This window comes from Pleurodeles waltl, chromosome 6, assembly GCF_031143425.1.
Source record: "Pleurodeles waltl isolate 20211129_DDA chromosome 6, aPleWal1.hap1.20221129, whole genome shotgun sequence".
Lineage (NCBI taxonomy): Eukaryota > Metazoa > Chordata > Amphibia > Caudata > Salamandridae > Pleurodeles > Pleurodeles waltl.
Genome location: NC_090445.1, coordinates 226,319,488 through 226,391,576, shown reverse-complemented (window position 1 = coordinate 226,391,576; position 72,089 = coordinate 226,319,488). Strand labels below are relative to the sequence as shown.

General features: G+C 48.5%; 1 long non-coding RNA gene across 1 annotated transcript; it reads left to right on the top strand.

The window, feature by feature from the left end:
- Positions 1-35,186: 35,186 nt before the first annotated feature.
- LOC138301909 (uncharacterized) lies at positions 35,187-71,417 on the top strand. The gene is made up of 3 exons (XR_011205155.1): positions 35,187-35,315; positions 70,182-70,233; positions 70,581-71,417. It is a non-coding gene; the product is annotated as an uncharacterized lncRNA (long non-coding RNA).
- Positions 71,418-72,089: the final 672 nt, after the last annotated feature.

The window sequence follows — 72,089 nt, the reverse complement described above, 5'->3', positions numbered from 1 at the left end:
TTCAGCTGGGCAGTCCTTCTTCTTGTTGCAGGAATCTAATTTTCTAGGGTTCAGGGTAGCCCTTAAATACTAAATTTAAGGGCGTGTTTAGGTCTGGGGGGTTAGTAGCCAATGGCTACTAGCCCTGAGGGTGGGTACACCCTCTTTGTGCCTCCTCCCAAGGGGAGGGGGTCACAATCCTAACCCTATTGGGGGAATCCTCCATCTGCAAGATGGAGGATTTCTAAAAGTTAGAGTCACCTCAGCTCAGGACACCTTAGGGGCTGTCCTGACTGGCCAGTGACTCCTCCTTGTTATTCTCATTATTTTCTCCGGCCTTGCCGCCAAAAGTGGGGCCTGGCCGGAGGGGGCGGGCAACTCCACTAGCTGGAGTGTCCTGCTGGGTTGGCACAAAGGAGGTGAGCCTTTGAGGCTCACCGCCAGGTGTGACAATTCCTGCCTGGGAGAGGTGTTAGCATCTCCACCCAGTGCAGGCTTTGTTACTGGCCTCAGAGTGACAAAGGCACTCTCCCCATGGGGCCAGCAACATGTCTCGGTTTGTGGCAGGCTGCTAAAACTAGTCAGCCTACACAGATAGTCGGTTAAGTTTCAGGGGGCACCTCTAAGGTGCCCTCTGTGGTGTATTTTACCATAAAATGTACACTGGCATCAGTGTGCATTTTTTGTGCTGAGAAGTTTGATACCAAACTTCCCAGTTTTCAGTGTAGCCATTATGGTGCTGTGGAGTTCGTGTAAAACAGACTCCCAGACCATATACTCTTATGGCTACCCTGCACTTACAATGTCTAAGGTTTTGTTTAGACACTGTAGGGGCACAGTGCTCATGCACTGGTACCCTCACCTATGGTATAGTGCACCCTGCCTTAGGGCTGTAAGGCCTGCTAGAGGGGTGTCTTACCTATACTGCATAGGCAGTGAGAGGCTGGCATGGCACCCTGAGGGGAGTGCCATGTCGACTTACTCATTTTGTTCTCACTAGCACACACAGGCTTGTAAGCAGTGTGTCTGTGCTGAGTGAGGGGTCTCTAGGGTGGCATAAGACATGCTGCAGCCCTTAGAGACCTTCCTTGGCATCAGGGCCCTTGGTACTAGAAGTACCAGTTACAAGGGACTTATCTGAATGCCAGGGTGTGCCAATTGTGGATACAATGGTACATTTTAGGTGAAGGAACACTGGTGCTGGGGCCTGGTTAGCAGGGTCCCAGCACTCTTCTCAGTCAAGTCAGCATCAGTATCAGGCAAAAAGTGGGGGGTAACTGCAACAGGGAGCCATTTCTTTACACAAGCCCCCCCCAGCCCACAGGCCAGGAGACTCAGCCCAAGCTGGGAGAGTCTTCCTAGTCTGTCAGGCGAGGAAGAGTAGGAGAAATAGGCTGGTTAGTTGCAGGGCCTACTCTGCCTTACATCCTTCTGTTCAGGTCATTCCCTTTTGGGAAACTGACCTACTTCCACAGTGATAGGACCTAGTCTGAATTGCCTCTTGTCTGCCTCTTCAATGTCTCCACCCATTCTTTCTATTTTGGTCTTAGAGGTATCCACCTCTGCTAACCTTATCTTGGCCAGGGTTACCCCTAGCTTACCCAGAGAGGTTACCCAGAGCTGGAGTAACCCCACCATGACTAATAGGGTCAGGGGGCCTAACTTGCTATTTGGCATGGGGTCAGACCACCATGCTAAGGATAGTGCAGCCATAAAGGCTAACACCCAGCAGAGGCCACTGACAGCTGTCAGTGCCCAGAACCACACCTTTAGCTCTTCACCTAAAAGGGAAGGGGCTAAGTTACAGGCCTCTTTGGGTTCAGGTTGCCTGTCTGCTGTATTAGAGTGGGGGGTTACCACATCTTGTAGTAAACACCCTTCTTCCACTCTTTCTTCTGTTAGCTGAGGAGCCACCCACTCAGGTTTAACAGTTGCCTGACTAGCCAGGACTTCTTGTGGGTCAGGTTGGACTTTATCAGGGCCATTTTTGGAGTTCTCCCCTACTGGAGCAGAATCTCCTTGGCTTGCTGTAACCTTGGCTAAAGGTTGTCCACCCTTCCTACTCTGTTTTCTTTTCTTCTTCTTCTGGGGCCTGCTTGCATTTACTGCAGAGGCAGGACTTCCAGAATCCTTGGGAGAGGACTGGCACTGGACCAGTTCCTCTCTTGGGCTCTGACTAACCTCTGGGTAGTCATTTCCAAGGAGACAATCAAGGGGGAGGTCTGTACTGACTACTACCCTTCTCCAGCTAAGAGTGCCACCCACTTCTATGGGCACTAAAGCCACAGGCCTCTTAGTGACCCTGTCTAGGCTAACTCTTACCCTGGCAGTCTCACCTGGGATGTACTGGTTTGAGAGCACCAGCCTGTCATGCACAATAGTGTGACTGGCACAAGTGTCTCTCAGGGCAGTGGTTGGGATTCCATTCACCAGTAGGTGGTGGAAGTGTCTACTTCCCTCTGGAATCTCCAACTCACCTGTTGGGCCCTGTTTCCAGTTGAAGGCTATGAAGACCTCCTCATCTGAGGAGTCATCTCCCATGGCTACACTAGTTACCCCTGGAATCTTGTTCTGGGGTTTGTTTTTGGGACAAGAAGTGTCCTTGGTGTGGTGCCCAGACTGTTTACAGTTGTGGCACCATGCCTTAGTGGCATCCCAGTTCTTACCCTGGTACCCACCTTTGTTTTGGGTTGTGTCTTGGGGCCCACCCACCTGTTCTGGTTTTTGGGGGCCTACAGAGGACTCTTTTTCTTTGTTTCTAGTGTCACCCACTTTCTCCTGGGGAGTTTTTGTAACCCCTTTCTTTTGGTCACCCCCAGTGGAAGTTTTGGTTACCCTAGTCTTGACCCAGTGGTCTGCCTTCTTTCCCAATTCTTGGGGAGAAATTGGACCTAGGTCTACCAGATACTGATGCAACTTTTCATTGAAGCAGTTACTTAAAATGTGTTCTTTCATAAACAAATTATAAAGCCCAACATAGTTACACACTTCATTTCCAGTTAACCAACCATCCAGTGTTTTGACTGAGTAGTCTACAAAATCAACCCAGGTCTGGCTCGAGGATTTTTGAGCCCCCCTGAATCTAATTCTATACTCCTCAGTGGAGAATCCAAAGCCCTCAATCAGGGTACCCTTCATGAGGTCATAAGATTCTGCATCTTTTCCAGAGAGTGTGAGGAGTCTATCCCTACACTTTCCAGTGAACATTTCCCAAAGGAGAGCACCCCAGTGAGATCTGTTTACTTTTCTGGTTACACAAGCCCTCTCAAAAGCTGTGAACCATTTGGTGATGTCATCACCATCTTCATATTTTGTTACAATCCCTTTGGGGATTTTTAGGATGTCAGGAGAATCTCTGACCCTATTTAAGTTGCTGCCACCATTGATGGGACCTAGGCCCATCTCTTTTCTTTCCCTTTCTATGGCTAGGAGCTGCTTTTCCAAAGCCAATCTTTTGGCCATCCTGGCTAACTGGATGTCCTCTTCACTGGGGTTATCCTCAGTGATTTCAGAGGTGTTGGTCTCTCCTGTGAGGGAACCAGCATCTCTGACTATTATTTTTGGAGTCAGGGTTTGAGGGACCCTGTTCTCCCTAGATAGGACTGGTAGGGGGGAATTGTCCTCCAAGTCACTATCCTCTTCCTCTGAGTTGCCACCCTCAGAGGGGTTGGCCTTTTCAAACTCTGCCAAAAGCTCCTGGAGCTGTATTTTGGTAGGTTTGGGGCCCATTGTTATTTTCTTTATTTTACAGAGTGACCTTAGCTCCCTCATCTTAAGATGGAGGTAAGGTGTGGTGTCGAGTTCCACCACAGTCACATCTGTGCTAGACATTTTGCTTCTAAAAGTTGGAATACTTTTTAAGAATCTACAACTAGTTCTAGGTTCTAATTCAAACTTTTACAAACTTTTAAACTCTAAAAGAAATGCTAAACAGGATCTAACACAAGGCCCTAGCAGGTCTTTTAAGAATTTAGAAAACTTTTCAAATTGCAAAAATCAATTTCTAATGACAATTTTGGAATTTGTCGTGTGATCAGGTATTGGCTGAGTAGTCCAGCAAATGCAAAGTCTTGTACCCCACCGCTGATCCACCAATGTAGGAAGTTGGCTCTGTATGTGCTATTTCAAAGTAAGGAATAGCATGCACAGAGTCCAAGGGTTCCCCTTAGAGGTAAAATAGTGGTAAAAATAGATAATACTAATGCTCTATTTTGTGGTAGTGTGGTCGAGCAGTAGGCTTATCCAAGGAGTAGTGTTAAGCATTTGTTGTACATACACATAGACAATAAATGAGGTACACACACTCAGAGACAAATCCAGCCAATAGGTTTTTATATAGAAAAATATCTTTTCTTAGTTTATTTTAAGAACCACAGGTTCAAATTCTACATGTAATATCTCATTCGAAAGGTATTGCAGGTAAGTACTTTAGGAACTTCAAATCATCAAAATTGCATGTATACTTTTCAAGTTATTGACAAATAGCTGTTTTAAAAGTGGACACAGTGCAATTTTCACAGTTCCTAGGGGAGGTAAGTATTTGTTAGTTTTACCAGGTAAGTAAGACACTTACAGGGTTCAGTTCTTGGTCCAAGGTAGCCCACCGTTGGGGGTTCAGAACAACCCCAAAGTCACCACACCAGCAGCTCAGGGCCGGTCAGGTGCAGAGTTCAAAGTGGTGCTCAAAACACATAGGCTAGAATGGAGAGAAGGGGGTGCCCCGGTTCCGGTCTGCTTGCAGGTAAGTACCCGCGTCTTCGGAGGGCAGACCAGGGGGGGTTTTGTAGGGCACCGGGGGGGACACGAGTCCACACAGAAATTTCACCCTCAGCGGCGCGGGGGCGGCCGGGTGCAGTGTAGAAACAAGCGTCGGGTTCGCAGTGTTAATCTATGAGAGATCTCGGGATCTCTTCAGCGCTGCAGGCAGGCAAGGGGGGGGTTCCTCGGGGAAACCTCCACTTGGGCAAGGGAGAGGGACTCCTGGGGGTCGCTTCTCCAGTGAAAGTCCGGTCCTTCAGGTCCTGGGGGCTGCGGGTGCAGGGTCTCTCCCAGGCGTCGGGACTTTAGATTCAAAGAGTCGCGGTCAGGGGAAGCCTCGGGATTCCCTCTGCAGGCGGCGCTGTGGGGGCTCAGGGGGGACAGGTTTTGGTACTCACAGTATCAGAGTAGTCCCGGGGTCCCTCCTGAGGTGTCGGGTCTCCACCAGCCGAGTCGGGGTCGCCGGGTGCAGTGTTGCAAGTCTCACGCTTCTTGCGGGGAGCTTGCAGGGTTCTTTAAAGCTGCTGGAAACAAAGTTGCAGCTTTTTTTGGAGCAGGTCCGCTGTCCTCGGGAGTTTCTTGTCTTTTCGAAGCAGGGGCAGTCCTCAGAGGATGTCGAGGTCGCTGGTCCCTTCGGAAGGCGTCGCTGGAGCAGGATCTTTGGAAGGCAGGAGACAGGCCGGTGAGTTTCTGGAGCCAAGGCAGTTGTCGTCTTCTGGTCTTCCGCTGCAGGGGTTTTCAGCTGGGCAGTCCTTCTTCTTGTTGCAGGAATCTAATTTTCTAGGGTTCAGGGTAGCCCTTAAATACTAAATTTAAGGGCGTGTTTAGGTCTGGGGGGTTAGTAGCCAATGGCTACTAGCCCTGAGGGTGGGTACACCCTCTTTGTGCCTCCTCCCAAGGGGAGGGGGTCACAATCCTAACCCTATTGGGGGAATCCTCCATCTGCAAGATGGAGGATTTCTAAAAGTTAGAGTCACCTCAGCTCAGGACACCTTAGGGGCTGTCCTGACTGGCCAGTGACTCCTCCTTGTTATTCTCATTATTTTCTCCGGCCTTGCCGCCAAAAGTGGGGCCTGGCCGGAGGGGGCGGGCAACTCCACTAGCTGGAGTGTCCTGCTGGGTTGGCACAAAGGAGGTGAGCCTTTGAGGCTCACCGCCAGGTGTGACAATTCCTGCCTGGGAGAGGTGTTAGCATCTCCACCCAGTGCAGGCTTTGTTACTGGCCTCAGAGTGACAAAGGCACTCTCCCCATGGGGCCAGCAACATGTCTCGGTTTGTGGCAGGCTGCTAAAACTAGTCAGCCTACACAGATAGTCGGTTAAGTTTCAGGGGGCACCTCTAAGGTGCCCTCTGTGGTGTATTTTACCATAAAATGTACACTGGCATCAGTGTGCATTTTTTGTGCTGAGAAGTTTGATACCAAACTTCCCAGTTTTCAGTGTAGCCATTATGGTGCTGTGGAGTTCGTGTAAAACAGACTCCCAGACCATATACTCTTATGGCTACCCTGCACTTACAATGTCTAAGGTTTTGTTTAGACACTGTAGGGGCACAGTGCTCATGCACTGGTACCCTCACCTATGGTATAGTGCACCCTGCCTTAGGGCTGTAAGGCCTGCTAGAGGGGTGTCTTACCTATACTGCATAGGCAGTGAGAGGCTGGCATGGCACCCTGAGGGGAGTGCCATGTCGACTTACTCATTTTGTTCTCACTAGCACACACAGGCTTGTAAGCAGTGTGTCTGTGCTGAGTGAGGGGTCTCTAGGGTGGCATAAGACATGCTGCAGCCCTTAGAGACCTTCCTTGGCATCAGGGCCCTTGGTACTAGAAGTACCAGTTACAAGGGACTTATCTGAATGCCAGGGTGTGCCAATTGTGGATACAATGGTACATTTTAGGTGAAGGAACACTGGTGCTGGGGCCTGGTTAGCAGGGTCCCAGCACTCTTCTCAGTCAAGTCAGCATCAGTATCAGGCAAAAAGTGGGGGGTAACTGCAACAGGGAGCCATTTCTTTACACCCCCTCTGGCAAGGGTCGCTTCCTAAAGGGGCAGAGAGCTGTTGGCCATTTCTGCCCACTTGGGGGCAGATTGGCCTATTTTTATAGGCCCATCTGCCCCCAAGAGGGGCAGAATCCACTTAGGCACCAGGGATCTTGTGTGTGTGTTTTGTGTGCGGGGGGCGGCACCTTTGGCAAGGGTCACCCCCCCAAAGGAGGCACGTCACTGATGGCCATTTCTGCCCACTTGGAGGCAGATCAGCCTATTTGTTTTAGGCCCATCTGCCCCCAAGGGGGACAGAAGGCACCAAGTTGTCATAGATATTTTGTTTTTGGTTCCTTTTGTTTTTTTGTGTGCTGGGGGTGCCCCCTTTGACAAGGGTCGCACCCTGAAGGGGGCACAGAGCTGTTGGCCATTTCTGCCCCGTTGGGGGCAGATTGGCCTATTTGTTAGGCCCATCTGCCCCGATGAGGGGCAGAATCCACTTAGGCACCAGGGATCTTGTGTGTGTGTGTGTTTTGTGTGGGTGAGGGGGGGCCCTTTGGCAAGCGTCTCTCCCCAAAGGGGGGCACAATACTGATGACCATTTCTGCTCCCCTTGGGGGCAGATCAGGCTATTTGTTTAAGGCCCATCTGCCCCCAAGTGGGGCAGAAGCCACTTAGGCACCAGGGACAATTTCTAAGTTCTTGGTGGCGGGGTGTTTGTCAACTGGCGAAGTATTTGTATTTGTGATTATAACAGTTTATTTCTTCTTTTTGTTCTAGTTCAAAGCTTTTGCTTCCTGTGCTGTGGATCCTTGCGGTTTTGGAAGTAGTTGTCCTGCGGTTTGCATAGTTGCATGTTTTAGGTAAGTGAAGGCAATTTACTCCAAAGGAGCATTGTTGACATGCATGAATGACATGTTTGTAGGTGGTGTACTAAATGTAGTATTGTGTGTGAAATTGTCCTTAGATTTGAGCACAATGATATTTGTGTTGTCGTATGTGTAATTTTCTTTTTTCTTTTTAGTGGGATATCATTGGTGATTGTTGTGTCCTTGCAGAGTAGTTGCTGGTGAGTAGCTTTTTCAGGCAAGTGAGTGGTATACTTTTTTTAGTACATAACTATTTTTGATAAAGCTACACTTTGTTTATTACTTATTTTAGTGCTGGTTGTTGTTGGCAATCCATTTGTTGTTAGTGAGGATCATGGCTAGCCGCAGAGTGACTGCTCAGCAGGTTGTTGGCATGCTTTTTGAGTCATCTTCAGACCATGATTACAAGACTGACTGTGCATCTGAGGCAGAGGAGGAAGTGAGAGATTCTGGCAGTGAGTTTTCTGTCCGAGAGCATTCCTCTGATGCGGAAGGCACTCTCAATGCAGATGACGGGCCTGTTTTAGAGGAGGATATTGATATGCCAAGAGTGCAGCAGCCTGGGGCTGAAGGGTTTCCCATTAGAAGAACTGACACCTGGATTGACCCAAACATGGAGCAGCCACAGTTACCTACATTTACTGGTCTCCCAGGGTGTAGAGTCAATACGGAAAACTTTTTGCCTGTCAATTTCTTTCACTTGTTTATGGACAATGTATTTTTGGAAGAGATTGTGGAGCAGACTAATTTGTATGTGGAGCAATATTTGAGGGACAACGCTGCCAGACTCAGGCCTCAGTCTAGAGCTACTCAGTGGGTTCCCACATATCTGGAAGAGATGAAAACGTTTTTAGGTTTGACTTTTTTGATGGGGTTGATAAGGAAACCGTCACTGGCTTCTTATTGGTCTACTAGTCCCTTGATGGCAACAGCTATATTTTATGCAACTATGACACGTAATCGCTATTTGCTTCTTCTTCGTATGCTGCATTTTGTAGACAATGCTTTAGCCTTGCCACGAGATCACCCTGATTGTGACCATCTTTTTAAGATTTGGCCTGTCCTTGATCATTTTGTAGATCGGTTTTCAGAGGTCTATGTTCCAGGCAAAGAGATAAGTGTGTACAAGTCTTTGGTCCTTTTCAAGGGGCGTTTAGTTTTTAAGCAGTACATTCCTAGTAAGAGGGCACGGTATGGAATTAAATTGTATATGCTGTCAGAAAGCAGTACAGGATACGTGTATAATTTCCGGGTCTACACTGGTAGGGATTCCAGGATTGACCCTCCTGGTTGTCCGGCCACTTTTGGAGTTAGCAAAAAAATTGTGTGGGAACTTGGTAGATGACTGTTTAACAAAGGTCACCATTTGTACGTAGAGAATTTATACACTGGAGTGCAGTTGTTCAAGGAGTTGTTTAGAGTGGACACTGTTCCTTGTGGCACAATCTGTTCTAACCGGAAAGGCTATCCAAGGGAGCCTGTCTATAAAACACTTGAGAGGGGACAGTGCAGTGCTTTGCGGATTAATGAGCTGCTAGCTCTGAAATTTTCAGAAAAGAGGGATGTGTACATGCTATCTTCCATCCATGATGAGATGTGACTGTTTGGGGTCAGGTTGCCGAAGTGCGCAAACCTGCGTGCATTTTGGACTACAATAGGCACATGGGTAGTGTTGATAGAGTAGATCAGAGGTTGGAACCTTACACTGCTCTTCGTAAGTCTTACGTGTGGTATAAAAAGTTGACCCTACATTTATTTCATTTGGCAACTTTTAATGCTTTGATTGTGTTCAGGGATTGTTCACCTGAGTCAAGGATGAAATTTGTTAAATTTCAGGAGTCAGTGATAGAGAGCCTTATTGTTGTGGAACAGGCAAGAGTTCCTAGAGTAGCAGTGGTGAAGAATGTAGCTAGACTGAAAGATCGCTACTTTCCAGATCACATTCCTCCCACTCCCAAAAAAGACTTTCCTACTAAGAAATGTAGAGTATGCGCTCGAAGAGGTATCTGGAGGGTGAGCCGGATGTACTGCCCCGATTGCTCTTCAAAGCCTGGGCTTTGTGTTCCCGGCTGTTTCATAAATTACCACACAAAGAAAAGTTTTTGGGAAATAATGTAGGAAGTTGGCTCTGTATGTACTATTTCAAAGTAAGAAATAGCATGCACCGAGTCCAAGGGTTCCCCTTAGAGGTAAGATAGTGGCAAAAATAGATAATTCTAATGCTCTATTTTGTGGTAGTGTGGTCGAGCAGAAGGCTTATCAGAGGGTAGTGTTAAGCATTTGTTTTACACACACAGGCAATAAATGAGGAACACACACTCAAAGACAATTCCAGGCCAATAGGTTTTTATATAGAAAAATATATTTTCTTAGTTTATTTTAAGAACCACAGGTTCAAGATTTACAAATAATACTTTAAATGAAAGGTATTTCACTCAGGTATCTTAGGAACTTTGAATCATCACAATAGCATGTACAGTGTTGGCAAAAATGGCAATAAGCTATTTAAAAATTGGACAATGCAAAAATCAACAGTTCCTGGGGGAGGTAAGTATTTGTTAGTTTCACAGGTAAGTAAAGCACTTACAAGGTTCAAAGTTGGGGCCAAAGCAGTTGGTGTCTCTGTCTTCTCTGCAGGGCTTCAGGTCAGCAGTCCTTCTTCGTCTTCAGGTTGCAGGCATCTAGTTTCTTAGGTTCTGAGGGCCCCTAAATACTGAATTTAGGGGTGTGTTTAGGTCTGGGAGGGCAGTAGCCAATGGCTACTGTCCTTGAGGGTGGCTACACCCTCTTTGTGCCTCCTGCCTGAGGGAAGGGGGCACATCCCTGTTCCTATTGGGGGAATCCTCCAAAATCAAGATGGAAGATTTCTAAAGGCAGGGGTCACCTCAGCTCAGGACACCTTAGGGGCTGTCCTGACTGGTGGGCGACTCCTCCTTGTTTTTCTCATTATCTCCCCTGGACTTGCCACCAAAAGTGGGGGCTGTGTCCAGGGGGCGGGCATCTGCACTAGCTGGAGTGCCCTGGGGCATTGTAACACAAAGCCTGAGCCTTTGAGGCTCACTCCTAGGTGTTACAGTTCCTGCAGGGGGGAGGTGTGAAGCACCTCCACCCAGAGCAGGCTTTTGTTTCTGTCCTCAGAGAGAACAAAGGCCCTCACCACATGGGGTCAGAAACTCGTCTCTCAGCAGCTGGCTGGCACAGACCAGTCAGTCCTGTACTGAACAATTGGGTAAAATACAGGGGGCATCTCTAAGATGCCCTCTGAGTGCATTTTTTAATAAATCCAACACTGGCATCAGTGTGGGTTTAATATTCTGAGAAGTTTGATACCAAACTTCCCAGTATTCAGTGTAGCCATTATGGAGCTGTGGAGTTCGTTTTTGACAAACTCCCAGACCATATACTTAATATGGCCACAACTGTACTTACAATGTCTAAGAATAGACTTAGACACTGTAGGGGCATATTGCTCATGCAGCTATGCCCTCACCTGTGGTATAGTGCACCCTGCCTTAGGGCTGTAAGGCTTGCTAGAGGGGTGACTTACCTATGCCACAGGCAGTATTTTATCCTGAAGGGGATGCCATGTCGACTTTGCCTTTTTCTCCCCACCAACACACACAATCTGCAATGGCAGTGTGCATGTGTTAGGTGAGGGGTCCCTTAGGGTGGCACAACATGTGCTGCAGCCTTAGGGACCTTCCCTGGTCACAGGGCCCTTGGTACCACTGGTACCTTTTACAAGGGACTTATCTGTGTGCCAATTGTGGAAACAATGGTACATTTTAGGTGAAAGAACACTGGTGCAGGGTCCCAGCCCACTTTTCAGTCAAGTCAGCATCAGTATCGGCAAAAAGTGTGGGGTAACTGCAACAGGGAGCCATTTCCTTACCAATACCATGAGCGTAAACTGCCTATTTTATATTTTCATATGTTGCGTTTCACAGTTGGCATTACTGTCATGTATTTAGTTAGAGCTTCTGTGTTTGTAGTTTTGTACATGTTTAATAATTAGTTAGTGTTTTTGTTGTTGTTTATAAACCAAAAAGAAAAGTGATGGCGTTGTGCGTGGGGTGGTGCTTGGTTGGCGGTGTGCTTGGGGTGGCGCTTGGCTGGCGGTGTGCGTGGGATGGCGCTTGGCTAGCGGTGTGCGTGGGGTGGCGCTTGGCTGGCGGTGTGCTTGGGGTGGCGCTTGGCTGGCAGTGCCTGCTGTATCAGGTATGTGGGCGTATGTAAGTGATGGGCCCTTGAGTGGCGCTGTGTGTCGATTCGAGTGTTGTAATGTGCTGGGCCCATGGCTGGCGGCGTGAATGGTCTTGTGCATGTCATGTATGAAAGGTGTATGAATGGACTGTAAAATGGTGGGTGCCTTGACGCAGCTTTACAGCTCCCGAGTCATTGATTCCGTTTTTTGGCCTTTCAGTTATTAACGGTGCATTTCACTTTTGTGAAATCTCTTGTTAATAAAATTTGATCTACTGAACCATAACTCACCCTCGTGCCAAATCCAACCAGTATGTGTGGTACAAATGACAAAACCTGCTCCGCTGTAATCAGGCATCGCAGCTCACTTGTGACACGCTAGGTGTCTCAGGTGGGACCCCGATGATGAAGCATGCCACCAACTTGGTTGGTGGGTGAGGGGTCTTTTTCACATAACCTATGTGCATTTCTTTTCACAGTTTTAGTGTTTGGCACATCACGGACGTATGTGGACACATCAAAATGATATTTTGCAAACCTACCAAACCCAGAAATGTTTTTAAACTAGACACCCCAAGGAGCCCAGGGAGGTGTGGCTTGCGTGGATCCCCCAACATTTTCTTACCCCCGACTCCTCTGCAAACCTCAAAATTTGCTCTAAAAAGCATATTTTCCTGACATTTCTTAGTAGGATCACCGCTCCAGCACAAAATTCCTACTCCCCAGCGTTCCCCTCAGTCTCCCAAGTAAAATGACACCTCACTTGTGTGGGTCCCCAAAGCAGAGTCAGCCTAAAGATGTATAAAAGAAGAATATGTCCTTATCAACTGGCTGTGCTATCCCCTCTATCTCTACAATTTTTGGCCTTTTTCTGTTGCAGGCACCTGGCCCACCCACACAAGTGAGGTATCATTTTTATCGGAAGACTTGGGGGAACGCTGTATGGAAGGAAATTTGTGGCTCCTCTCAGATTCCAGAACTTTCTGTCACCGAAATGTGAGGAAAAAGGTTTTTTTTTAGCCCAATTTTGAGGTTTGCAAAGGATTCTGGGTAACAGAACCTGGTGAGAGCCCCACAAGTCACCCGTCTTGGATTCCCCTAGGTCTCTAGTTTTAAAAAATGCACAGGTTTGATAGGTTTCCTAGGGGGCCGGCTGAGGTAGAGGCCAAAATCCACAGGTAGGCACTTTGCAAAAAACACCTCAGTTTTCTTTGAGAAAATGTGATGTGTCCACTTTGTGTTTTTGGCATTTCCTGTCACTGGCACTAGGCCTACCCACACAGGTGAGGTATCATTATTATCGGGAACGCTGGGTGGAAGGAAATTTGTGGCTCCTCTCAGATTCCAGAACTTTCTGTCACCGAAATGTGAGGAAAAAGTGTTTTTTAAGCCAAATTTTGAGGTTTGCAAAGGATCTGGGTAACAGAACCTGGTGAGAGCCCCACAAGTCACCCCGTCTTGGATTCCCCTAGGTCTCTAGTTTTCAAAAATGCACAGGTTCAGTAGGTTTCCCTAGGTGCCGGCTGAGCTAGAGGCCAAAATCCACAGGTAGGCACTTTGCAAAAAACACCTATGTTTTCTTTGAGAAAATGTGATGTGTCCACTTTGTGTTTTGGGGCATTTCCTGTCGCGGGCACTAGGCCTACCCACACAAGTGAGGTACCATGTTTATTGGGAGACTTGGGGGAACACTGGGTGGAAGGAAATTTGTGGCTCCTCTCAGATTCCAGAACTTTCGGTCACCAAAATGTGAGGAAAATGTGTTTTTTTAGCCAAATTATGAGGTTTGCAAAGGATTCTGGGTAACAGAACATGGTGAGAGGCCCACAAGTCACCCCGTCTTGGATTCACCTAGGTCTCTAGTTTAAAAAAATGCACAGGTTTTGTAGGTTTCCCTAGGTGCCGGCTGAGCTATAGGCCAACATCCACAGGTATGTACTCTGCAAAAAACACCTCTTTTTTCTTTGAGAAAATGTGACATGTCCACTTTGTGTTTTGGGGCATTTCCTGTCGCGGGCACTAGACCTACCCACACAAGTGAGGTACCATTTTTATCGGAAAACTTGGGGGAACGCTGGCTGGAAGGAAATTTGTGGCTCCTCTCAGATTCCAGAACTTTCTGTCACCGAAATGTGAGGAAAAAATGTTCTTTAGCCAAATTTTGAGGTTTGCAAAGGATTCTGGGTAACAGAACCTGGTGAGAGCCCCACAAGTCACCCCGTCTTGATTTCCCCTAGGTCTCTAGTTTTCAAAAATGCACAGGTTTGGTAGGTTTCCCTAGGTGCCGGCTGAGCTAGAGGCCAAAATCCACAGGTAGGCACTTTGCAAAAAACACCTCTGTTTTCTTTTAGAAAATGTGATGTGTCCACTTTGTGTTTTTGGGCATTTCCTGTCACGGGCACTAGGCCTACCCACACAAGTGAGGTACCATGTTTATTGGGAGACTTGGGGGAACGCTGGGTGGAAGGAAATTTGTGGCTCCTCTCAGATTCCAGAACTTTCTGTCACCGAAATGTGAGGAAAAGGTGTTTTTTTAGCCAAATTGTGAGGTTTGCAAAGGTTTCTGGGTAACAGAATCTGGTGAGAGGCCCACAAGTCACCCCGTCTTGGATTCCCCTAGGTCTCTAGTTTAAAAAAATGCACAGGTTTGGTAGGGTTTCCCTAGGTGCCGGCTGAGCTAGAGGCCAAAATCCACAGGTAGGCACTTTGCAAAAAACACCTACGTTTTCTTTGAGAAAATGTGATGTGTCCACTTTGTGTTTTGGGGCATTTCCTGTCGCGGGCACTAGGCCTACCCACACAAGTGAGGTACCATGTTTATTGGGAGACTTGGGGGAACACTGGGTGGAAGGAAATTTGTGGCTCCTCTCAAATTCCAGAACTTTCGGTCACCAAAATGTGAGGAAAAGGTGTCTTTTTAGCCAAATTGTGAGGTTTGCAAAGGAGTCTGGGTAACAGAACCTGGTGAGAGGCCCACAAGTCAGCCCGTCTTGGGTTCCCCTAGGTCTCTGGTTTTAAAAAATGCACAGGTTTGGTAGGTTTCCCTAGGTGCTGGCTGAGCTAGAGGCCAAAATCCACAGGCAGGCACTTTGAAAAAAACACCTCTGTTTTCTTTGAGAAAATGTGATATGTCCACATTGTGTTTTGGGGCATTTCCTGTTGCGGGCACTAGGCCTACCCACACAAGTGAGGTACCATTGTTATCGGGAGATTTGGGGGAACGCTGGGTGGAAGGAAATTTGTGGCTCCTCTCAGATTCCAGAACTTTCGGTCACCAAAATTTGAGGAAAATTTGTTTTTTTAGCCAAATTATGAGGTTTGCAAAGGATTCTGGGTAACAGAACATGGTGAGAGGCCCACAAGTCACCCCGTCTTGGATTCACCTAGGTCTCTAGTTTAAAAAAATGCACAGGTTTGATAGGTTTCCCTAGGTGCCGGCTGAGCTAGAGGCCAACATCCACAGGTATGCACTTTGCAAAAAACACCTCTTTTTTCTTTGAGAAAATGTGACATGGTCACTTTGTGTTTTGGGGCATTTCCTGTCGCGGGCACTAGACCTACCCACACAAGTGAGGTACCATTTTTATCGGAAGACTTGGGGGAACGCTGGGTGGAAGGAAATTTGTGGCTCCTCTCAGATTCCAGAACTTTCTGTCACCGAAATGTGAGGAAGAAATGTTCTTTAGCCACATTTTGAGGTTTGCAAAGGATTCTGGGTAACAGAACCTGGTGAGAGCCCCACAAGTCACCCCGTCTTGATTTCCCCTAGGTCTCTAGTTTTCAAAAATGCACAGGTTTGGTAGGTTTCCCTAGGTGCCGGCTGAGCTAGAGGCCAAAATCCACAGGTAGGCACTTTGCAAAAAACACCTCTGTTTTCTTTTAGAAAATGTGATGTGTCCACTTTGTGTTTTTGGGCATTTCCTGTCACGGGCACTAGGCCTACCCACACAAGTGAGGTACCATGTTTATTGGGAGACTTGGGGGAACGCTGGGTGGAAGGAAATTTGTGGCTCCTCTCAGATTCCAGAACTTTCTGTCACCGAAATGTGAGGAAAAGGTGTTTTTTTAGCCAAATTGTGAGGTTTGCAAAGGTTTCTGGGTAACAGAATCTGGTGAGAGGCCCACAAGTCACCCCGTCTTGGATTCCCCTAGGTCTCTAGTTTAAAAAAATGCACAGGTTTGGTAGGGTTTCCCTAGGTGCCGGCTGAGCTAGAGGCCAAAATCCACAGGCAGGCATTTTGCAAAAAATACCTCTATTTTCTTTGAGAAAATGTGATATGTCCACTTTGTGTTTTGGGGCATTTCCTGTCGGGGGCACTAGGCCTACCCACACAAGTGAGGTACCATTTTTATCGGGAGACTTGGGGAACATTGGGTGGAAGGAAATTTGTGGCTCCTCTCAGATTCCAGAACTTTCTGTCACCAAAATGTGAGGAAAAGGTGTCTTTTTAGCCAAATTGTGAGGTTTGCAAAGGAGTCTGGGTAACAGAACCTGGTGAGAGGCCCACAAGTCAGCCCGTCTTGGGTTCCCCTAGGTCTCTGGTTTTAAAAAATGCACAGGTTTGGTAGGTTTCCCTAGGTGCTGGCTGAGCTAGAGGCCAAAATCCACAGGCAGGCACTTTGAAAAAAACACCTCTGTTTTCTTTGAGAAAATGTGATATGTCCACTTTGTGTTTTGGGGCATTTCCTGTCGGGGGCACTAGGCCTACCCACACAAGTGAGGTACCATTTTTATCGGGAGACTTGGGGAACGTTGGGTGGAAGGAAATTTGTGGCTCCTCTCAGATTCCAGAACTTTCTGTCACCGATATGTGAGGAAAAGGTGTCTTTTTAGCCAAATTGTGAGGTTTGCAAAGGAGTCTGGGTAACAGAACCTGGTGAGAGGCCCACAAGTCAGCCCGTCTTGGGTTCCCCTAGGTCTCTGGTTTTAAAAAATGCACAGGTTTGGTAGGTTTCCCTAGGTGCTGGCTGAGCTAGAGGCCAAAATCCACAGGCAGGCACTTTGAAAAAAACACCTCTGTTTTCTTTGAGAAAATGTGATATGTCCACTTTGTGTTTTGGGGCATTTCCTGTAGCGGGCACTAGGCCTACCCACACAAGTGAGGTACCATGTTTATCGGGAGACTTGGGGGAACGCTGGGTGGAAGGAAATTTGTGGCTCCTCTCAGATTCCAGAACTTTCTGTCACCGAAATGTGAGGAAAAAGTGTTTTTTAAGCCAAATTGTGAGGTTTGCAAAGGATTCTGGGTAACAGAACCTGGTGAGAGGCCCACAAGTCTCCCCGTCTTGGATTTCCCTAGGTCTCTAGTTTAAAAAAATGCACAGGTTTGGTAGGTTTCCCTAGGTGCCAGCTGAGCTATAGGGCAAAATCCACAGGTGGGCACTTTGCAAAACACCTCTGTTTTCTTTAGGAAAATATGATGTGTCCACTTTGTGTTTTGGGGCATTTCCTGTCGCGGGCACTAGGCCTACCCACACAAGTGAGGTACCATTTCTATTGGGAGGCTTGGGGGAACATAGAATAGCAAAACAAGTGTTATTGCCCCTTGTCTTTCTCTAAATTTTTTCTTCCAAATATAAGACAGTGTGTAAAAAAGACATCTATTTGAGAAATGCCCTGTAATTCACATCCTAGTATGGGCACCCCAGAATTCAGAGATGTGCAAATAACCACTGCTCCTCAACACCTTATCTTGTGCCCATTTTGGAAATACAAAGGTTTTCTTGATACCTATTTTTCACTCTTTATATTTCAGCAAACTAATTGCTGTATACCCGGTGTAGAATGAAAACCCACTGCAAGGTGCAGCTCATTTATTGGCTCTGGGTACCTAGGGTTCTTGATGAACGTATAAGTCCTATATATCCCCGCAACCAGAAGAGTCCAGCAGACGTAACGGTATATTGCTTTAAACAATCTGACATTGCAGGAAAAAGTTACAGAGTAAAACGTAGAGAAAAATTGCTGTTTTTTTCTCCTCAAGTTCAATATTTCTTTATTTCAGTTGTTATTTTCTGTAGGAAACCATTGTAGGAACTACACAAAGTACCCATTGGTAAATTCAGAATTTTGTCTACTTTCCAGAAATGTTTAGGTTTCTGGGATCCAGCATTTGGTTTTACACTCATTTCTGTCACTGACTGGAAGGAGGCTGAAAGCACAAAAAATCGTAAAAATGGGGTATGTCCCAGTAAAATGCCAAAACTGTGTTGAAAAATTGGGATTTCTGATTCAAGTCTGCCTGCTCCTGAAAGCTGGGAAGCTGGTGATTTTAGCACTGCAAACCCTTTGTTGATGCCAATTTCATGGAAAAAACCACAAGCCTTCATCTGCAGTCCTTTTTCCTATTTGTTTGAAAAAAACGAAATTTCCACTATATTTTGAGTATTTTTTTTGCCTCCTTCAGGGGAACCCACAAAGTCTGGGTACTTCTAGAATCCCAAGGATGTTGGAAAAAAGGGACGCAAATTTGCCGTGGGTAGCTCATGTGGACAAAAAAGTATGAGGGCCTAAGCGCGCCCTGCCCCAAATAGCCAAAAAAAGGCCTGCCACCTGAGGGGGAAAAGGCCTGGTAGCAAAGGGGTTAAATTGCTTTCTAAAACACATACTAACTATCTCTGCTTTGGAAACCAAAAAAAAGTCACCGCACACCATTTTCAGACGGCCCCCTCTAAAAACCGGGACATGAACTAAATTTCCCAAAATCTACCGGGACAGCTGGTGAAAATCTGCAACTTTCTGAGAACTCCGGGGTGCCTGGTCACCCTAATAAAGGGGAGTGGAGTGTCAAAAAAGTAGAGTATAATGGAGTGTTGTGGAGAGTTGTAGAGAGTCCTAGAGTGGTGTGGAGTGGTGTAGAGTAGTTTGGAGTGCAATGAAGTGACATAAACTGGAGCAGTATAGAGTGTAGTGGAGGGAATACAGTGCCATAGAGTGGAGAAGAGTTGAGTGGCGTAGAGTGGAGAAGAAGGCTGTCGAGTGTAGTGGCATAGAGTGTCGTGGAGTGCTGTAGAGCAAAGTGGAGTGGCTTAGAGGGTGTTGTGTAGAGTGAAGTAGAGTAGAGTGACGTAAAGCAGAGTAGATTGTCATAGAGTGACATGGCACAGAGTGGAGTAGTGTGGAAGAGTGGAATGGCATACACTGGAGTATAGTGTTGTAGTTTTGAGTGATGTAGAGTGGAGTGTCATAGAGTGTCAGAGTGGAGTGGAGTGGACCAGTGGAGTCGAGTAGTGTGCTGCAGAATAGAGTGGAATAAAGTGGCATGGAGTGGCATAGACAGAGTTGGGTAGAGCGTTGTAGACTCACACAGAGTGGAGTAGTGTGTTGTAGAGTGGAGTAGCACAGAGTAGAGTTTAATGGAGTAGAGCATCCTAGAGTGGAGTATCATGAATGTAGTGTTGTAGAGTGCACTAGAGTGAACTGTGTGAAGTACAGTGGTGCAGAGTAGACTGGTGAAGAGTGCATTGGTTTTGGGTAAAGTGGTGTAGATTCCATTGGCGAAGAGTGCAACGACGAAGAGTAGAGTGGTGCAGAGAAGACCGTAGTGGTGTTGAGTGCAATAGCGTAAAGTGGAGTGGCAGTAGAGTTCAGGTCCATAGAGTAGGTTGTTACAGAGTAGAGTGAAGTAGCATAGAGTGGAGTGGTACAGGGTAGAGTGCAGAGGTACAGATTAGAGTAGCACAGAGTGCAGTGGCATAGAGTAGAATGGTGTAGAGTGCAGTAGCGTAGAGTACAGTGCTGCGGAATAGATTAGAGTGATGCAGATTGAAGTGATGCAGAGTAAAGTGTAGTGGCTCAGAGTACATTGGCGTAGGGTGCAGTAGAGTTGAGAGGTGCAGTGGCATAGAGTGCAGTGGTACAGAGTAGAGTGGAACTGAGTTCAGTAGCAGAGAGTGTAATCTTGCAGAGTAAAGTGTCGTAGAGTGCAATGTCTTAAAGTACAGTGGGATAGAGTGCAGTAGCATAGATTAGAGTGATGCAGAATACAGAGGTGCAGTGGTGCATAGTAGATTGGGTAGAGTGCACTTGCATAGAGTGAAGTGGTGCAGAGTACAGAGGCATAGAGTAAAGTGGCATAGAGTGCATTGTCATCAAATGCAGTGGTGCACACTAGATTATAGTGGCGTAGAGTGTAGTGGCTTAGAGGGTATTGGTTTTGAATGCAGTATAGCAGCATAGAGTTGAGTTGTGCAGAGTAGAATGTAGTGATGTAGAGCAGAGTGGCATAGAGCGCATTAGTGTAGAGCGCAGGGCTGAGAGTGGTGTAAAGTAAAGTGACATAGAATGCAATAGTGTATAGTGGTGTAGTATGCAGTGGCATAGAGTGTTGCAGAGTAGAGTACAGTGGTGTACAGTGCGATGGTGAGAGTAGATTGACATAGAGTACAGTGGCATAGAATGTATGGGTTTTGAGTAAAGTGGTGTGAAGTGCATTGGCGAAGAGTGCAGTGGTGTAGAGTGCAGCTGTGTAGTGCGTAGTAGCACAAAATAAGTGGCATAGAGTGGAGTCATACAGGGTAGGTTGCAGGGGCATAGAGTGGAGCAGAGTACAGTGCAATGGAGCAAAGTGGAATAGAGTGGTGTAGAGTGCAGCGGCATAGAGTAGATACTTACAGAGTAGAATGAAGTGGCACAGCGTGCAATGGCACAGAGTGGAGTGTTGTACAGTGCATTGTCCTAGAATCCAGTGGTGCAGAGTAGATTAAAGTGGCTGAAAGTGGAGTTGCAAAAAGTGCGGTGATGCATAGTAGAGTAGTGTGGGGTAAAGTGCATTGGCATAGAGTTGAGTAGTGTAGAGCAGAGAGGCGTCGATTGAAGTGGTGCAGAGTGGAGTGGCTCAAAGTAGAGTGCAGTGACACAGTGTTGGGTTGTGCAGAGTAGAGTGCAGTGGCGTGGAATGGTGCAGAGCAGAGTGGGGTAAAGTGGAATATGCATGGCGTGGTAGCACCCTGCCATTACAGACAACACATCTTCAATTGCAATTACCATTACATTTACACAGATATATAGTGTTACTGATAAAAGTATACAGTGCACAAACAATAACATGTGGAAATGTCATCACCCAGTTTATTGATTTGTTTTGATAGTATTAAAATATTTGTTTCCATCACACTTCAAAATTACCTAAAAATGTGCTTCATTTGTGCTTTCCATATTCTGAAATATCGGCACAGTTGATTTACAGTCATTTAAATGTTGTTTTGTGCTAGAAAGCAATAACATCCTACAGCACACCCTGTGTTGCCAGCATAATTGTCACATAAGTCCTCTCATTTTAAAGTTGGAGAAAGAAAAGTAAACACTAAGGGGGTGATTCTGATCCCGGCGGTACTAGACCGCCGGGGCCAGGGTCGGCGGGAGCACCGCCAACAGGCTGGCGGTGCCCCGCAGGGCATTCTGACCGCGGCGGTTTGGCCGCGGTCAGAAGAGGAAAACCGGCGGTCTCCCGCCGGTTTTCCGCTGCCCTTCTGAATCCTCCATGGCGGCGCAGCTCGCTGCGCCGCCATGGGGATTCAGACACCCCATACCGCCATCCTGTTCCTGGCGGTTCGCCCGCCAGGAACAAGATGGCGGTATGGGGTGTCGTGGGGCCCCTGGGGGCCCCTGCAGTGCCCATGCCAATGGCATGGGCACTGCAGGGGCCCCCGTAAGCGGGCCCCACTTTGAATTTCACTGTCTGCATTGCAGACAGTGAAATTCGCGACGGGTGCAACTGCACCCGTCGCACCTTCCCACTCCGCCGGCTCCATTCGGAGCCGGCTTCCTCGTGGGAAGGGTGTTTCCCACTGGGCTGGCGGGCGGCCTTTTGGCGGTCGCCCGCCAGCCCAGTGGGAAACCCAGAATCACCGCAGCGGTCTTATGACCGCGGAGCGGTGTTCTGGAGGGGGGAACTCTGGCGGGCGGCCTCCGCCGCCCGTCAGAGTTAGAATGACCCCCTAAGATCCTTGGAAGACAGAGCCTAACATTTGACCTCTGCCTTTGAAGGCACAGCAAAAATGGCAAAAAAAGAACAAGATTTAAGGGCCTGTTTACAGAAATTCAGTACTGATGGAAGAATACAGCAAATAGGGTTTTGGCAAGGGCAGAGAAGAACTCAAGCTGGACAGCTTTAAATAAATAAAACCTGCAAATCGAAAGTAAGCAAATGTGAGTTACAGTCCACAAAGTCAAAAATAAGCAATGGGAAGAATGCATTCCCAGGGGAGCTTTCCGAATGTCCCCAAGATGTTGTTAGCAAACCAGACAGCTGCACTGTCTGGTAGGCTTCAACCTAAAAAGGGCTAGCATTTTTTAGGGTTGAGCGCACGCAAGCGCTCTGGAGCATGTTGTAATCTCTATGTGGGCTTCTAATCACGCCCATGTCATGCCCGTCACTTTCATTAGTACATGGGCATGCTTTTAAAAATCGATTGATTCCATTTGAGAAAGGCATGTATACGTCATGCCTTTTCCGGTGTTTAGCCCTTCTCAAGCGCACCAGTAAACTACTGAAAACATACAAGGCTCTGTGTTTTCAGCTCGTTTCTGGACTACTTTATCTTTTCATTTCCTGCACAGCGTGATCTCACTGAGCAGAAGTCGAGCACTTTGCATGACATCAACCCCGCTACATGGATAATTGTACTTTTGCTAGTTACATGGATAATTTCACTTTTGCCAGTAACTTGGATAATTGCACTTTTGCCGATAAATTTCATTGCCAGCGAACTTCTGTTTCCTTTTCTGTGTCTCCTTCACACTCATGGCGACCAAATGTGAAACTGTTTATCTTTTCATTATTAGTTCATATGGCAAGAAAAGTCTGGTTCGGAGTTTACAATGATAATTTCGGATGTTGATTATGGGGAATGAGAGGCAAAGGATACATGTACAGTGAAAAAAGTGGTAGTGGCCAGAGTGTTAAAAAACACATTGTTTAGTCCAACCTAGTAACTTTAGCCTCATCTCACACCTCCTTTATTCAGGATGGAAGCAATGTCACAAGATAGCTTGGTAGTTATATTCAAATATTTGACACTTTTGTCTAGCGCTGACTTGTGACTAGAAGCCACTTTGCAGTACTACTATGTTGAGAGGTATTCAGTTGTTCTTCTACACCCCTTACCAGCAAGTGGGAAGATATAGGGAGACATGGATAAAGGACATTTAAATCTCTGATGAGACTGGAAAGGATGTGGCGTAACAGCCAGTGCTGCTGACTATGGACCTAGGGGAACCAAGTTCGATTCTCAGCGTTAGCTCAGCATCCTGTGATGCTGGTCAAATGCAAATCACTTAATTTACCTGCTCCTTCTAAAATGACTGGGCCCTTGTGTAATGTAACTGATGCACTTGTAAAGTGCTCCAAAGTCTTCGGGTTGAGTTCACGCTATATAAAACTGCAAAAAAAAGAAAAGATTGGATTTATTTGGGGGTTGAACTACACTGGAATGGCCCAATCCCTCCTGGCGAACAGAATCCCACTGATACCAGAAAAATACGGGGAAACCTGTATGAAAAGTGTAAGGAAATGCCTTCCTTGGCATGATTACCCCCTGACTTTTTACCTTTTGTTGATGCCAGGTATGATTGAAAGTGTGCTGGGACCCTGCTAACCAGGCCCCAGCACCAGTGTTTTTTCCCTAAACTGTACTTTTGTTCCCACAATTGGCACAGCCCTGGCACACAGATAAGTCCCTTGTAACTGGTACCCCTGGTACCAAGGGCCCTGTGGCCAGGGAAGGTCTCTAATGGCTGCAGCATGTCTTATGGCACCCTGGGGACCCCTCACTCAACACATGCACACTGCCTCACAGCTTGTGTGTGCTGGTGGGGAGAAAATGACTAAGTCGACATGTCTCTCCCTTCAGGATGCCATGCCCACCTCTCACTGCTTGTGGCATAGGTAAGTCACCCCTCTAGCAGGCCTTACAGCCCTAAGGCAGAGTGCACTATTCCACAAACGAGGGCATACGTGCATGAGCACTATGCCCCTGCAGTGTCTAAGCAACATCTTAGACATTGTAAGTGCAGGGTAGCAATAAAGAGTATATGGTCTGGAAATCTGTCAATTACGAACTCCACAGATCCACAATGGCTACATTGAAATCTGAGAAGTTTGGTATCAAACTTCTCAGCACAATAAATGCACACTGATGCCAGTGTGGGATTTATTGTAAAATACACCCAGAGAGCATCTTAGAGATGCCCCATGAATACCAGTCCGATTCCTAGTGCTAGGCTGATCAGTTTCTGCCAGCCTGCCACAACCAGACGAGTTTCTGGCCACATGGGGTGAGTGCCTTCGTCATTCTGTGGCCAGGAACAAAGCCTGTACTGGGTGGAGGTGCTTCTCACCTCCCCCTGCAGAGACTGTAACAACTGGCGGTGAGCCTCAAAGGCTCATCCCTTTTGTTAAAGCACCCCAGGGCATCCCAGCTAGTAGAGATGCCCGCCCCTCTGGCCACTGCCCCCACTTTTGGCGGCAAGGCTGGAGGAGATAATGAGGACAACAAGGAGGAGTCACCCACCAGTCAGGACAGCCCCTAAGGTGCCCCGAGCTGAGTTGACCCCTGCTTTTCTAAATTCTCCACCTTGAGTTTTGAGGATTCCTCTAATAGGAATAGGAATGTGCCCCCCCTCCCCTCAGGGAGGAGGCACAAAGAGGATGTAGCCACCTTCCAGGACAGTAGCCACTGCCCCCCCAGACCTAAACACACCCATACATTTAGTATTTGGGGGCAACCCTGAACCCAGGAAATCAGATTCCTGCAACCTGAAGAAAGAAGAAGGACTGCTGACCTGAAAGCCTCGCAGAGATGACGGAGACCACAAATGATTTGGCCCCAGCCCTACCGGCCTGTTTCCAGACTCAAAGAACCTGCACAGCGAGGCATCCGACAGGGACCAGCGACCTCTGAGGAGTCAGAGGACTGCCCTGAACCCGAAGGACCAAGAAACTCCTGAGAACAGCGGCACTGTTCAAAACCTGCAACAACTTTGCAACAAAGAAACAACTTCCAAAAAACACTCCCTTCCCGCCGGAAGCGTGAGACTTCACACTCTGCACCCGACAACCCCGGCTCAAGTTCAGGAGAACCAACACCGCAGAGAGGACTCCCAGGCGACTACGACGACGTGGGTACTCTGAGTTGACCCCTTTGGACCCCCACTGCGATGCCTGCAGAGAGGATCCAGAGGCTCCCTCTGACCGTGACTGTCTGGTAACAAGGAACCCAACGCCTGGACAATGCACTGCACCCGCAGCCCCCAGGACCGAGAGGAACCACCTTCCAGTGCAGGAGTGACCAGCAGACGGCCCTCATCCTAGCCCAGTTGGTGGCTGGCCTGAGAAGCCCCCCTGTGCCCTGCCTGCATCGCCTAAGTGACACCCAGGTCCCTCCATTGCTTTCAATAGCAAACCCAACGCCTAATTTGCCTACTTCACCTGGCCGCCCCTGTGCCGCTCAGGGTATGTTTTGTGGGCTTGTGTCCCCCCCCCCAGTGCTCTACAAAACCCCCCTGGTCTGCTCCCCGAGGACGCAGGTACTTACCTGCTAGTGGACTGGAACTGGAGCACCCCTGTTCTCCATAGGCGCCTATGTGTTTTGGGCCCTCCTTTGACCTCTGCACCTGACCGGCCCCGGGTTGCGGGTACGGTAACTTTGGGGTTGCCTTGAACCCCTAACGGTGGGCTGCCTATGCCCAGGAGACTGACTGTGGAAGTGCTTTACTTACCTGAGAAACTTAACCAAACTTACCTCCCCCAGGAACTGTTGATTTTTAACTCCCATCAATGGTGGCAGCAACATAAAAAGGGTCAGAGAGAATACTGACATCCTAAAAATCCCCAAGGGGATTGTAACAAAATATGAAGATGATGATGACATCACCAAGTGGTTCACAGCTTTTGAGAGGGCTTGTGCAACCAGAAACATCAGCAGATCTCACTGGGGTGCTCTCCTTTGGGAAACGTTCACTGGAATGTGTAGGGATAGCCTCCTCACACTCTCTGGTAAAGCTGCAGAATCTTATGACCTCATGAAGGCTACCCTGATTGAGTGCTTTGGATTCTCAACTGAGGAGTACAGGTCTAGGTTCAGGGGAGCTAAAAAATCCTCGATCCAGACCTGGGTTGATCTTCTTCAATCAAAACACTAGATGGTTGGATAACTGGCAGTGGTGGAAATGATTATGATGGGCTGTATAGCTTGTTTAGGAAAGAACAACTGTTAAGTAATTGTTTCAATGGCAAACTGCATCAACATCTGGTAGACCTAGGTCCACTTTCTCCCCAAGAATTGGGAAAGAAGAAAGACCACTGGGTCAAGATTAGGGTGACCAAGACTTCCACAGGGGATGACCAAAAGAAAGGGGTCACTAAGCCTCCCCAGGGGAAGAGTGGTGAGACATCCAAGGGCAAAAGTAAAGAGTCTTCTACAGGGCCCCAAAAACCTGCTCAAGAGGGTGGACCCAGAGCCTCTTCACAGTCCACACATGGGTATAAGGGTAAAAACTTTGATCCCAAGAAGGCCTGGTGTCGAATCTGTAGTCAGCATGGACACCAAACTGGAGACAAGGCCTGTCCAAAGAAAAGTCCCAAAACAAATACTACTCCAGTTAGCACTGGAATAGCCAGTCTCCAGGTGGGATCAACAATGTGCCCAGAGCACATCAGGGTTCACACTGAAGCTACATTAGTCTCTGAGGGTGGGGTGGATTTAGCCACACATGCTGCCTGGCCGCCTAACATGCAAAAATACAGGCAGCAGCTCTTAATCAATGGGACTAAAGTAGAAGCCCTGAGGGATACATGTGCCAGTGTCATAATGGTGACAGACAAACTGGTTTCCCCAGGACAGTACCTGGCTGGACAGACATATCCAGTCACTAATGCTGACAATCAAACTAAAGTCCATCCCATGGCAATGGTAACTTTAGAATGTGGAGGGGTTACTGGCCTGAAACAGTTGGTAGTCTCCTCTGCAATTCCAGTAGAATGTCTGTTGGGGAATAATCCTCAGCATGGACTGAAGTAGAGCTCAAGACCCATGCAGCCATGCTGGGTATCCCTGAACTGTGTGTGTCAAGACAAGGGCACAGAGCCGGGCTCAGGGTGAAAAAGAAGTGTTGGAGTCTGGAATAATGGCCCAACCTTCCAAGAGAAAAGGAAAGAAGACTGGGGAACCAGCTTCAACACAACAAAAGAAACAGAACCTCTCGTCCCAGGAAGATGTTCTGTCCCGTGAGGGAACTGAGTCCATGGAGCTGGAGCATTACCAGGTTGAGCTCTTGGGCACAGGAGGACCCTCAAGGGAACAGCTGTGTAAGGGGCAAGAAATGTGTCTCTCTCTTGAAGGCCTTCAGACAGCAAGCAGCTGAGCAAGAAAAAGGAACTTTCAGTGGAACCCACAGGGCCTATTGGGAAGATGGGCTCCTTTACACTGAAGAAACAGATCCAAAACCTGGCGCCACTAGGAGAGTGGTAGTGCCTCATGAGTTTAGGGAGTTCATTCTGACCTTAGCCCATGACACTCTCCTTGCTGGGCATTTGGGACAAACCAAGACTTGGGAGAGATTAGTCAACCATTTCTATTGGCCCAATATGTCCCAGAAAGTAAAGGAGTTTTGCACCTCCTGTGTCACCTGTCAAGCCAGTGGTAAGACAGGTGGCTACCCAAAGGCCCCCCTCATTCCACTTTCAGTGGTAGGGTTTCCCTTTGGAAGAGTAGGAGTAGACATGATGGGTCCACTTGAACCTCCCACAGCATCAGGGAACCAGTATATCCTGGTAGTAGTGGATCATGCTACCAGGTACCCTGAAGCAATTCCCCTTAGGTCCACTACTGCTCCTGCAGTAGCAAAAGCACTCACTGCAGTAGCAAAAGCACTCAGAGTGGAATTTCCTAAGGAGGTGGTTTCTGACAGATGTACCAACTTCATGTCAGCTTACCTATAGCACATGTGGAACGAGTGTTGGGTGACCTACCAATTCACCACACCATACCATCCACAATCCAATGGTCTTGTGGAGAGATTTAACAAGACATTGAAGGGCACGATCATGGGGCTCCCTGAAAAACTCAAAAGGAGATGAGATGTCCTCTTGCCATGCCTGCTTTTCGCCTACAGAGAGGTGCCACAAAAGGGAGTAGGGTTTTCCCCCTCTGAGTTTCTGTTTGGCCATCCTGTTAGGGGACTGTAGGACGCTGGCCTGGCTTGTAGTGGGTACCAAAGTTACTTACACCTTGTGCCAGGTCCAGTTATCCCTTTATTAGTAGAATAGAGCTGTTTCTAGCAGCTTAGACTGATAGAAGGTAGCTATAGCAAAGCAGCTTAGGCTGAACCAAGAGACATGCAAACTAAAGGTACTTTATTTTTATGACAATATGCCACATGTATCTCAGTGAGTACCCTCAGTAAGAAGGTAAGTAATATACACAAGTTATATGTACACAAACCAAAATCATCTAAGTAAGAGTCAGTAAAGTAATGCAAACAGTGTAGAATTACAATAGGTTGCAATAGGCAAGCATAGGTATAGGGGCAACACAAACCATATACTCCAAAAGTGGAATGCGAATCACGATGGGACCCCAGACCTATGAGAGCTTGTAGAGGGTCGCTGGGACTGTAAGAAAACAGTCAGGGTGTCCAAGATACCCCACCCCAAGACCCTGAAAAGTAGGAGTAATGTGCACCTACTACCCCAAAAGAGCACAATAGTCGTGATAGGGGGATTCTGCAAGAATAACAAACACCAGCAGTGCACTGACAACAGATTTCTGGACCTGAGGACCTGCAAGGCAAAGGGACCAAGTCCAATAGTCGCGACAGTGTCCAGTGGGTGCAGGAGCCCAGGAAACCCCAGATGAAGGTGCAAGGAAGCTGCCTCTGGATGGAAGAAGCTTGGAATTCTGCAAGAAAGAAGAGGACTAGGAACTTCTCCTTTGGAAGACAGATGTCCCACGTCGCGATGAAGCTTGCAGACGTATTCCCACGCAGAAATACCGCAAACAAGCCTTGCTAGCTGCAAGGGTCGCGGTAGAGGTTTTTGGGTGCTGCTGAGGACCAGGAAGGACCAGGATGTCGCCCCTTGGAGGAGGAGACAGAGGGGGCACTCAGCAACTCAGAGAGCCCTCACAGAAGCAGGCAGCACCCGCAGAAGTACCTGAACAGGCACCTGGAAGACATGTGAACCGGAGTCCACACAGAGTTACAAAAGAGGGTCCCACGACGTCAGAGGCCAACTCAGCGGGTTGAACACTGCAGGACGGAGTGCTGGGGACCCAGGCTAGGCTGTGCACGAAGGAAATCCTGGAAGAGTGCACAGAAGCAAGAGCAGCTGCAAATCACGCAGTACACAGGTTTGCAGTCTAGCGTGGGGAGGCAAGGACTTACCTCCACCAAACTTGGACTGAAGGGCCACTGGACTGTGGGAGTCACTTGGGTAGAGTTCCTGTGTTCCAGGGGCCATGCTCGTCAGGATGAGAGGGGACCCAGAGGACCAGTGATGCAGTCTTTTGGTGCCTGCGTTAGCAGGGGGAAGATCCTGTCGACCCACAGAGATTTCTTCGGAGCTTCTGGTGCAGGGTGAAGGCAGGCTACCCCCAGAGCATGCACCACCTGGAAACAGTTGAGATAGCCGGCAGGATTAGGCGCTACAATGTTGCTGGTAGTCATCTTGCTACTTTGTTGTGGTTTTGCAGTCGTCCTGGAGCAGTCAGCGGTTGATCCTTGGTAGAAGGCAAAGAGGGAGATACAGAGGAACTCTGGTGAGCTCTTGCATTCGTTATCTGAAGAATTCCCCAAAGCAGAGACCCTAAATGGCCAGAAAAGGAGGTCTGGCTACCAAGATAGGAGGATTGGCTACCAAGAGAGGTAAGAACCTATCAGAAGGAGCCTCTGATGTCACCTGCTGGCACTGGCCACTCAGAGCAGTCCAGTGTGCCCCCAACAACTCTGTTTCCAAGATGGCAGAGGTCTGGGACACACTGGAGAAGCTCTGGGCACCTCGCCTGGGAGGTACTTATCAGGGGAGTGGTCACTCCCCCTTCTTTTGTCCATTTTCGGGCTAGAGCAGGGCTGGGGGATCCCTGAACTGGTGTAGACTGGCTTATGGAGAGATGAGCACCATCTGTGCCCCTCAAAGCATTTCCAGAGGCTGGGGGAGGCTGCTCCTCCCCAGCCCTTCACACCTATTTCCAAAGGGAGAGGGTGTAACACCCTCTCTCAGAGGAAATCCTTTGTTCTGCCTTCCTGGGCCAGGGCTGCCTGGACCCCAGGAGGGCAGAAACCTGTCTGAGGGGTTGGGAGCAGCTGCAGTGGAGACCCCGGAAAGGCAGTTTGGCAGTACCCGGGTTCTGTGCTAGTGACCCGGGGGATCATGGAGTTGTCACCCCAATACCAGAATGGTATTGGGGTGACAATTCCATGATCTTAGACATGTTACATGGCCATGTTCGGAGTTACCATTGTGACGCTTTACATAGGTAGTGACCTATGTAAGTGCACACGTGTAATGGTGTCCCCGCACTCACTAAGTCCAGGGAATTTGCCCTGAACGATGTGGGGGCACCTTGGCTAGTGCCAGGGTGTTCACACACTAAGTAACTTTGCACCCAACCTTCACCAGGTGAAGGTTAGACATATAGGTGACTTATAAGTTACTTATGTGCAGTGGAAATGGCTGTGAAATTACGTGGACGTTATTTCACGCAGTCTGCAATGGCAAGCCTGTGTAAGAATTGTCAGAGCTCCCTATGGGTGGCAAAGGAAATGCTGCAGCCCATAGGGATCTCCTGGAACCCCAATACCCTGGATCCCTCAGTACCATATACAAGGGAATTATATGGGTGTACCAGTATGCCAATGTGAATTGGTAAATTTAGTCACTAGCCTGTAGTCACAAATTTGGAAAGCAGAGAGAGCATAAACACTGAGGTTCTGGTTAGCAGAGTCTCAGTGATACAGTTAGGCACCACACAGGGAACACATACAGGGCACATACTATGAGCACTGGGGCCCTGCCTGGCAGGGTCCCAGTGACACAAGGACTAAAACAACATACATACAGTGAAATATGGGGGTAACATGCCAGGCATTATGGTACTTTCCTAGACGGACCACTGGCACTTGTCAAAGAAGGCTGGGAGAAGGCTGGGAGAGTCCTCTCCATGAGCCTAAACAAGATGTGGTGGACTATGTACTAGGCCTACGTTCAAGGATGGAAGAGTACATGGAAAAGGCAAACAAAAACCTTGAGGCCAGCCAACAACTCCAGAAGTTGTGGTATGACCAAAAGGCTGCTATGGTTGAGTTTCAGCCAGGGCAGAAAGTCTGGGTTCTGGAGCCTGTGGCTCCCAGGGCACTTCAGGACAAATGGAGTGGCCCTTACCCAGTGCTAGAAAAGAAGAGTCAGGTCACCTACCTGGTGGACCTGGGCACTAGCAGGACCCCCAAGACGGTGATCCATGTTAACCGCCTTAAACTCTTCCATGACAGGGCAGATGTAAACATGTTAATGGTTACAGATGAGGACCAGGAAGCAGAGAGTGAACCTCTCCCTGATCTCCTCTCCACTGACCCTAAAGACGGCTCAGTAGATGAGTGATCTATTCAGACACCCTCTCTGGCCAACAGCAGCCTGACTGCAGGCACGCCCTCCAGCTCTTTTTCTTGACCCCTGGTCAGACACACCTGTGCACCCATGATGTGGACACAGGGGACATTATGCCTGTCAAGAATAAAGTATTCAGACAGTCTGACCAAGTCAAAGAAAGCATCAAAGTGGAAGTCCACAAGATGCTGGAGTTGGGAGTGATTGAGCACTCTGACAGTCCCTGGGCTAGCCCAGTGATCTTGGTCCCCAAACCTCACACCAAAAATGGCAAGAAAGAGATGAGGTTTTGTGTGGACTACAGAGGGCTCAACTCTGTCACCAAGACAGATGCTCACCCCATCCCAAGGGCAGATGAGCTCATAGACAAATTAGGTGCAGCCAAATACATAAGTACCTTTGACTTGACAGCAGGGTACTGGCAAATAAAAAATGGCACCTGGAGCAAAAGAGAAAACAGCATTCTCTATACCTGATGGGCACTACCAGTTTACTGTGATGCCCTTTGGCTTAAAGAATGCCCCTGCCACCTTCCAAAGGTTGGTGAATCAAGTCCTTGCTGGCTTGGAGTCAGAGGTGGCTGGTGTTCAAGGGCTAAGGGGCTGTGCCCCTAGCCTTTTCTGGCCTCTCTTGGGAAGCATAAATGTAATTACATGATGAAAGTAAAACATTTTCTGCACAACATTTTCGGAGTGAAAGTTGTGCACTTTGAAAAGCCCCACTGTGACTGCGTCAGTATGTGGCTGAAAGCTGCACAGTAGGGCTGACAGGGCTAAAAGCCCTTATGTTTTCTCAGAACGCAGTGACGTCCCTGGCTTATCTCCTCCTTCACCAGAAGCCCTGATTGTAAACAGCCTGGAGCGTTTTTTTTCAGCCCGGGTTTCTGAAACCTTCATGTCACTCCGATATTATTCTTCACCCTTTCCCATTTACTCAAATAGTGGGGTGTGATCAGAAGGGTCTACGTACCAGAGGTCACATTTTATTAAAAGAATGTGTCATTTTGCAAAGAAAATCCCCAGTCTGTGGCAGAGAAATGGAATAAATACAATAAATAACTCCATCCAGGGCTCTCTGGGAGACAGGAGTGTGACCTGAAGGCCTCAAGTCATAAATATGCCAAAGACATCCCTGCACACAAGTAAGTTGGAGCTCTATCTTTTTTACAGACAATAAGAAAAGAATGTGTTCTCTCAGCTCTCCTCTCCTTTCACTGCCTCTGTGGGTGATTTCGTCTCTCAAAGGCAGTAATGATTCCAGTAATTTATCATGGCTAGTTATTGTTTTATTTCTTCTACAGACTAATGACATGATATGTCATATTAAACATGTAATCTGCAGCTCAAATAAACGTGTACATTTTAACACTGAAACTGCTGGATACTGGATGGGTGAGGCAATGTGTGTTTGTTTGAATGTGTTTCAGGGCTTGACAGAGTGGCTGAGAAAATGTGGGTGTCTGTGTATAAGAGTTGTGTGAATGGCAGTGGATGACAATGTGGATGAGTAAATGGGTAGGTGACCAAAGGCAGTGGGTGAGTAGGTGAATGGAAATACGTGGGTAGTGAGGCTCTCTCACAAGGTGCAATTCCGTCTTGTATTCGTGCCCCACCACTGCTTTCAGTCATCAGCCACCACTGCTTGGAGTCCTTTAGTGCAGCTTATCTTGATGATATTGCTGTCTTTAGCTTCAACTGGCAGGATCACCTGGTCCACCTGAAGAAGTTTTTGCCGGCCCTGCAAGCAGCAGGCCTCTCCATCAAGGCAACTAAATGTCAGATAGGACTGGGAACTGTGGTTTACTTGGGACACCTTGTAGGTGGAGGCCAAGTTCAGCCACTCCAACCCAAGATCCAGACTATTGTGGACTGGGTAGCTCCAAAACCCAGACTCAAGTCAGGGCGTTTCTTGGCTTGACTGGGTACTATAGGAGGTTTGTGAAGGGATATGGATCAATAGTGGCACCACTCACAGAACTGACCTCTAAGAAAATGCCCAAGAAAGTGAACTGGACCGTGGACTGTTAAAAGGCCTTTGACACCCTGAAGCAAGCTATGTGTACAGCACCAGTTTTGAAAGCTCCAGATTCTTCTAAGCACTTCATAGTGCAGACTGATGCCTCTGAGCATGGGATAGGAGCAGTTCTGTCCCAAACAAATGATGATGGCCTTGACCAGCCTGTTGCGTTTATTAGCAGGAGGTTACTTCCCAGGGAGCAGAGTTGGAGTGGCATTGGTAGGGAGGCCTTTGCTTTGGTTTGGTCCCTACAGAAGTTGAGACCATACCTTTTTGGTACTCACTTCACAGTTCAAACTGACCACAGACCTCTCAGAAAACAGAGATCAGGGCCAGCTTTAGGGCGATGCGAGCAGTGCGGTCGTACCGGGTGCTGACCTAAATTGGGGGGCACTGGCCTCTTGGGACTGCTGTGTTTAGCAATAACTTAGAAACTTGCGATTTAAAAGCACCTGCTGAAAAGTTCAGTGTGCGTCCAGCCTTCAGGAAGCAATTCAAATGTCAAGATACCTCTTCCTGCTAGGATGAGAGATGAGAGTTTTGTCTAGTGGCAGCTTTGACTCGCCATAAAGTAGCAAAGAGGGTTAGTATGCCTGCTGCAAAGAACAGAACTATATTTTATGTTATGGCTGAGTGGATTAGTAAAGCCAGTCTTTGCAAGTGCTTCAAAACAAATGAATGTATGTGAAAGGGGGGTTCTGAAGAGATGAGGGGCACATTTGCCACGTGGTAGAGAGGGAATCCAAAGACATCATTATGGGGTGGGAGGCCAGAAAAGACTGTCACACAGGGCACCACTAGCGCTAAAGCTGACCCTGACAGAGACACACAACAAAGATAGTATATATGGGGCTTTTGTAGCAGATAATCCAGTTTGAGGATGGCTTTCCAAACCACAGTTTCCATCAGAGATGGAAGTTTGAGTAGGTTTGGGAAGATGGTATCAGTGGAGTAAGGAATGTGCATTTTTAAAATAAATGCGTTTGACTTCGTGGGTTGTGGTTTTGTAGGGCCGTGCATATGTATGTCACCTAATTCCTTTGCTGATGTGCATTCTACCATGTGCTTATTACTTTGTATCCATCCTTAGGGAACAATCTGCACCACTATTAAACTGCTTTTATGATGTGTTAACTAATGTTCATTTACTATTTTAAGACTGTCATGGTGCTACGAAAGCTGCTCTGTGTTTGCAGCTGTAGTTGGCAGTAGTCAGAAAAGATTTTAGTGCCTTGTGTACCTGTCCTCTGATTGATTCTGCATTTTAAGGAACGGGCCCTTTATTGACACTTTCAAGGAAAGTTTTAAACTACTCACGTGATCAGTTCAGGGAATGGTGGGAAGTTGTGCAGGAGTAAGCCCTTTCAGTGGCACTCCATATACTGTATGGGGAGCCAGTGCCCATAGGTGACTACTTGACTGAGAAAGTTGTGTGTGAGTTTATTAAAAAACAAGAGGTTCCTTTTATGCCTTCTTTTCTTGCCTTTATTGATAGTAGCCAAGACAGAAACTACAGTTCCAATGGTACTCTGAGTAAACAAATTACAGTATGGTATCTGTAGGAATATACCATCTTTCTTGGCATGTTACCCCCTGTGATGGGCCAACACTGGCGTCGAACCCGCCATACCCCGGGGGCACCAAAAGCAAGGAACTGCCTGACCCGGAAGCCCTCGGGATAGGAACCAATCCTGAGGTACTTCCAGGTACAGAGGGGCAGAAAAGGAACGCGGCCTTAGACCCAGGTAGTGAGGAGAACAACGAGGAACCGGAGACGAAAGCACCAGCAGTGGGAGGAGAAGACAAGGACGGACCCATGGATGACACACAAGCAGGAAGGCAGCGAGGAGGGGAGGATCAGGAGGCAATACTCCAGGACTCTGGGAAGAGTGTGGCCTCCACAGGTGTGTGGCCAGGATTAAAGCACGATAAAAGGGGGGGCGGGAAACAAGGAGGGAAGGAAGACGCGGGAGGGATAACTGGGGTTTGCTTGGGAAAGGTTATTTTTTTATTGTTGTTTTGGTTGGTGGCAGCTTCCGTTTGGCTCCTGATTTTTCTATTGTTTTTCTTTTATTTGAATGCTTATTAGTTGGTAGTGTTTACACTGTGGGCTACCTAGCGAGGAGTGGGGAAGACAAACACCCTCAAGAGTGTTCTGCTTTCCTGCTCTTATCTTATGACCGAGCTTACAGAACCTCTCTGGAATGCACCTCTGAGTATAAAGAAGACATTTATTGTTATTATTACTTCACCACGAGGTTCCTGAGAGACGAAATTAGTAGATTGTCAGCACACGTTCAAAAGTAGTCGCAGGAATGAAAGCAAAATATATCAAAGTACTTCTCAGTTGCAATGTACACAGCAAATATATGTGAAATATGTTATAGCATAACTTCAAAGCAAAGCATAAAAGTCAAAATTGCATCACCGTAGGGCAAGGCTGTAGGGCCTATACTCAGCTTCATCTTTCTGGGGCTTCAAGTTGATGACTCCGTTCAACTGTGAGAAAGAGATTTTCTACCCAAACGGGGACAGGCAACTGACGTCTGGTTCCTGTCTGAAGTCAAGATAGTTTCAATCTAACTCTGTTGTCCAGAGCCACCCCTTAAAAGCAAACTCAGTGTGAGAACCGAAGAAACTTGGAGAGTGGCCAATTCTCCAAGCCTCACTTGTTCTCAGACTGGATTGAGAGGTAAACACAAAATCTACACGCTCTTCTCAGCTATGGTCTGGTGTGAAGAACACAGCTTGGTCTATCTTGTGGAAAAACACAGCTCTTCTGTAATGTCTCAACTGCAATGTCTAACTCCACGTTAAAGCCAATAGGCAGCTAACCTAAATACCAAATGTAATGTCTAATGCCATGTCAAAGCCAATAGGCAGCTAAACTGGATACAGAAGGTAATGGCTAATGCCATGTTAAAGCCAATAGGCAGCTGACTTGAATACAGAATGTAATGGCTAACTCCATGTTAAAGCCAATAGGCAGCTAAACTGAACACAACATGTTATGTGCTACTGGTGAACATTGAGCAACTAATATGCGCAGTGGTGAAACACAAAGCCATTGGTCAAACACAATTAATAGCATCACAAAGAGTAGCCTAAAAATATATATCTCTCCCTCACTACACCTACAGGGAAATACAGGAAGGGCAGGTATGGCCTCGGGGAAGGAAAAGCAAAGGTGGAAGAAGAAGAGGACAAGAGAAGTGAGGAACAAAGAACTGCCAGTAGACAAAAAGAAAGGAAGAAAGAGAGACAGAAGAGAAAAGATGTGCAGAAAAGTTAATGGGAAAAGAAACCAGGGAAAGAAAGGGCAAAAGACTGAAAACAGAAACAAAGAGGCCACTTACCTTTTGTTTTGTTTTCACATGTGCCTCCTGGGAGTCGCCCTGGAAAGAAGAAGACCAGAAATTACCGCTAGAGGAAGAGCGACCAGTGAACGCACCCTCAAGGGAAGGAAACAAACAAAGAACAAACAGTGGCCTGTAGTCTCACAAATAAAAGACTATCTGTAGGAAGTTGGCTCTGTATGTACTATTTCAAAGTAAGGAATAGTATGCACAGAGTCCAAGGGTTCCCCTTAGAGGTAAGATAGTGGCAAAAAGAGATAATACTAATGCTCTATTTTGTGGTAGTGTGGTCGAGCAGTAGGCTTATCAAAGGAGTAGTGTTAAGCATTTGTTGTACACACACAAGCAATAAATGAGGAACACACACTCAGAGACAATTCCAGGCCAATAGGTTTTTGTATAGAAAAATATATTTTCTTAGTTTATTTTAAGAACCACAGGTTCAAATTTTACATGTAATACTTTAAATGAAAGGTATTTCAGGTAGGTACTTTAGGAACTTTGAATAATCACAATAGGATATATACTTTTCACATAAATCACATATAGCTATTTTAAAACTAGACACAGTGCAATTTTCACAGTTCCTAGGGGGAGTAAGAGTTTGTTAGTTCTTGCAGGTAAGTAAACCACCTACGGGTTCAAGTTTGGGTCCAAGGTAGCCCACCGTTGGGGGTTCAGAGCAACCCCAAAGTTACCACACCAGCAGCTCAGGGCCAGTCAGGTGCAGAGTTCAAAGTGGTGCCCAAAACGCATAGGCTTCAATGGAGAAGGGGGTGCCCCAGTTCCAGTCTGCCAGCAGTTAAAGACCCGCCTCTTCGGAGGGCAGACCAGGGGGGTTTTGTAGGGCACCGGGGGGGACACACGTTAGCACAGAAAGTACACCCTCAGCAGCACGGGGGCAGCCGGGTGCAGTGTGCAAACACACGTCGGGTTTCCAATGTAAATCAATGGGAGACCAAGGGGTCTCTTCAGCGATGCAGGCAGGCAAGGGGGGGGGCTCCTCGGGGTAGCCACCACCTTGGCAAGGGAGAGGGCCTCCTGGGGGTCACTCCTGCACTGGAGTTCCGATCTTTCAGGTCCTGGGGGCTGCGGGTGCAGAGTCTTTTCCAGGTGTCGGGATCTGGGAGTCAGGCAGTCGCAGTCATGGGGAGCCTCGGGATTCCCTCTGCAGGTGTCGCTGTGGGGGTTTAGGGGGGGCAACTCTGGCTACTCACAGTCTCGTAGTCGCCGGGGAGTCCTCCCTGAAGTGTTGTTTCTCCACAAGTCGAGCCTGGGGCGTCGGGTGCAGAGTAGCAAGTCTCACGCTTCCGGCGGGAAACTCAGTTGTCTTGAAGTTGCTTCTTTGGAAACAAAGTTGCAGTCTTGGATGAACAGAGCCGCTGTCCTCGGGAGTTTCTTGGTCCTCCTAGAGCAGGGCAGTCCTCTGAGGATTCAGAGGTCGCTGGTCCTGGGGAAAGTGTCGCTGGAGCAGTGTCTTTTAGAAGTGGGGAGACAGGCCGGTAGAGCTGGGGCCAAAGCAGTTGGTGTCTCCGTCTTCTCTGCCGGGTTTTTCAGCTTAGCAGTCCTCTTCTTCTTAGGTTGAAGGAATCTGAGTTCCTAGGTTCTGGGGAGCCCTTAAATACTAAATTTAAGTGCATGTTTAGGTCTGGGGGGTTAGTAGCCAATGGCTACTAGCCCTAAGGGTGGGTACACCCTCTTTGTGCCTCCTCAAAAGGGGAGGCGGTCACATTCCTATCCCTATTGGGGGAATCCTCCATCTGCAAGATGGAGGATTTCTAAAAGTCAGAGTCACCTCAGCTCAGGACACCTTAGGGGCTGTCCTGACTGGCCAGTGACTTCTCCTTGTTATTCTCATTATCTCCTCCGGCCTTGCCGCCAAAAGTGGGGCCGTGGCCAGAGGGGGCGGGCAACTCCACTAGCTGGAGTGCCCTGTGGTGCTGTAACAAAGGGGGTGAGCCTTTGAGGCTCACCGCCAGGTGTTACAGTTCCTGCAGGGGGAGGTGTGAAGCATCTCCACCCAGTACAGGCTTTGTTACTAGCCACAGAGTGACAAAGGCACTCTCCCCATGTGGCCAGCAACATGTCTGGTGTGTGGCAGGCTGCTTGAACTAGTCAGCCTACACAGATAGTCGGTTTAGGTTTCAGGGAGCACCTCTAAGGTGCCCTCTGGGGTGTATGTTACAATAAAATGTACACTGGCATCAGTGTGCATTTATTGTGCTGAGAAGTTTGATACCAAACTTCCCAGTTTTCAGTGTAGCCATTATGGTGCTGTGGAGTTCGTGTTTGACAGACTCCCAGACCATATACCCTTATGGCTACCCTGCACTTACAATATCTAAGGTTTTGCTTAGACACTGTAGGGGCACAGTGCTCATGCACTGGTGCCCTCACCTATGGTATAGTGCACCCTGCCTTAGGGCTGTAAGGCCTGCTAGAGGGGTGACTTACCTATACTGCATATGCAGTGTGAGGTTGGCATGGCACCCTGAGGGGAGTGCCATGTCGACTTACTCGTTTTGTCCTCACCAGCACACACAAGCTGGCAAGCAGTGTGTCTGTGCTGAGTGAGGGGTCCCCAGGGTGGCATAAGATATGCTGCAGCCCTTAGAGACCTTCCTTGGCATCAGGGCCCTTGGTACCAGGGGTACCAGTTACAAGGGACTTACCTGGATGCCAGGGTGTGCCAATTGTGTAAACAAAAGTGCAGGTTAGGGAAAGAACACTGGTGCTGGGACCTGGTTAGCAGGCCTCAGCACACTTTCAAATCAAAACTTAGCATCAGCAAAGGCAAAAAGTCAGGGGGTAACCATGCCAAGGAGGCATTTCCTTACACTATCTATAAACTATATACCCACGATTGTGTGTCTTCCCTGCGACCCCATTACACCCAAATTTTCACCTGTATGTCAGTATGTTTTTGCATGTCTCACTGGGATCCTGCTCGTCAGGACCCCAGTGCTCTTAGTGTATGGCCATAATGTGTGTGTGGTGTATAGTGCTTAACTTTGTCACTGAGGCTCTGCTAATCAGAACCTCAGTACGTATGCTCTCTCTGCTTTTAAATTTGTCACTATAGGCTAGTGACTTCATTTACCAATTTCAATTAGCACACTGGACCCCCCCTTATAAGTCCCTAGTATATGGTACCTAAGTACACAGGGAATCGGGGTTCCAGGAGATTCTTATGGGCTGCAGCATTTCTTTTGCCACCCATAAGGAGCTCAGACAAACCCTTTCACAGGACTGCCACACATTATCTCTCAGCCATTTTCACTGCACTTAAGTAACTTATAAGTCACCTATATGTCTAACCTTCATTTAATGAAGGCTACGTGCAAAGTTACTAAGTCACTAGCAAAGGTGCCCCCACATAGTTCAGGGCACATTGTGAGTGCGGGGACGCCATTACACATTTGCACTACATATAGGTCAAAACCTATATATAGCTTCACAAGGGTAACTCCGAATATGGCCATGTAAGTTGTCTAAGATCATGGGATTGTCCTCCCATTCCAAATCTGGTATTGGGAAGCCAATTCCATGCATCCTGGGGGCTCCACTATGGACCCCCAGTATTTCAAAACCAGCTCTCTGAGGCTTGCAATGTAGCTACAGCTGCTGCCACCTCACAAACAGGGTTCTGCCCTCCTGGGGCCTGAGCAGCTCAGTCCCAGGAAGGTAGAACAAAGCATTTCCTTTGGGAGGAGGGTGTTACACCCTCTCCCTTTGGAAATAGGTGTAACTGGCTGAGGAGGGGTAGCCTCCCCCAACCTCTGGAAATGTTTTGAAGGGCACAGATGGTGGCCTCCTTGCATAAGCCAGTCTACACCGGTTCAGGAACCCCCAGTTCCTGCTCTGGCGTGAAACTGGACAAAGGAAAGGGGAGTGACCACTCCCCTGTCCATCACCCCCCCTAGGGTTTGTGCCCAGAGCTCATCCAGTGTGTCCCAGACTTCAGCCATCTTGTTTTCCAAGGTGTGGGGACACTCTGGAGGCCTCTGAGTAACCAGTGCCAACAGGTGACGTCAGAGACCCCTCCTGATAGGTCCATACCTGATAAAGTGGCCAATCCCCCTCTCAGGGCTATTTAGGGTCTCGCCTGTGGGTTTCTCTTCAGATTCTACTTGCAGGTTTCCAGCAGGAGTCCTCTGCAACTACTACTTCATTCTCTGACCTCGGATCAACCACAGACTGCTCCAGGAAGGGCTGTAACAACAATAAAATATCCAGAAAGGCTACTTTTCCTCTGCAACTTCTCCTCCAGCCAGCAACTGCAACAGTTTCCATGGTGTGCACTCTCTGGGGACTCCCTGTCTTCACCCTGCAGCAGAAGGACCGAAGAAATCTCCTGTGGAGTGGCATAGTCACTTCACTGCTCAAGCAGGCACCTTCTAAGTCGACGACCGGTTCTCTTGGACTCCTTTCCTAGCAATGAGCATGCTCCTTGGAACACAGTGGGTGGACCCCTTCGGCACAGACTGCCATGAGGTCCTGCTGTCCCAAATTGGAGGAGGTAAGCCTGGCCCATGTCTCCAGCACTCTATCCTGTGACTCGCTGAGTTGACCTCCTGGGGTGTGGGACCCTCCTATGTAGTGCTGCACCAGCCGCATTTTGCACCTTCTTTATTCCTGTGTCCTGGGACTCCCGTGGGTGCTGTCTGATCTTCTGAGGGCTCTCTTAAGTGCTGAGAGCCCCCTCTTCTTCCTCACGCAGATTTGAGGCCACCAGGTCCCTCCTGTGTCCAGACAGCGCCACTTTGATGAAAAAAGTGACTTTGCCGGAACCAAGGCTTGTTGGACGAATCCAGCGCCAAAACTCACCTGCATCCAACATCTCTTTGTGGGACATCCATTGCATCATGCAAGAACCCACTGACATCTTCCTTGGGTGCATTTCTGCAGTCTTCGTCCAACCTGGGACTCTTCTTTTGCACCCTCTTCTGGGTTGGCAGGGGCTCCTGTCCTTCCTGGAACTTCTTTCGACTTCTGGACTTGGTCTCCTTCCTTTGCAGGTCTTCAGGTCCAGAAATCCACCATTTGTTATTTGCAGTCTTGCTTGGTTCTTGCAATAACTCTAATCACGCCTTGTAGTGTGTCCTAAGAAAACTTGCAGTACTTTACTCCTACTTTCCTGGGCTCTGGGGTCGGGTATTTTACTTACATTTGCTGTATTCTTACTCTCCCAGCTATTCTCTACACACTACACTTGTCTAGGGGGGAATTCGTCATTCGCATTCCACTTTCTTAGTATATGATTTATGTTGCCCCTAGACCTATTTTCTCCCATTACATTCTATAGCATTTCCTATTGTTTGCACTGTGCTATTTCTAATTACTAACCTTATTTTGGTGTCTAGGGTATATATTGTGTATAGTACGTACCTCCAGAAGGAGTATTGCCTCTAAGATATTTTTGGCCTTGTGTCACCCAAATAAACTACCTTTATTTTTGATAACACTGAGTATTGTCTTTGCTTGTTTATAAGTACTCTGTAACTATAAGTGATTTTGCAGGAGCTTTGCATGTCTCCCGGTTCAGCCTAAGCTGCTCTGCTATAGCTACCTCTATCAGCCTAAGCTGCTAGAGCACTACTACATTCCACTAATAAGGGATAACTGGACCTGGTGTAAGGTGTAAGTACCCAAGGTACCCACTACAAACCAGGCCAGCCCCCTACAGTATCACAATGGCATTGACCAAGAAGATACTAGGAACCCTATAAACACCTTGACTGGTGCAACAAGTCCTCTGTTTTTGCTACTTACAATAAATCATAAGTACTGCATATTGCTTTACATTTGTGAAATAACCTTATTGATATTTAAATAATTTAGTGTGGAATTTCATATTTTTATATACCATGTTATGTTACCTTACCCACTCATGTTTTATGATTAATAGCTTTTATGTTTAAATGCATTTAATTTGCCAGGAAAAGCTCTCTAATTATTGAGTAAATTAATCTACCTTATTTTATATTATCTATATTTTGTCTGCTCTCAATTCTACCTTCAAATATTTTTAACCTACATTGTAGAGACCTATTATAAGGAGAGACTGTTCGTATCTTTAGAGTCATTTATATTTCTTTATTAAAGATTTGAATTCAGCAAGCGGTCTCAGACTCAATGAGAAATACCTTCAAAACTATTGAAGCTTCCATGCAACAAATACTTGCACACAAGTCATCCATTAAGGAGGCTATGAGCACAAAAAAGTTAAAAAAGCATGCATCTCATCAAATAATGAGCTCTGCTGACTTTCAAACCTCCTTCTGAGGTTGATAGGTTGTCTATCAAAAGCCAGCTACCTCTACATGTATTTAAATCGCACAATACAGCAGAGGATATGGTAAGGTAATCATCTGGTCAGGGCCTCCGGAGAGGAGGTGTAAAACTTCTCCAGAGGAACTGGGGGAGTCGTCTAGTTCCACCAATAGTACACACCTTAATTTAGTGGGTCAGTCAGTGTTGACTCAACTCTAATTCATCGCCATAATTTAACAGAAGGGACTCTGTATGAACTTGTGGCACAATATATGTCAGGCAAATTGAGACAACCTCTAGATAAGATATCACAGAATAGACTCTGTTCTGAATGTTCATTGCCTTCATTACCTAATAATATAACCACTAAACATGCAACGCTGGTTTTATTTTTCATCAAATGTAGCAGAAGTCCTAAGGGGTAAAGAGGGCATGGAACATTTGCCAAGGCAAGCTAGTGGATTTAACTGGCCCTCTAACTGGCTGGAAAACAAGGATTGAGGGCACGCAGGTTGAGCCTATCATTTTAACAAATTGGGCCCAGAGAGTAATATGCCCTTAAGGCAATGCCAATTCTAGGATGACTCAAGAATGGCCTTTGCTCCTCAAAATTCAGCCACATTGGGAAATTTGGCAACTAATGGGGTGGCTCAGGAGGCAAATGGTCTTCTTTCTGGAGACACTTTTTTAAAAGATCTGAGCAGATATGTGGCCATTTTTGCCTCGATTGATAAGGTGCAATTAGCTCTACAGAAATGTTTGGGGCCCAGGGTTTTTGGCAGGACCAGCAAAGGTAGGAGCTCCTTTGCCAGCTGCTATGACCAAAGTTGTGATTGTAACCAAACAAGAGACTCTTATGGATTTCAGCAGGAGTTTAAACCACAATTCCACTCGTAAAGGATCAGACAGTTCAGACACTGTACTTACAGAACTAGAGATCCGAAAACCCAGGTAAGCCTTTTACTTTGTGGCCATCTTCCAGTGGGCGGGCATTTAGGCTTGTTCCTACTCACATAGCAAAAGATAACTGCAGGTCCCTAGGTTCTACAGGGCATCTAGGGTTACTATATAGACATTTCTTCTCCTCTAGTCCAGTACTTAATACCTCATTCTCTCTCTTTTGCCAAAGAACAAGAATTGTTAGAGACTTGAGAGGTATATTCTCTCCTTCAGAAACAAGTTATAGAAATAACTCTGTACGATCCAACATGTTTTGTCAGTATGATTTTTCTAATTCAAAAGAAGAACAAAAATTGTGTCCTGTTAAAAATCAGAAAATATTTCAGTATTATACAGTTTATCACCACTTCATGATGAAGACAGTTCGTCATCTTAAAAATTCTCTACAGGAGAAAGACTGGATGGCCTGCTTAGATTTACAAGATGCATTATTAACAATTTCAGTACACCCTGCTATCCTGAACTTCCTTCAATTTGGGTGGGGGAACACCTTTTAGCTGCACCTTGGTGTTTCACCAAAGTCTAAGACCCTTCATTGGCCATATGAGAGCTCAAGGTGTCCAAATGATTACATATTTAGAGGACTTTTTTCACCAAGATCAAGACAAAGACATAGGCCCTCATTCTGACCCTGGCGGTCGGTGATAAAGCGGCGGCCAAACCGCCAACAGGCCGGCGGTCCAAAATATGCAATTCTGACCCTGGCGTGAACCGCCAACACAGCCCGCCGCATTAATACTCCGACCGCCACGGCGGAACAAACAAACAGCGCGGCGGTCCCCGCCAACAGCCAGGCGGCAGACAATGTACCGCCCACCCTATCACGACCCACCAATCCGCCACCTTTTCCGGGGCGGGAGCACCGCCGATAAAAACACGTCGGAAACAGACTACGAACGGGAAAACGCTCACCTCCACATACTCCACGCGAGATTCCGGCAGTATGGAACCCGAGTTGCAGGTCATCCCCGCACTCCTATACCTGCTCCTGTACCAGGAGCACGCCCGGCGGCGCGGAAGACATCGGTGAGTACTGCACCTACGACACAGGGGAGGGAAAAGATTACCGGCACACACCCACCCACCCACACCCACTACAACACACACATCAATGCATTCCCACAGATCACTGTCACAACCCACAAACCCCCCCTCCTAAATAATGCAAAGACCAAAAGAAGAGATCTTAAACGGGCAGATATATTGAAAAATGGACAGCAGTAATCCCAATAAATAAATAAACTATGTACAAAATATATACATCTACTAAATGTAGTCCAACCACTGTCCGTGGACCACAGGGGTCCTGAGCAAAGGGGCAAGGCCCAGTCCCACGACAAGAACTCCACGGAGAGAACACTGCAGGGGCATCAGAAAGAAAAAAGGACAGGCACCTCAGGGGGAAGGGAAGGGGGGGCACCTCAGCCACTTGAGTACACGACGCCAGATCCACGAGGGGACTCCATGACCACTGGCCCATCCTGGGGAGAGCAAAGCCACAGTCCAAACAGTCCATACAGTGGGTGGCCTGCCCACTGGGCCATCCTGGGGAGAGCAAAGCCACAGTCCATACAGTCCATACAGTGGGTGGCCTGCCCACTGGGCCATCCTGGGGAGAGCAAAGCCACAGTCCATACAGTCCATACAGTGGGTGGCCTGCCCACTGGGCCATCCTGGGGAGAGCAAAGCCACAGTCCATACAGTCCATACAGTGGGTGGCCTGCCCACTGGGCCATCCTGGGGAGAGCAAAGCCACAGTCCATACAGTCCATACAGTGGGTGGCCTGCCCACTGGGCCATCCTGGGGAGAGCAAAGCCACAGTCAAAACAGTCCATAACAGACTCCACTGCCACTGGAGGAAGCATGTTGGCCAGAGGACATCCTGCAGCCCTGCCCGAGACAGATCCTGTCCTGCCACGTCTGCCAAAGGGCCAGCGGTTCCTGCCTGGAAGGGACCAGTTCAGCGGTTCTTGCCTTGAAGGGCCCAGTTCAGCGGTTCTTGCCTTGAAGGGCCCAGTTCAGCGGTTCTTGAGACGGCGGTCCCCAGCGGAGCGGTGCTGGAGACGGCGGGGCCCAGTTCAGCGGTTCTTGCCTTGAAGGGCCCAGTTCAGCGGTCCTTGCCTTGAAGGGCCCAGTTCAGCGGTTCTTGAGACGGCGGTCCCCAGCGGAGCGGTGCTGGAGACGGCGGACATTCAATGGCCAACTGCTCATTGCCTGGTGGTGCCCTCCTGGGCAGCGGGGATGGTGCTCCTTCAATGCCCACCTGGGCTGTGGGTGGTGGGGCCCTCCTGGCCAGCTGGGCTGGGTCCTCCCTGGGCAGCGGCTATGGGGGTGGTGGGCTCTCCCGGGGCAGCTGTGCCGGTTCCTCCCGGGGCAGCGGCTATGGGGGTTGCGGGCTCCTCCTGGGCAGCTGTGACGGGTCCTCCATGGGCAGCAGGCCTGCTGCCTGACTTCTCCGCCTTGCTGCCCTTGCCCTCCTTAGTCGGGAGTCTGTGGCCCTTTCCTCCCTTTGGAGCTGTGGCTGTGGACGGTGGCTGGCTAGTGTCCTGGGGGGATATAGAATCCGGGCTCCGGCGGCGGCCCTTCCGCCTTCTGCTCCTCTTCCCAGGGGGTGGGCTGGCTGTCCCCTTGCTGCTGGGCGAAGATCCAGACCTGCGGGCTGGTGGGCTCCAATACCCCTGCACCCTTGTCAAGGGGGCTGCAGGGCTGGTGGTGGCTGAGGTGCTCTTCTTACCCCGACGAGAAGGAGGGGGGGGCTCAGGGTCAGGAAAGAAGGTAGCAGTAGAGAGATAGATTTTCTTGGGACAATGTAGAGTGGTAGGTACAGTGGGTATGGGAGTGGAGGGAGAGGATGTGGTTGTAGGCGAGACAAGTTTGCTGTCTTTGGGTGCAGGTGCAGGAGCGGGAGGCTGTCGTGAGGTGGATGGCTGTTTGGTGGGTGGGTGTATGCGTTTGTGTGGTGTGGAAGAGGGGGTGACAGACACAGTGGGAGAGGACACAGGGGACGTGTAAATGGCAGTGGGGGTGGTGACTGCACGTGTGCGGACTGTACTGGAGGGTGTGCTGGTGATGGAAACACTGGCTGATGGTGAGGTGAATGAAGGTGTGAGTGTAGACGTCACAGGGAGGGAGGAGGGAGACGAGGAGGTGGGGGTCACAGAGGTGGTAGTGACTGTTGGCATGTCTGCATCGGAATGTTGCTTGTGTGAATGTCTGCGTGATCTGTGGTGCTTATGTTTGGATGAGCTGCTCTTGGGTGTTGAGGTGTGTGCAGGCTGGTCTGATGGTGTGGGTGGGACAGGCAGAGGAACAGGAGACTGGGAGGAGGGAGTTAGTAGAGGGAGGCAGGAGACAGGGACAATGGCTGCCGTCAGTGCTGAGGCCAGAGCCTGGAACGATCGCTGATGGGCAGCCTGACCCGAATGAATGCCCTCCAGGTACGCATTGCTGCGATGAACCTCCCTCTCCACCCCCTGGATGGCATTCAAAAGGGTAGTCTGCCCAACAATGAGCGTTCGGAGGAGGTCAATGACCTCCTCACTGAGGGCAGCGGGGGTAACAGGGGCAGGGCCTGAGGTGCCTGGGGCGAAGGAGATGCCCGGCTTCCTGGCAGAGCGGGCACGGGGCGAACGCTGAGGGGCTGCTGGGAGGGCGGAGATGGTGCGCTGGGTGGCGGCTGTACCTGTAATGGCGGGGGGCACGGATGGTGCCACCCCCGCAAGGGAGCTCCCTTCCGAGGACGTGTCCGTGTCGCTGCAGGGTCCAGTCGTCCCCGTTGTGGAGCTCCCCTCGCCCTCCGTCTCACTGGTCCAGTCAGACTCTGTGGCATGGCCCTCCTGGGCCATGTGAGATGCAACTCCCTCCTGCCCCGATGCCACTTCTCCTCCGCCTGATGATGCTGATGCACACAAGCACAGAAAGAGAAACAAAAAGGGGGGGGGAGAGAGAAATAAAGAGATTTTGAGTACATGGATCACCGGTACAGTTAGCGGACATGACAGACACAGATGCCCCCTGCACTAAGTTGCGCACTTGGGGTCCGCTACGCATTCCGTGGAACATGCCCTACACGCCTAGAGTTGACAACTGCACCCATGGATGACACGGCCCAGGGATGGCTGTACTGACACACTACTGAGGGTGGTGGCTGGGGACACAGGGGCTTACGGGGGTGCCCAGCCTACAGATATCGCCCTGGCCTAGGGGGACCCCCAGCCCTCCTCCCCTACCCAGACACCTCCACTGCGCGACAACAGAGTAGATAATGCTTGTACTCACCCCCTTGTGTCTGCTGTGCTGCCCTCACGCGCCCATCCAAATCAGGGTAGGCCACCGCCAGGATCCGGAACATCAGGGGGGTCAGTTGACGGCAGGCACCCCGCCTACGTTGGGAGGCCATCCCCAGCAGAGACTCGGCGGTCTTCTTGGTCCCGCGGCGGATGTCCTCCCACCTCTTGCGGCAGTGGGTGCCCCGTCGATGGTGGACCCCCAGGGTCCGGACTTCCTTGGCGATGGCACGCCAAATCCCGATCTTCTCATGGGCGCGGACCTATGTGACACGTACAGGGAGGGAGAAATACCACGTTCAAGTTTGTCTGCATTTTCGTTGCCAGTGGCCCAACGCCCCCCATCCCCGCCAGGCCCCCCGCCAGGCCCCCCGCCAGGCCCAACATGCCCCCCATCCCCGCCAGGCCCCCCGCCAGGCCCAACATGCCCCCCATCCCCGCCATGCCCCCCGCCAGGCCCCCAAGCCAGCCAGTGGCCCCAAATCCATATTGAATTAAACTCACTTGTTGGTCTGGAGGACCGTAGAGTAGCGCATACTGGGGGAGGACCCCATCCACAAGTTTCTCCAACTCTTCTCCAGTGAAGGCAGGGGCCCTTTCCCCAGGCGCAGCAGCCATTGTCCCTTCCAGACCGAGGTCACAGCAACACTTGCAGTATAGGTCCTCTCCTGTGAAAGTTCAAGTCGCAAGTGAATAAGTAGATAGAAAATGGCGGTCACGTCCGCGGCGGTGCGTACCGCGGCGGTACGTACCGCCACCGCCGGCGCCCTTCGCCATTGGCTCCTGAAACCCATAGGCTTCAATGTTAACCAATGCGGCTTCGCGCCGCGGTCTTCGACCGCCGACCGCCGCGGTGTGCCACGCCAGCGCATTGACCTCACATCCCATTGTCACACTTCACAGGTCAGGCAGCCGCCATTTCGAGGGTCCACATGGCTCAATTTCAACTGCGTCACACAGGCCTAGGCCTTGCATAGCCACTCAGACACGCCATTCACTGCATAGAGAATCGTTTACTGTGCAAGCTGTGAGTACGTACCTGTGGGTTGCTTGACTGTGTGCTCCATGTTGTCCTTCCTAGGCACCGTCCGCTGGGTTTGGCGAGGAGACGGATGAATCCTCCCGTGTACAGGCCGCTGGTGGACCTGTCGACAATGGAAGCACGCCACATTATCCTGACCTACCGGCTTGACCGTGCCACTATACAAGAACTGTGTGCCCAGCTGGAGCCCGACCTGATGTCCCCCATCCGCCAACCCACAGGGATTCCCCCTCTGGTGCAGGTCCTGTCAGTACTCCATTTCTTGGCAAGTGGGTCATTTCAGACAACAGTGGGAATTGCTTCTGGGATGTCTCAGCCCATGTTTTCGAAGGTGTTATCCAGAGTGTTGTCTGCCCTGATGAAATACGTGAGGAGCTACATCATTTTCCCTGAGGTGGGCGAATTGGCTACAGTGAAGGGTGATTTCTACGCCCTTGGACATATTCCCAACGTCATTGGTGCCATTGATGGGACCCATGTGGCTTTGGTTCCCCCAAGAGACAGGGAGCATGTGTACAGGAACAGAAAAAGTTACCATTCCATGAACATCCAGGTGGTGTGTTTGGCTGACCAGTACATCTCGCATGTAAATGCCAAATTCCCAGGGTCAGTGCATGACGCCTACATCCTAAGGAATAGCAGCACCCCTTACGTGATGGAACAGCTAGAGAGACACCGTGTATGGCTATTGGGGGACTCTGGGTACCCCAACCTGTCGTGGCTACTGACCCCAGTAAGGAATCCCCGGACCAGGGCAGAGGAACGGTACAATGAGGCCCATGGGCGTACTAGGAGGGTGATCGAACGCACCTTCGGCCTCCTAAAGGCCAGGTTTCGGTGCCTGCATATGACAGGTGGATCCCTAATGTACTCACATAAGAAGGTGTGTCACATCATCGTGGCCTGCTGCATGCTTCACAACCTGGCTTTGCGCCGCCAGGTGCCTTTCCTGCAGGAGGATGGTCGAGACGGTGGTGTTGTGGCAGCTGTGGAACCTGTGGAGAGTGACGAGGAGGAAGACGACGGGGCTGAAACAGACAACAGGGACAGAATCATTGAACAGTACTTCCAATAGGACACAGGTAACAATTCAAACATAATTTAGTAAATGTGAACTTCTCTCCTGCATCTCTGCTGCCTGTCTATTTGCCCCAGTGTATGATGACTGAGTTGTGGCTTTTCCCTCCCTATTTCAGATCTGGGGTCCCCACTACGAGTCCTGTGCTTCGTTTCCCCATGGACTACAGCTTTGTGGCAGCTGTTTGTTGACTTCACTATGTACAAGGACATATTTGCACTGTCATGTCAATTACATTATTTTGAAATCACAGCCAGACTCCAGATAGTTTTGTGCAAAATAGGTGTTTATTTCAGTGCTCAAAATGGGATGGGTGGTTTCAAGTGGGTGGGGGCTATGGTGAAGGAATGTCCATGGCAGAGTCCAGAGTAACAGTCACACAGGTGCATTGTCCATAGGCCTGTGGAGAGATGGAGCATGGGCAGTTCAAGGATGGACAGGGTGACAATGTGGGACAGTGGGATGACATCAGGTGGTATCCTTTGCTGGCGGGGGTCTTGACATCCTACTCTGTCTTCTTGCGAGATCTCAGGGCCCTCTTGCGGGGTGGTTCTTCTCCTGCAGGAGGTGGGGGTCTGGTGGGCTGCTGTTGTGCGGGGGCCTCCTGTCCACTAGCGCCGGCGGAGGTGGTTGGCTGTTCTTGGTCCAGGCTAGTGGCAGGGGCCCTTTGTTGTTGTTGAGTGTCCGTCCTGGTGTTGATGAGGTCCTGCAGCAGCCCTACCATGGTAACCAGGGTGGAGGTGAGGGCTCTGATGTCCTCCCTGTACCCCCGATAGTGTTCCTCCTGCAGTACCTGGATCTCCTGGAACCGGGCCAGTACCGTCGCCATCGTCTCCTGGGAGCGGTTGTATGCTCCCATGATGGTGGTGAGGGCCTCGTGGAGAGTGGGTTCCCTGGGCCCGTCCCCCCCCTGTCGCACAGCTGCCCTCCGAGTTGCCCTGTTTCCCTGGGCCTCTGCCCCCTGGCCGGTGTGCCCACTACCACTGCCCCCAGGTCCCTGTTGTTGTTGGGGTGGTGGGTTATCCTGGGTGCCCTGTAGTGGTAGACACACCGCAGATTGACGCGCCCTGGAGACAGAGGCATGGGCCCGCTGGGTGGGAGCTGTGCTGGTGTTCCCAGAGGGGTTTGGGTCTGTAGTGGCCTGTGCCTGTGTGAGGGGAACCGACTGTCCAGAGGTCCCCGATGGTCCGGGCTGGTCATCAGTGTCCAGGTCGACAGAGCTGCTGTCATCGCTGACGGCCTCTTGGGTGGGGGGTGTGGAGAATTCTGGGCCCTCCGTGGCGGTGTGTTGACGGTCGGGTCCTGCAGGGCTTAGAGGTATGGTTATAGTTTCAATGTGTGGCATATGGGTGTATCTGTGGGTTCCCGTGTCCCCAAGTGCTGGCATTCGTGTGTGGGTGCTTTGGTGAGGGTGGCTTGTGGGGGGGATGTGTATATGCATTGGGCATGCTTTGGTGATGGGTGTCCATGCTTAGTGGACGCATGCAGGCCTAGGTTTTGGGATGTGTGGGTTGTGATGGTGAGACATTGGCAGGGAATAGGTGTGCTGGGGGTGGGGGTGAGGATGGTGGTGGGGGTGAGGATGGTGGTGGGGGTGAGGATGGTGGTGGGGGTGAGGGTGGGGGTGAGGATGGGGGTGGGGGTGAGGGTGGGGTTCGAGGATGGGGGTGAGGGTTGGGGTATGATTTGGCATGCAGGTGGGGGGGAAGCAGTATTGAAGCTTCAACTTACCAGAATCCATTCCTCCGGCGACTCCTGCGAGGCCGTCAGGATGCAGGATGTTCAAGACTTCCTCCTCCCATGTTGTAAATTGTGGGGGTTGAGGTGGGGGTCCTCCGCCAGTCTTCTGCACGGCGATGTTGTGCCTGGATACCATGGAACGCACCTTCCCCCGTAGGTCGTTCCATCGCTTCCTGATGTCTTCCCGATTTCTGGGGTGCTGTCCCACAGCGTTGACCCTGTCGACAATCCTCTGCCATAGCTCCGTCCTCCGGGCAATGCTGGTGTATTGGACCTGTGTGCCGAAGAGCTGGGGCTCTACCCGAACGATTTCCTCCACCATGACCCTGAGTTCTTCGTCTGAGAAGCAGGGGTGTCTTTGGGGTGCCATGGAGTGGTGTGTATGATGTGTGGGGTGGAGTATGTGTAGTTAAGTGTGTTGAGTGTGGTGGTGTGTGTTGTTTTGTGTGTGGATATTGTGTGGGTGATGGTGTAGTGTGCCTCTGTGTGATGGTATTCTGGGATCGCTGATGTGTCTCTCAGTGCTTCTTTCTGAATTTTTGGTCGTAGGGGTTTGTGTGTGATGTGGGTGTGTGTTTTATATTGTATTGTGTGTGTGGGAGTGGTGTGTGTATGTGTATCAGGTGTGTGGAATTCAAATCGTCCAATGTGAGTTTTGTTCGTTTGTGTGTATTCTGACCGCGGCGGTGTGTACCACCAATGGAAAACCGCGTTTGAAAGACCGCCGCGTGGATTCGTGGGTCGTAATGGCATGGGCGTATTTCTGTTGGCGTGACGGTGGAGGTTTGGTCACCTCCACTTTTCCGCCGACCGCTGGTCTGGCGGTCTGTTGTGGCTGTCGGATTTTCGGAGGTTTGGCTGCTGCGGGTCAGAATGACCGTGGCGGGTTACCGCGGCGGAATTATGGAGGATTTCTGACCGGCGGTAGGCGCCTTTTACCGCCGAGGTCAGAATGACCACCATACTGTTATCTCAGCTAACACATTTTCTGACTCTAATACATAATCTAGGTTTTCTTGTAAACAAAGATAAAGCTGCATTACAACCTTCCCAGCAGATGGGTTTTTGATAGACTCAAAGAAATTAGTTCTTTAACTTCCATAAGATAAAATTTCTCTGATAAACAAGGTTTTGACCCTGTCCTCTCCCTCAGACGTTTGGCACAGATAGTAGGGCGACTAGTATCCTTAATACTAGCTACATCCCCAGGTCTCTTTCTTTATTGAGCCTTGAAAAGGTTGAAAATTCATCCTCTCCAAAAAGGCCTTTCCTATTCCGACATGATTAGTAAGGAGGGATACCTTCTGCCATCATGCAAAAAGTGACAGCTGCCCTGCCCCCGAAGGGGGAGGTCACGTGCCCGTATTGGGTCACATGTGTTGTGACATCACCCTGGTTACATGCTAGTCACATGCCCATGGTCCTAAAACGTGGTTAGGATGCTGTCATGATAGGTACGGGCCCCATTGCCCTGTGTCTAGGGCTTTGTCACAGGCAAAATTTTAACACTTTCCGGGGTGCACAATATGTGAGTCTCTAACAAAGCAAGCCCGAGCATGTTCAGACAGCCGCAGTCATTAAATCTTGGTGAGGCAACTGGAGGGCTCCCCAATGACTGGCTCAGGCAAATACAAGGACGGAAACCCCCAGGGTCCCATTGTTCCCCTAAGTCATTCTGTCTTATCTTGCACAGTGCATATTTGACTTGAAAAGTTATTTTGTTAGAAATGTTCAGACAAATTCATTACTGAATCAAGACTGTTACTAAATGCAACCCATACACTGATGGCTGGTACTCCACGATTCCCCAAAGTGCACCCATATTATAACTAGCAAGCTCTACTAAGTATAAAATGTTGTCCCAAGACCACCCATGTGCAACCAGAAGCATTCAACTGCTATGAAATGCAGCCTATATGCAGATGACAGGGACTCCTCAAATCACCAAAATGCTCCCATCTTACAATTAGCAATGAGATGTGTGAGGCTATTACCTTGGAACAATACTTGGATGCTCTCCCCTCCACTACGCGCAATTGGGTTAGACCACACCCCGATCTCACAAACCGTACGGCGATCGATTTGGCTTGTACTTTTCACCGAGCTCCCGACTTCGAAGGAGCTCATCCTAAAGCCTCCCCAACGACCTCACGAGCCCCTGTTCACAAACCAATGTATGCCAAACCGACAGCCGGCCCCAGTACAGGTAGGGCTATATCACATCCAACCCTTCCTAGAGAGGTTATGACGGGACCACAATGTTTCCATTGCTCCGAATGGGGACATATAGCTCGACATTGCCCGTTAAAGAAAGATCCTGAGGAACCCATGGAGATTGGTATGATGAAGGGTCTGGTGTTGTGGTTGGGACATAATCAGGCGAAATATACTACCACAATGATGCTGAACAACGAAGAAAGGAACGTGTTTATTGACTCAGGGTGTAGTCAAAGCGTGGTAAAAAGAGATTATGTACAGCTCGGACAGTGGACTCCGAATTCTCAGGTCCTAATAACGTGTGCATGGGGACCAGAAAACTTATCCTGTGGCTATGGTCTCGATTAACTGGAATGGCCAAGAAGAGTATATTTCTGTGGGGGTGATACCGAATCTTGGTGAGGATATGATCATAGGTACTGATTATGAGGATTTTGCGCACTTATTACATAATACCACTCAAGACCATATGGCCGAGCTATGGTGGAAAGAAGCCCCTTTCGTTTCTACCGACATTGAGGCTAACAGTGTCCGCAGGAAGCTCAGCAAAAAACAGAGAAGGGAACAAAAGCAGAAATACCAAGCACATACGAAAGGACATAAGCTCAACAGCCCGAAGGTCGTAATGTCTGTGGCAAGGACTTTCCAACAGGCCCAAAGAGAGGACCCCACATTGAAACATGCGTGGCACACTGCCTTGGACTCAGATAGGAACTTGGTAGGTCCCACATTTACTGTTACGAATGACCTGCTGTATCGGGAATGTCCCAACAATCCAGGATGGAGATGTCAGTTGGTAGTGCCTCAGAGCTATAGAGATCAGATATTCCACCTAGCCCACGGGGATAAAGGGGAAGGCCACTTGGGAAGGGAAAAAACAGAAACAGCAGTCCTACAACGGTTTTATTGGCCGGGGGTCTATGGTGACATTAGAAAACATTGTCAGACATGCCCAAAATGCCAACTCATAAACCCATCACCTGACTGTGCTGTTCCTCTACAACCATTCCCATAATCGAGATCCCTTTTTCCCGGTGGACCCCTACCCCCCTCTGTAAAGGGACATCAGTATATATTAGTTTTAGTTGACTACGCGATGAGGTATCCGGAGGCTATACCGATAGCAAGTATGATCACCAAGACCATAGCCCAGGCCATGATTGAATTATTTTCACGTGTAGGCTTCCCCAAAGAAATCCTTACCGATCAGGGTACTCCATTTATGTCACAACTCATGTCAGAAATATGCCACACCCTTGGCATAAAACAAATCCGAAACTCAGTGTACCATCCACAGACAGATGGTCTAGTGGAATGCTATAATAAGACCATTAAGGCCTTATTGCATAAAGTCATAAGTGAGTCCAGAAGAGATTGGGAGAAAAAGTTGCCCTTAGTCCTTTATGCACCCACATTCAATCATCCGCCGGACATAGGGCCTCATTCCGATTCCGGCGGGCGGCGGGCGCTGCCCGCCGGGCGGGAACAGCCACTTGGCCGCTCCGCGGTCAAAAGACCGCGGAGGCCATTCTGGCTTTCCCGCTGGGCCGGCGGGCGCCCGCCAAAGGAGCGCTCGCCGGCCCAGCGGGAAAGGCCCTGCAACGAGGAAGCCGGCTCCGAATGGAGCCGGCGGAGTTGCAGGGGTGCGACGGGTGCAGTTGCACCCGTCGCGATTTTCACTGTCTGCAAAGCAGACAGTGAAAATCCTGCTGGGGCCCTGTTAGGGGGCCCTGCGACACCCATTACCGCCATCCTGTTCCTGGCGGGTTTTACCGGCAGGAACAGGATGGCGGGAAGGGGGTCAGAATCTCCATGGCGGCGCTGCAAGCAGCGCTGCCATGGAGATTCAGCCCAGCTGGGGGAAATCCGTCGGGAAACCGCCGGACCTGGCTGGGCGACCGCGGCTGTAAAGCCGCGGTCAGAATAACAGAGGAAACACCGCCAGCCTGTTGGCGGTGCTTCAGTGGTCGTTGACCCGTCCCTTTGAGTTGTTATTTGGCAGGAAACCACGTACTTTACTCGAAATGTTGGCCGAACAGTGGGAGGAGTCTGAGGCTGACATAAAGAACGTCTTATCATATACCAAAGACCTTAGAGACACTCTACATACTACTTGGGAGGAGGCGCACAAAACCTTGAGAGAGGCCCAAGAAAGACAACGGACATATTACAATTCCCACACTAAGCCACGAAGTCTAAATGTAGGAGACAAGGTACTAGTCCACCTACCCACTAGTGATAATAAGCTACTAGCCCGCTGGCAAGGCCCATACACGATCCTGGACCAAGTCACAACTACAACATACAAGATTGAAATACCGGAGGGATCAGGTAGGGAACAAATCTATCATATCAATCTTCTTAAACGATGGCATGAAAATCCAGAGGCTCAATCTACTCTACATATATCCACCACACATGATAGCGAGATTCCGGTCTATCCCACAACGGTAACACCCCAGTCCAATACACCAATGCTCCACATAGACGAAAACCTACTCCTAGAACAAAAGGAGCAGCTGGAACACCTAATCCACACCAACAGCGACGTGTTCTCCAAAACCCCAGTTAGGACCCACTTGATACAACACCACATACGTACTATTGGGGACAAAGTAACCCGCCAATTACCTTATAGAATCCCCAAAGCTAAACGTAAAGTAGTGGAACAAGAAGTTAAGGCTATGCTAGACGCTGGCATAATAGAACCCTCCTCCAGCCCCTGTTGCTCTCCAGTGGTCCTAGTGCCAAAACCAGATGGGTCTACTAGATTCTGCATTGACTTTAGGCAAGTTAATGCATTATCTCATTTTGACTCATACCCAATGCCCCGAATTGACGAACTCCTTGAACGGTTAGGACAAGCGAGGTATATGACCACGCTCGATCTAAGGAAGGGATATTGGCAGATACCACTTAGAGCCGAGGACAGGGAGAAGACAGCATTCGCCACACCCTCTGGTCTATATCATTTCACTATTCTACCGTTTGGGCTTCACGGAGCACCAGCCACATTCCAACGCCTCATAGATATGATTCTGCGACCCTTCCAGACATATGTCGCTGCATACTTGGATGACATAGTCAACTATAGTACCACGTGGGTAGAACACCTCAAGCACTTGAAGAATGTGTTACACGCATTGCGAACCGCCCACCTCACTTCAAACCCAGAGAAGTGTAAAATTGGACACAATACCATCAGATACTTTGAGTATATCATAGGGGAAGGACAGGTCAGACCACAAATGGAGAAAGTACAGGCCATTACTCAATTACCCCTCCCACAGAACAAAAAGGAAATCTGAGCGTTCCTGGGCATGGTTGGTATTACCGCCGGTTTATACCCCATTTTTCCGAAATAGCCGCCCCCCTGACTGACTTACTGGGGAAAGCAAAACCAAACCGTTTCCTGTCTCTCTCTCTCTCCCTGAGCAGTGTAGTTTTGAACGCTTGAAAACTCTTTTACCTCTGAACCAGTACTCTGCTGCCTGGATTTTAGTAAACCTTTCCTGGTCCAAACAGATGCTTCTGATCTAGGTCTAGGGGCAGTATTGACCCAATCCGATGATGAAGGATTTCTGCATCCAGTGGTCTTTATCAGCTGGAAACTCCTGCCCCGTGAACACCATTACCCGACCCTTGAGAAAGAATGCATGGCCATCAAGTGGGCTGTTGAATCCCTCTGCTATTATTTATCTGGACGCCCATTTACTTTGCTTACGGATCACGCGCCCTTAACATGGTTAGCCCATCCCAAGGATACCAACGCGCGGATCCTCCGGTGGTTCCTCTCACTACAGTCTTTCTCCTTTCAGGTTCTTTACTCCCCTGGGACTCGTCAGGCTAGTGCAGATTACCTGTCCCGGTACCCGGCGGACACGTGGCTCTACCAGCCACTTCCTAGGGGGAGTGAATGTGATGGGCCGACACTGGCGTCGGACCCGCTATACCCCGGGGGCACCAGATGCACGGAGCTGCCTGACCCGGAAGCCCTCGGGATAGGAACCAATCCTGAGGTACTTCTGGGTACAGAGGGGCAGAAAAGGAACGTGGCCTTAGACCCAGGGAGTGAGGAGAACAGCGAGGAACCGGAGACGAAAGCACCAGCAGTGGGAGGAGAAGACGAGGATGGACCCGTGGACGACACACAAGCAGGAAGACAGCAAGGAGGGGAAGACCAGGAGGCAATACTCCAGGACCCCGGCCACGCTCTGGGAAGAGCGTGGCCTCCACAGGTGTGTGGCCAGGATTAAAGCACGATGAAAGGGGGGGCGGAAAACAAGGAGGGAAGGAAGACATGGGAGGGATAATTGGGGTTTGCTTGGGAAAGGTTTTTTTTTGTTGTTGTTTTAGTTGGTGGCACCTTCCGTTTGGCTCCTGATTTTTCTATTGTTTTTCGTTTATTTGAATGCTTATTAGTTGGTAGTGTTTACACTATGGGCTACCTAGCGAGGAGTGGGGAAGACAAACACCCTCAAGGGTATCCTAAAAATATATATCCCTCCCTCACTACAGCTACAGGGAAATACAGGAAGGGCAGGTATAGCCTCGGGGAAGGAAAATAAAAGGCAGAAGAAGAGGACAAGAGAAGTGAGGAACAAAGAACCGCCAGTAGACTAAAAGAAAGGAATAAAGAGAGACAGAAGAGAAAAGAAGTGCAGAAAAGTTAATAGGAAAATAAACCAGGGAAAGAAAGGGCAAAAGAGTGAAAACAGAAACAAAGAGGCCCCTTACCTTTTGTTTTCTTTTCACATGTGCCTCCTGGGAGTCACCCTTGAAAGAAGAAGACCAGAAATTACCACTAGAGGAAGAGCGACCAGTGAACGCACCCTCAAGGGAAGGAAACAAACAAAGAACAAACAGTGGCCTGTAGTCTAACAAATAAAAGACTATCTATAAACTATATACCCACGATTGTGTGTCTTCCTTGCGACCCCATTACACCCCCATTTTTACCTGTATGTCAGTATGTTTTTGCATGTCTCACTGGGATCCTGCTGGTCAGGACCCCAGTGCTCATAGTTTATGGCCTAATGTGTGTGTTGTGTATAGTGCTTAACTTTGTCACTGAGGCTCTGCTAATCAGTACGTATGCTCTCTCTGCTTTTAAATTTGTCACTATAGGCTAGTGACTTCATTTACCAATTTCAATTAGCACACTGGACCCCCCCTTATAAGTCCCTAGTATATGGTACCTAAGTACACAGGGAATTGGGGTTCAAGGAGATTCTTATGGGCTGCAGCATTTGTTTTGCCACCCATAAGGAGCTTAGACAAACCCTTTCACAGGACTGCCACTGCAGCCTGCGTGAAATAGTGCACACATTATCTCACAGCTATTTTCACTGCACTTAAGTAACTTATAAGTCACCTATATGTCTAACCTTCATTTAATGGAGGCTAGGTGCAAAGTTACTAAGGGCCATATGTACGAAAGCTTTTTCCCATAGACACAGAATGGGTAAAATCCTTTCGTACATCTGGCCCTAAGTGTGATGGCACCCTTGCACTAGCAAAGGTGCCCCCACATAGTTCAGGGCACATTCCTGGGACTTTGTGAGTGCAGGGACGCCATTACACGTGTGCACTACATATAGGTCAAAACCTATATATAGCTTAACAAGGGTAACTCCAAATGTGGCCATGTAAGTTGTCAAAGATCATGGGATTGTCCTCCCATTCCAAATCTGGTATTGGGAAGCCAATTCCATGCATCCTGGGGGCTCCACCATGGACCCCCAGTATTGCAAAACCAGCTCTCTGAGGCTTGCAAAGCAGCTCCAGCTGCTGCCACCTCACAAACAGGGTTCTGCACTCCTGGGGCCTGAGCAGCTCAGTCCCAGGAAGGTAGAACAAAGCATTTCCTTTGGGAGGAGGATGTTACACCCTCTCCCTTTGGAAATAGGTGTAACTGGCTGAGGAGGGGTAGCCTCCCCCAACCTCTGGAAATGCTTTGAAGGGCAAAGATGGTGACCTCCTTGCATAAGCCAGTCTACACTGGTTCAGGAACCCCCAGTCCCTGCTCTGGCGTGAAACTGGACAAAGGAAAGGGGAGTGACCACTCCCCTGTCCATCACCACCCCAGGGGTGGTGCCCAGAGCTCCTCCAGTGTGTCCCAGACTTCAGCCATCTTGTTTTCCAAGGTGTGGGGACACTCTGGAGGCCTCTGAGTGGCCAGTGCCAGCAGGTGACGTCAGAGACCCCTTCTGATAGGTCCATACCTGACAAGGTGGCCAATCCCCCTCTCAGGGCTACTTAGGGTCTCTCCTGTGGGTTTCTCTTCAGATTCTACTTGCAGGTTTCCAGCAGGAATCCTCTGCAACTACTACTTCATTCTCTGACCTCGGATCAACCGCAGACTGCTCCACGAAGGGCTGTAACAACAACAAAATATCCGGAAGGGCTACTTTTCCTCTGCAACTTTTCCTCCAGCCAGAAACTGCAACAGTTTCCATGGTGTGCACTCTCTGGGGAATCCCTGTCTTCACCTTGCAGCAGAAGGACCGAAGAACTCTCCTGTGGAGTGACATAGTCACTTCACTGCTCAAGCAGGCACCTTCTAAGTCGACCACCGGTTGTTTTGGACTCCTCTCCTGGCAACGAGCATGCTCCTTGGAACACAGAGTGTCATGAGGCCCTGCTGTCCCAACTTGGAGGAGGTAAGACCTTGCCTTCCACGAGAATGACAGTACCCCTGTGCACTGCGTCTTCTTCACCTCCTGAGGCCTCTGTGCACTATTTGCAAAATTCTTTCATGCACAGCCTGGCCCATTTCCCCAGCACTCTATCCTGTGACGCTCAACTTGCTGAGTTGACCTCCTGCGGCGTGGGACCCTCCTATGTAGTGCTGCACCAACCGCATTTTGCGCCTTCTTTATCCCCGTGTCCTGGGACTCCTGTGGGTGGTGTCTGTTCTTCTGAGGGCTCTCTGAAGTGCTGAGAGCCCCCTCTTCTTCCTCACGCAGATTTGAGGCCACCAGGTCCCTCCTGGGTCCAGACAGCGCCACTATGATGAAAAAAGTGACTTTGCCGGAACCAAGGCTTGTTGGACGAATCCATTACCAAAACTCACCTGTATCCAACATCTCTTTGTGGGACATCCATTGCATCATGCAGGAACCCGCTGACATCTTCCTTGGGTGCATTTCTGCAGTCTTCGTCCAACCTGGGACTCTTCTTTTGCACCCTCTTCTGGGTTGGCAGGGGCTCCTGTCCTTCCTGGAACTTCTTTCGACTTCTGGACTTGGTCTCCTTCCTTTGCAGGTCTTCAGGTTCAGAAATCCACCATTTGTTATTTGCAGTCTTGCTTGGTTCTTGCAGTAACTCTAATCACAACTTGTAGTGTGTCCTAAACTTGCAGTACTTTACTCCTACTTTCCTGGGCTCTGGGGTCGGGTATTTTACTTACCTTTGCTGTATTCTTACTCTCCCAGCTTTTTTCTACACACTACACTTGTCTAGGGGGGAATTCGTCATTCGCATTCCACTTTCTTAGTATATGATTTATGTTGCCCCTAGACCTATTTTCTCCCATTGCATTCTATAGCATTTCCTATTGTTTGCACTGTGCTATTTACTAACCTTATTTTGGTGTCTAGGGTATATATTGTGTATAGTACGTACCTCCAGAAGGAGTATTGCCTCTAAGATATTTTTGGCCTTGTGTCACCCAAATAAACTACCTTTATTTTTGATAACACTGAGTATTGTCTTTGCTTGTTTATAAGTACTCTGTAACTATAAGTGATTTTGCAGGAGCTTTGCATGTCTCCCGTTTCAGCCTAAGCTGCTCTGCTATAGCTACCTCTATCAGCCTAAGCTGCTAGAACACTACTACATTCCACTAATAAGGGATAACTGGACCTGGTGTAAGGTGTAAGTACCCAAGGTACCCACTACAAACCAGGCCAGCCTCCTACAGTATCACAATGGCATTGACCAAGAAGATACTAGGGACCCTATAAACACCTTGACTGGTGCAACAAGTCCTCTGTTTTTGCTACTTACAATAAATAATAAGTACTGCATATTGCTTTACATTTGTGAAATAACCTTATTGATATTTAAATAATATAGGAAAAAAATAGCGAGTCGCAAATTGCGAGCATTTGCGACTCGCAATTTGCGTGTCGCTAACTGCAATGCAAGTAGAAAGTGCGCAGACAAATTGTGATTCGCACCCAGAGTCGCACCACAGATAGTGAGTCCGCTGTTTGCGAGGTCGCTTTTTGCAACCGCGCAAAAAACGGACTCGCAATTTGCGAGTGGGTGTCGCAAATTGCGACTGTGCTGAAAATTTAAAGCAGGTGCTGCAGAACACTCTAGAAACCACTCCAGAACACTCAGGAAAACACTTCCTGGCACATGATGATGACATCACAGCCAGGAAGTTTACAAATACACCTGGGAGGAGGGAGGACCACACCCTTTTTAACTGCAGCACAGCTAACAGAGCAGCAGCAACCATGGCTGACACTCCCAGGAAGAGAAAGCTCAAGTTTGCTGAGAAGGAGCTGGAGGTGCTAAAGGGTGAGTGCTGTCAGCACCAGGATGAGCTGTTTGGCAAGGCAGCCCTCACTGTACCAGACTCTGAAAAAAAACGAATTTGGCAGGATATCCAGGACAAGGTAAACTCCCTGGGGGTCAGCCACTGGAGTGTGGAAGAACTAAAGAAGAGGTGGTACGACCTCCGCTCCCGGACCAAGGAGAGGGTGGCAGAGCGGCTCCCGGAGATGAGAGGCACAGGAGGGGGACCATCTACCATACCACCACCCACACCTCTGGAAGAAAGGGTTGAGGAGACCCTTGAGCCGGAGGCTGTCACTGGATTTGGAGAACTGGACACCTCTGAGCCCGGACCATCAACCGGTGAGTACCATGTGATATGCTTGTACCCCCATCAATGCCATACCCCCACCCACCATGTACACAGGGGCATGCACAACCAAGATAGCCCCATTTCAGAGTAGCAAACACCAGAATGATGCATTATGGGCAATGTAGTCAAGTAGGCATTTCATAGGCTATTGTTTATTAGGAAGTTTTTAACTGATAGTAGACACTGACAGTGTTTTCCCCATGTCCCACAGGTCTCCCACAAGACACCCACACCAGCCCAAGCAGCCAGGTGCCAATGGTCAGCCAGCACAGAGAGGAGACAACAGGACCAGCCACAACTCCCACCTGCACCACCAACACCATCCCCTCTCTGGCAACACCTGTTGCAACAGTGGTGTTGGAGCCTGCACCAGGTACAAGCCAGAGTGCCACATCAGACATTACAGGGCCTCCACCGCTGCGCAGGCGACGCAGGATGATGACAGCAGAGCAGCAGGCAGAGTCAGGGCTTCCCTCCACAACACCAACGGAGGCCCAACTGCTACGGGGTCAGCGCCTGCAAAACCAACAGTTAAGGAGGATTAGTGGGGTTTTGCAGCGCTTTGAGAGGAACCATGCCAACAGCATGCAGCAGGTGCATTCACAACTGGAGGTCATTGGGAACAACACAGGTGACCTTGCCCTGTCTATGCGCAAACTGGTGGCTGGACTGCTAACGCAGAGTGACGGTGCGCGGCGCAGGGACCGCCAGCTGCTGCAACGCCTGGACAGGATGGCCTCCTCCATCGTCAGGCTGGCAGTTAACACAACTGGGCTGTCTAGGAGAACAGTCAGCCTCCAGGTTGACATGGGCCACTTTGCGGGTGATGTGGCACGGGGACTGGGCCGGATCACCCATGCAATAGACCTCATGGAGGCACAGCAGGTGTCCAGGGGTACAGGTGACACCCCACAAGAGAGTGAGGAGGGCTCCACTGTCAGCAGTGTCTCTGCCGGTGACACCAGGGTGCTACGGAGTGGGAGTACAAGGCAGAGCACTGCTGACCCACCTAGTACCAGCCAGGCTGGCCGAGCCCGCCGTAGGGTGTGAGCTAAACACTGTCCCTGATGTTGGGGCACATGATGGCAATGTGTCCCATGCCAGGTGGACTATTGAAGGCCCTGAACAGTTTTTTCTTGTATATAGTTTGGTTATTTGCACTTATTAAATAATTTGTTCGTTCCACTTAACACATGGACTGTTTGTTCTATTGGTGAGTATGGTAGAAGTTAGCACGTACCTTCCAAAGTATTGGTTTGCAATGTGTTCCCGTCTCAGTCTGCCTTGATTTGCGATGCTCCTATCCCCATGATGGTGATGTGGTAGCTCTTGCTCTTCATCCTTCGAATCTGGGTCTGCAGGGGTGAGAGGTAGCCCACGTCGGGTGGCAATGTTGTGCAGGATAGCGCATGCGACAACTATTTTGAAAGCCGTTATGGGGGTATACTGGAGGGCACCTCCACTTCGGTGGAGGCATCTGAACCTTGCTTTCAGCAGTCCGAAGGTTCTTTCGATTATGTTCCTGGTCCTCTTATGTGCACTGTTGTATCGCCTCTCACATTCATTGCTGGGTGTTAAGTACTGAGTCAGTATCCATGGCCGTAGTGCATACGCACTGTCACCTGTTGGGCACAAAACGTACACTGTTAGCAAGGCATGGGTGGTTTGCACATTGATCTGCGTGCATGTCTACAAGGTGTATTCATCTCTACCTAGGAGGTATCCGTCTCCAAACTCCCCACGTTCCAGGCGTTGGTGGATCCCACTGTGCCTAAAAATGTAGGAGTCATGAGTACTGCCTGGAAACTTAGCAACCATGTCAGTGATGACATAATGGGCGTCACAAACCACCTGAATATTGAGTGAGTGTGTACACTTCCTACTGCGGAACAGATATTCCAGGTTTGCAGGAGGGCATATTTGAATATGTGTCCCGTCTACACACCCTATGACATGGGGAAAGTTGGCAATCCGGTAAAAGTCCAACTTGGTGCTGTTAATTTCTGCCTCATTCCTGGGTAGGTATATGTATCGGGACATGTGTGTGAGTAAGGCGTCTAGGAATGCCCTAAAGAACCTTGATAGTGCACTTTGGGATACCCCACCTGCCACAGCAATGACCCCCTGATAGCTACCCGAGGCCAAGAGGTGCAGTGAGCATAGCACTTGCACATGCGTAGGGATGGCGCAGCCGCGCACAGTCTGGTGTTCTAGCTGTGGTTTGAGTAAATCTATTAAATCTAGTATGGCTGCGCTGCTAAGTCTGTATTTGTCATAAATTTCCTCCTCAGTTTGCTGGAAGAGTGTCTGCCTTGTTCTGTAAATCTTCTCCTGTCTCTGGCTCCTCCTCCTCCTCTGCTGGGCTGCGTAGACTCTCCTCCTCACTGCTATCAGGTATATCTCCGCCATCTTGAGTAACCCAGATGCCTTCTGGGTCTCCTTTTATACTTTGGTAATGGTTACCACCTGCTCTGAGTTAGTGGTAAATTGGAAGTGCAAAATGGGCTTTTTGCGACTAGTTGCAATTTGCGAGTTGCTATTGCATATGGTTTGCGACTCGCAAATTGCGACTTCCTATTTGCGGGTCGCAAAATGGGGTCGCAAATTTTGCGAGTCGGTACCGGCTCGCATCGCAATTTGCGAGTCGGAAATGGGATTTTTGCATCCCATTTCCGATTTTGCGGGGTCGCAAATAGCAAATCGGGCCATTTGCGACTCGCAAAAGTTTGCTACCTCTGGCCCATAGTGTGGAATTTCATATTTTCATATACCATGTTATGTTACCTTACCCACTAATGTTTTATGGTTAATAGCTTTTCTGTTTAAATGCATTTAATTTGCCAGGAAAAGCTCTCTAATTATTGAGTAAATTAATCTACCTTATTTTGTATTATCTATATTTTGCCTGCTCTCAATTCTACCTTCAAATATTTTTACCCTACATTGTGGAGACCTATTATAAGGAGAGACAGTTCATATCTTTAGAGTCTATTTATATTTCTTTATTAAAGATTTGAGTTCAGCAAGCGGTCTCAGACTCAATGAGAAATACCTTCAAAACTATTGAAGCTTCCATGCAACAAATACTTGCACACGGGCCATCCATTAAGGAGGCTATGAGCACAAAAAAGGTAAAAAAGCATGCATCTGATCAAATAATGAGCTCTGCTGACTTTCAAACCTCCTTCTGAGGTTGATAGGTTGTCTAACAAAAGCCAGCTACCTCTACATGTATTTAAGGATATGGTAAGGTAATGATCTGGTCAGGGCCTCCGGAGAGGAGGTGTAAAACTTCTCCAGAGGACCTGGGAGAGTCGTCTAGTTCCACCAATAGTACACGCCTTAATTTTGTGGGTCAGTCAGTGTTGACTCAACTCTAATTTATCGCCATAATTTAACAGAAGGGACTCTGTATGAACTTGTGGCACAATATATGTCAGGCAAATTGAGACAACCTCTAGATAAGATGTCACAGAATAGACTCTGTTCTGAATGTTCATTGCCTTCATTATCTAATAATATAACCACTAAACATGCAACTCTGGTTTTATTTTTCATCAAATGTAGCAGAAGTCCTAAGGGGTAAAGAGGGCATGGAACATTTGCCAAGGTAAGCTAGTGGATTTAACTGGCCCTCTAACTGGCTGGAAAACAAGGATTGAGGGCACGCAGGTTGAGCCTATCATTTTAACAAATTGGGCCCAGAGAGTAATATGCCCTTAAGGCAATGCCAATTCTAGGATGACTCAAGAATGGCCTTTGCTCCTCAAAACTCAGCCACATTGGGAAATTTGGCAACTAATGGGGTGGCTCAGGAGGCAAATGGTCTTCTTTCTGGAGACACTTTTATAAAAGATCTGAGCAGATATGTGGCCATTTTTGCCTCGATTGACAGGTGCAATTAGCTCTACAGAACAATTTTGGGCCCAGGGTTTTTGGCAGGACCAGCAAAGGTAGGAACCCCTTTGCCAGCTGCTATGACCAAAGTTGTGATTGTAACCAAACAAGAGACTCTTATGGATTTCAGCAGGAGTTTGAACCACAATTCCACTCGTAAAGGATCAGACAGTTCAGACACTGTACTTACAGTACTAGAGATCCAAAAACCCATGTAAGCCTTTTACTTTCTGGCCATCTTCCAGTGGGCGGTAATTTGAGCTTGTTTCTACTCACATAGCAAAAGATAACTGCAGGTCCCTAGGTTCTACAGGGCATCTAGGGTTACTATATAGACATTTCTTCTCCTCTAGTCCAATACTCAATACCTCAATCTCTCTCTTTTGCCACAGAAGAAGAATTGTTAGAGACTTAAGAGGTATATTCTCTCCTTCAGAAACAAGTTATAGAAATAACTCTGTACGATCCAACAGGTTTTGTCAGTACGATTTTTCTGATTCAAAAGAAGAACAAAAATTGTGTCCTGTTAAAAATCAGAAAATATTTAAGTATTATGCAGTTTATCACCACTTCATGGTGAAGACAATTCGTCATATTAGAAATTCTCTACAGGAGAAAGACTGGATGGCCCGCTTAGATTTACAGGATGCATTTCTAACAATTTCAGTACACCCTGCTATCCTGAACTTCCTTCAATTTGGGTGGGGGAACACCTTTTAGCGGCACCTTGGTGTTTCACCAAAGTCTGAGACCCCTCATTGGCCATATGAGAGCTCAAGGTGTCCAAATGATTACATATTTAGAGGACTTTTTTCACCAAGATCAAGACAAAGACATACTGTTATCTCAGCTAACACATTTTCTGACTCTAATACATAATCTAGGTTTTCTTGTAAACAAAGATAAAGCTGCATCACAACCTTCCCAGCAGATGGGTTATTTTGATAGACTTAAAGAAATTAGTTCTTTAACTTCCAAAAGATAAAATTTCTCTGATAAACAAGGTTTTGACCCTGTCTTCCCTCTCCCTCAGACGTTTGGCACAGGTAGTAGGGTGACTAGTATCCTTAATACTAGCTACATCCCCAGGTCTCTTTCTTTATTGAGCCTTGAAAAGGTTGAAAATTCATCCTCTCCAAAAAGGCCTTTCCTATTCCGACATGATTAGTAAGGAGGGATACCTTCTGCCATCATGCAAAAAGTGACAGCTGTCCCACCCCCGATGGGGGAGGTCACGTGCCCGTATTGGGTCACATGTATTGTGACATCACCCTGGTTACATGCTAGTCACGTGCCCATGGTCCTAAAACGTGGTTAGGATGCTGTCATAATAGGTACAGGCCCCCTTGCCCTGTGTCTAGGGCTTTGTCACAGGCAAAAATGTAACACTTTCTGGGGTGCACGATATGTGAGTCTCTAGCAAAGCAAGCCCGAGCATGTTCAGACAGCCGCAGTCATTAAATATTGATGAGGCAACTGGAGGGATCACCAATGACTGGCTCGGGCAAATACAAGGACGGAAACCCCCAGGGACCTATTGCTCGCCTAAGTCACTCTGTCTCATCTTGCACAGTGCATATTTGACTTGAAAAGGTCTTTTGTTAGAAATGTTCAGACAAATTCATTACTGAATCAAGACTGCTACGAAATGCAACCCATACACTGATGGCTGGTACTCCACGACTCCCCAAAGTGCACCCATATTATAACTAGCAAGCTCTACTAAGTATAAAATGTTGTCCCAAGACCACCCATGTGCAACCAGAAGCATTCAACTGCTATGAAATGCAGCCTATATGCAGATGACAGGGACTCCTCAATTCACCAAAATGCTCCCATCTTACAATTAGCAAGGTCGACTAAGTAGAAAATGCCGTCCCAAAGGCCGCATACACACACACACACAATCAGAAGCATCCAACTGCTATGAAATGCAACCCATACGCAGATGGCTGGGACTCCTCAACTCTCTAAAGTGGACTCATGCATAATTAGCAAGCTTTACTAAGTATAAAATGCCATCCCAAGGCTGCACACACCCAATCAGAAGCAGCAGAGAAACACTGCATTTAAGTCTGTGGACTGAGGGCCCCAAGCAAGATGGAGCAAAGCTTTGAACAGAATTGTGGGGAGCAGTAGGATGATACAGGCCAATTTCTGCTGCAGGTAAAAATAATGATAGCATATATATTTTTAATTATTTTTGTTTTCCATTCAATGTGTTGCATAGGGAAGCCCTGTTTCTGTTTTTCCTGGTCTGAAAAATGCCTGCTTCTTTTATGGTTTGAAAAAAAAACAGTGTGTTAACTCAACCTCATAGTGGCTTAGCTTAACATGCTGCAGGCCGCATGGAAATAAAATGCGTTGTTTAAACCCCGGTTTGCCAGGGGTTTTTGCACAGAAGACTCTAGCTCTTGAAAATATACTTGTAAATGTTCAATGTTCTGTGTAATAGCACAGATTGCTCATGTGTGAAATGTGTGTTGATTTTCTAATAGCTTTGAGCAATACTGTAACAGACTTATGTAAAAGTGCAAATTTTGACAGGGCAACTCTCAAGGACTCCAGGACCTTGTTGTGATTTAGGGAACGGCCACTGTAGCAGGTCATTTTGTCCATTGTAGTGCATCTGCTTAAGAGGATGCAGGCCATGTGGAAATAAAATCTGTTGTTTAAACCACGGTTTGCCAGGGGGTTTTGCACCAAAGACTGTAGCTTTGAATATATATGTTCTGTGTAATAGCACAAATTGCTCTGGTGTAAAATGTGTGTTGATTTTCTAATATGCTTTGTGCAATTCAGTAATGTTGGTGTTAGGGATTTAGCACAGTCCTTGTGCTTAGACGCCAGAAGTGTTTAGCGCTGTTTCAAAGCCCCTGCCTTAATTAGCTCTTTGTGCTATAAAGTTCGATAAGAATGCCAGTTCCAGTAGCTTTACAAGATTTATTATATTGTGAAACAACACGTCTAGAATATTTGTTTTAAATGACTCAATCAACTATGACGTGCTGTTTATTAAAGTTGCTCCTTTGCACACAGGATCTCCCAGAATTAACCTGGAGCCATGAGGAAACAGCTGGATTTCAGAAAGGTACAGATATTTAGAGCGTTAGTGTCTCAACATTGTAGATTTTTTTAAAATCTGTTCTTATGTGTGTGATTTTACAGGTTATGAGGTGGAAGTGCAGATAGCTATTGAAATGCTAAAACAAATTTTAGTCTACAGACGCATTGGACAGCATACAGCATAGCTCTTCTATTACAGGTGAAAATGGGGTGGGTTTGTATGAATGATATGTCAAGATTACCCCATGAGCCCTAGGAGTTGGGACAGTTGTGTACATTTCAAAACCCCAAAGATTCTATTATGCCCTCAGAGAGTGTGCTAAAGCGGTATATTATATTGAAAATGTGACAGTACTTCATTTTTTTTCACAGTTCCCCTGCAAGATCACAATCATGCCAAACCTCAGCAACAGGTAGACCTTCGAACAAAGGTGTTGGCCCAAGCCTCAACGAATCCTGGAAAGGTTGTGACATCGTTCAAAAAAAGGAAGTCTTCAGGGCCTGCAGATGGACAGACTATAAAGAAAGGGGTTTCACAAAGGGGCAAAGCAGGTGTGTTTCACAAAATGTAACACCAAAAGAACCCTAATGTATTTTTGCCTGAAGAATCGTGTTCCCCCAGCATCTAGTAAGGGAAAAAAAAATCCCCAAAACTAAACAACTCTTTACAACCTTATGATTGTAACCACCTGTCTAACTATTGCTTTACATTTTTTTTTAATGTGTATTTTGTTTGGTTTCCATCGTCAAGCACAAAGACAAAAGACCGTCCCCAGAGTACTACGAAAGGTTAAGTTTACTTCAACGCCGCTAAAGGACAGCACAAAGATCCGTCAAAATGACCCAAAGCCAGCAACCGGTGAGAGACGCCCAGTGCTTCATAACAAGCCGTGCCCAGACTCTGCAAATGCAGGCCTTAGAAACACTTGTTACTTTAACACTGCTTTACCAGCAAAACCCACAACAAGTGCAGTGAACACGCATACACTGCTTTACCAGCTTTACCAGCAAAACCCACTGCTTTACCAGCAAAATCCATGAGTACAGTGAACATGCCTACAGGAAGGCCAATTTTGGCTAGGGGAATAGACCTCAAAGGGGGCACACTTCCAGCCGCAGACATGGTCATGTAAAAACCAGGAGATAGATTTCATGCTAAACAAACCAAAAATGAGTTGACTTTCCTTGAAGAAGAAGAATAAACCCATGTGCCAGACCTATAAACCATCCCTTTAGATCTATCCTTAAAAAAAACAGATACAGCACAGTCAGGTCCCCATAATCTTCATGCAGGTAAATATTCAACAGCTGTGAGGGTGAATGTCGATGTGCTCCCCAGAAGATTCCCAAAACCAACCGTAAATATCTCACATTACCTTTAAAACGCAGGGCTTGAAAACAATCATCCTAACCTGGACCAGTATTCTGTATGAATAGAGCTTCTCAGGGGGCTAACCAGTGAGCCACAACTGCATATAAAAATCTCATAAACCCTAGTTGATGAAGGGCTTGAAAACGATCACTCCCAGATGGACACACCTTATGTAGGTACAGGGTTTTTCAAGGGTCTGACTGGCGAGCAAGCGAGTTCTGAAGACACCAGTCGGAGCCGCAGCCGTTAACAGTATTCCTTCTAATGTAGACCCAAAGGGGCAGCCGTCACCTGTTCCCAGCCTCAGCGTTTCCTACTTCTCTACCATGTAGAGCTGTTATAACCAACATTTAAATTCATCATACCCTATGTCCCCGGTTGCATCTCTAGCTGCGTACGATCCCACCAGCCCCGCATCAAGTGTAAAACCTCCATCACCCTCCTCAAAATACCCCGTCAGTAGTACAGGTTGAAGCGGCTGTCATAATGAATGCTTTGAAACAGTGTAT